Below are 72,089 nucleotides of genomic sequence, written 5' to 3'. Positions count from 1 at the left end.
CAATCGAAAATGAAGAAATGACAGATTTTCAATCCTTAAGTTTCTGCCCAGGTTCGCATTAGCGGACAAAAACTTCGCATTTGCGAATGAACAGTACCTCACATGAACAGTGTTTTCGCAATTGCCATAAATGGTTCACAATTGCGAATGAACAGTGTTTCACCAGAAACCAACAAACTCAAACTTCTCCGAAATGATCCAAAACCACCCTAAAACTCATCCGGAACCTCCCGGACACAAACCATATATGAATTTCAATCATAAAATATGCTACGTACCTGCTCGCACACTCAAAACACTGAAAGAAGGTCGTCTTGACCCGATATTGACCATGGTCAAACTCTCAAATTTCTTAACTTTACTAGTCTTTTAACCAATGATCCAAAAATACACCTAAGCCCCTCGGGACCTGTTAAATCATACCAATAAGTCCTAAAATATCATACGAACTTAGTCGAAACTTCAAATTACATCGAACAATGCTAGAACCACGAATCATACCCCAATTCAAGCTTAATGAAACTAAGAAATTCTAACTTATATATTTAATGCTGAAACCTATCAAATCACGTCCGATTGACCTCAAATTTTGCACACAAGTCATAAATAACATAACAGGCCTATACAAATTTTTAGAGCTGGATTCCGATCCCGATATCAAAAAGTCAACTCCCCGGTCAAACTTGCCAAAAATTCTATTTTCGCCATTTCAAGCCAAATTCCACTACAGACTTTCAAATAATTTTCCGGACACGCTCCTACGTCCAAAATTACTATACAGAGCTATTGGAACCATGCGAATTTTAATCCGAGATCGTTTACTCAAAAGTCAACTCTCCGGCAACTCTTTCCATTGATACTTCTAAATAAGGATTGTTCTTTTAATTTAATTCCTAATCTTTAGTAAATCAAAATCGACCACACCCGTGGGTCATAATACATATTGCGTAGCTTCTCGAGACCTTAATTCACTGAACGCGATGTTAATTCTTAAAACGACAAGTCGGGTCGTTACAGATGACCCCCATCTGTTTGTCCCTAAGGACACGAATCAACACGGTGATGCCAAGGAAGTCACTATTGGAGATGATGGTGTATTACAGATGCAGAGCAGGCTCTGTGTGCCAAATGTAGATGGTTTGCGTGAGTTGATTCTCCATGAGGCTCACAGCTCACGGTACTCTATCCATCCAGGTGCCGCAAAAATATATCAGGAATTGAGGCAACACTATTGGAAGAGGCGGATGAAGAAGGACATAGTGAAATATATAGCTCGTTGCCTAAATTGTCAGCAGGTGAAGTATGAGCATCAGTGGACGGGTGGATTGCTTCAGAAGTTAGAGATTCCAGAGTGGAAATGGGAGCAGATCACTATGGATTTCATTGTTGGGCTCCCCCGTACTCAGAGAAAGTTCGATGCAGTTTGGGTGATTGTGGATAGATTGACCAAGTCAGCTCATTTTATTTCTGTGGTTACTACTTACTCTTCGGAGCAGTTGGATCATGTTTACATCCGCAAGATTGTCAGGCTTTATGGCGTACCGGTATCTATCATCTCTGATCGGGGTACGCGGTTTACATCATGGTTCTAGAGAGTCGTACAACGAGAGTTGGGTACTCGTGTGGAGTTGAGTACAACATTTTACCCTCAGACGGACGGACAGTCCGAGCACACTATTTAGATATTGGAGGATATGCTTCGTGCATGTGTGATTGATTTAGAGGGTGCTTGAGATCAGGTCTTGCCACTTGCAGAGTTTGCCTATAACAACTGTTATCAGTCAAGTATTTAGATGGCGCTGTATGAGGCTTTGTATGGTAGACAGTGCCGGTCTTCAGTGGGTTGGTTCGAGCCGGGCGAGGCTAAGCTATTGGGTACAGACTTGGTTCAGGATACCTTGGAGAAAGTTAAATTGATTCAATATCGACTTCGTATAGCCCAGTCCAGGCAGAAAAGTTATACGGATCAGAAGGTTCGCGACATTGCATTTATGGTTGGGGAGCCGGTCTTGCTCCGGGTTTCTCCCATGAAGGTTGTTATGAGGTTTGGAAATAAGGGCAAGTTGAGCCCTAGGTATATCGAGTCTTTTGAGATTTTTGAGAGGGTTGGAGAGGTGGCTTATAGACTTACACTACCACCTAGTCTCTCTACAAATCATCCAGTATTCCATGTTTCCATGCTCTGAAAGTATCATGGTGATCCGTCTCATGTGTTAGACTTCAGCTCAGTCCAGTTGGACAAAGATCTATCCTATGTTGAGGAGTCGGTGGCCATTTTGGACAGGCATGTTCGAAAGTTGAAGTCAAAGAACATCGCTTTTGTGAAGGTTTAGTGGAGGGGCCATCCTATCGAGGAGGCGACTTGGGAGACCGAGCATGATACGTGCAGCCGTTATCCCTCATCTTTTCACCACTTCAGGTATGTCTCTATACTCGTTCGAGGATGAACGTTTGTTTTAAGAGGGGGAGGATATAACGACACAGCCAGTCGTGTTGAGAGTATTAGCCCTGAATCCCTATTTATTTATCCCTCTATTTCATTTTGTGGTTACGTAACTTGTCGAGAGGATTTATTTTTGATTTCGGAGTGAAATGGGACACATAGTCCCTAAAATGGAAGTTTAAGTCGTAGGAATCGACCGTAGTTTGAATTGTGTGAAGACGACTCTGGAATGGAGTTTTGATGATTTCTATAGCTCCGCATGGTGATTTTGATCTTAGGAGAGTGATCGGGTGTTGAATTGGGGTACCGTAGGTCATTTTAGATCCAATTGGCGAAAGTTGGAAAATGGGATGATTTTTGGGCAGTTTGACAGGGAGTGGACATTTTGATATAGGAGTCAGATTTTGATTCCGGAAGTTTGAGTAGGTCCATAATGTCGATAATGATTTACTTGCAAAATTTGAGGTCAATCGGACTTGATTTGTTATGTTTCGGTGTCGGATGTAGAAGTTTGAAGTTTTAAAGTTCATTAGGCTTAAATCGATATGCAATTCGTATTTTTTGCGTTGTTTGATGTGATCTAAAGGCTCGACTAAGTCTGTAGGATGTTTTAGGACTGGTTGGTATATTTGGTTGAGTTTCGGGGAGTCTCGGGTATATTCCGTATGGTTAACATATCAAATTTGGACTTGTGAGAATGGCTTAAGGCACTAGTTCTGGTATAATCGCACCTGCGCAAGATTGACCGCAGGTGCGAGCCCGCAGAAGGACCATTTTGGTGCAGATGCTGGGCTGGAGGAATTGGCTAGTGGTCACAGATACGACTTGAAGGCTGCAGAAGCGGAGTCGCTCCTACGGAAGAGTGATTGTAGAAGTGGACGAGTGTTTGGGAGGCTCGTCCGCATAAACGGACGAGTATGCGCAAATGCGCAGCCGCGGAAATGGTCCTAAACCGCAGAAGCGGAAATGGGCGAGGAAGTTGGGACCGCAGAAGCGAGTCCGCAGAAGCGGATGAGAAGACCGCAGGTGCGAGGGTAACTGCAGACGCGGATAAGTTGTCGCTTCTGCGACGCCGTAGATGCGGCTAAGTTTTTGCAAAATCAGAAGTGCTGGACAGAACATTTAAATACAAGGGTTTGTGATTTTGGCGATTCTTGAGAGCATTTTCGAGAGATTTTTTGAGGTAAGTCTCTTGTACATATTTTTTTATCAATAACCTTGTTTCCCCATTTATTTTCCCACCTAAATTGTGTGTGTTTAAGGTGGAATTTGGGAGTTTGAGGCTAGGGATTTGAAGAGTTAAATTTGGGGATTTGAAAGCAGACTTGGTGTCGGATTTTGATAATTTTGGTATGGGTGAACTCGATATCGAATGGGTGTTCGTATTTTATGACTTTTACCCGATTGTGAGATGTGGGCCCGGGTCAACTTTTTGGGCCGATTTTTTGATTCTTTGCTAAAGTCGTAGATTTATTATTTAAATTAGTTTCTTGTAATTGTATTCATGGTATGTAATTGCTTTTGGCTAGATTTGGGCCATTCGGAGTCAGAAAATCGAGGGAAAGACATCCTTATCGATTGATTGAGCGAGATTTGAGGTATGTGACTTGTCTAACCTTGTGTGGTGGAAATCCCCTTAAGATTTGGTACTGTTGTAACAGTTTGTGATTTGTGAGCGCCGTTTACGCGAGGTGAAGAGTGCGTACACGGGCTAAGTGTGAAAATTTTGGTTCTTGCTGAGTTGTCTTCTTTTAATTTCCTTAACTTAGTTGCTTTAGCATATGTAGTGATCATGATTATCCTAGCATCGCATGTCTACGTGCCTTAACTCTTACTTGCAATTTGTGCAACATGCTTAGTTAAATTACCTGCTTCCCTTGATTTAAATTAAATCTTTAACTGTAAGATTTCTTGCAGTAAATTCGTTGTTCCTTCGGTTCGGTTATCTGCTGTATATTTACTTAAGGACTACGAGGCGGTACCTCGGGAGATCCCCTTTCTTGCATATTTACTTTGGGACTACGAGGCGTTTACTCGGGAGATCTCCCATGTCTTGCATATTTACTTTGGAACTATGAGGAGGTACCTCGAGAGATTCCCCCTGTCGTGTATATTTATATTTGGGACTACGAGGGGGTACCTCGGGAGCTCCCTTGTTGTTTACCTCTATTTGTTGTGCTGTTATTTTCTGAAACTTCTCGTTGTTTAAATTCTTAGTCATTTTAAAATATAATTATATCTTCTGCCTTACTTTTCTTTTAAACCAGTAGGGCCCTGACCTAACCTCGTCACTACTCTCCCGAGGTTAGGCTTGGCACTTACTGGGTACCGTTGTAGTGTACTCATACTATACTTCTGCACACCATTTTGTATAGATCCAGATTCTTCCCACCAGACCAAATACCAGTGAGTTGGACCGCACGTGGAGACTTCAAGGTATATCTGCCAGCGTTAGTAGGCCTCGGAGTCCCCCTCTATCCTTACTATGTTATTTTTCTTATTATCTTTAGACTCTGATGTATAGAGACACTTCGTATTTTCTCTTAGAAGCTTGTGACTTATTTCTACCGGATTTTGGGAGTTGTAATTATTTAAATCGCAGTTTCTATTTATATATCATGTGTTGAGATTTGGGTTCATATTGTTATTCAGTTATTCCGCAAATTATTAGAGTTACCTAGTTTTAGAGATTAGGTACCATCACGACATCCTATGGAGGGAAAATGTGTTCGTAACAATCAAGATCAGTAAGTATGATGAGCGAGCTTCGATTGGTTAAACCAAAAAGGAAAGGTACTTACTGTTCCGTCCAAATAACCATTTAACCTCCATTCAAATGGTCCTACATTTTTCTTTTCAAGATATTGTTGTTTGCAATTTGAAAAACTTCAGAGTTATTAATTGTTTTCATCTGCCTTCATTCTTGTATGATATAAGGAAATTATTATCTCCACTTCTTCGGTGAATCACAGCACGAAAAACGATAGAAGCTAAGAAAGAAAAAGCCTATTTTCATTTTTTTTTCCCACTAAAATTGTGTATAACCAACTCAATACACACAATTGCACATTAGACTCTCACCAACAAAGAAGAATCCATTCACTAATTAGAAATGTGTTTTATTTGTCCATCACTTACTATAAAGAGAGTCAAGGTCTACTGATGCCAAGACAGCTACCTCGACAGTCTCCAACAGATAAAACTCTAAAATCTAGCAGCAGCCGTATGCAGGATTACCTGGATCTACACATGAAGTGCAGAGTGGAGTATGAGTACAACCGACCCAATGTACTCAAAAAGTAACAAGACTAACCTTTGGAATAAAAGTAGTGATGAGCTCAACAGGTATAGTCCAATCATAAAAATAACATTACAGAAATGTAGGCATGCTTTCAAGTTCAACAGTTAATCTTAATACAAGTAAAAATAGGCCAAATCTGAATGATATGAGGAATGTGACATCTCTATATCTATATGCCAATGTACATGCTATATGTGATACAACACAATGAAAGTCTCTCGTACTCACACTCTCAGTACTCAATCACTCAGTACTGTGTGGGGCAGATCCAGCTCTTAATATAAATAGCAACTGACAATTAGTCACTCGGTACTATATAGGGCCAATCTAGCCAGGAAAGATCCATCTCCAAATATAAACGTTTAGGGAAAATCCATGCTCAGAGAAAATCCATCCCTCATATGAATATCTAGGGCAACTCCATGCCCAGGGTAAGATCCATCCCCAAATATAATATCTAGGGCAACTCCATGCCAGGGAAGATCCATCCCCAAATATAATATCAATTGCGCTTACTGTGGGGGTGCAGACTCCGAGGGGCTCCTTCTGCCCAAGCACTATAATAAGCCAAATCCATACATAAATAAATAAAAAATATGTTGCAACGTGCAACCCGATCCCATAAATATCATTCAAAATCAAGCCCTCGGCCTCACTCAGCCATTAATCTCTCCAGTCTCTCGAGCTCATAATGTCATAAAAATCAGCCCGACATGATGATACGATGTATCAATGAATGGCAACAGAGACCGAGATATGATATGCAAATGATAGATGTGACTAAGTACATAATTGTAAATTAAATAGGTAATTCAATAGCAACACAACCTCTGTGGGTCCCAAAATATCGGCACATAGCCTAAGCATGATTTTTAATATGAGTCTCAGCTCAATTTTTCTAACACATGGAGGATATGTGGATAGATGACACGATTGTTTGACTACGCGACTCCACATAATCAATTAAGTCTCAATCTCAATGGTGTACGCCCACACGCCCGTCACCTAGCATGTGCGTCACCTCCAAACCAATCACATAACACGTAATTCGGGGATTTATACCCTCAGAACTAAGTTTAGAAGTGTTACTTACCTCAAACCGTGCAATTCTCTATTCCAATAAGCCCTTGCCTCGCGAATTGGCCTCCGAACGCTTCGAATCTGGTCACAAATAATTCGATACAATCAACTCGAGATATATGAATCAATTCCATATAAAAAGCTAAATTTCACAATAAAATCCGAAAAGTCATCTCAAAAGTCAACAATGGGGCCCACATCTCGGATTCTGACAAAAGTCACAAAATACGAACGCACATTCAACCACGAGTCTAACCATACCAAAATTACTAAATTTCGATCACGACTCGGCCCTCAAATCCTTAATCTAACCTTAGGGATTTTCAGAATTTTTTAACTTAAAACACCAATTAAATGCTAAAAACAACAATAGATTAGGGTAATTTAACTAAAATTGAGTTAGGAATTCTTACCCTAATATTTTTCTTGAAAATCTCCCGAAAATCGCTTCTACCGGAGCTCTAAATCGCCAAAAATGGAAAATGATCAGAACTTAAGTTCTCTACCTAGCAATTCCTTCTTCGCGAATGCGGAAAATGCTTTGCGTTTGCGAAGCACAAAATTTCATGGCCCATAAATCCTTCATCGCGAATGCACAATGAGCCTCGCGTTCGCGATGCACAAAAGTGCACAGCTGCCAAAATCCTCTTCGTGAACGCGATGCACACTGAGCCAGACCTTCGCGATCACGGCCCCTGTTTTGCGAACGCGAAGAATGATCTCACTTGCCTCCCCAGTAACCCTTCGCGAACACGAGACCTCTCTCGCGAACATGATGAAGGAAACTAGTAGCAACAGGTTCATCAGTTATTCGAAGTTCCGAAATGCGCTGAACATGGTCTGAATTACACCCGAGGCCCCCGAGACCTCAACCAAATATACCAACAACTCCTAAAACATCATATAAACTTAGTTGATGCCTCAAATTATATTAAACAATACTAAAAACACGAATCACACCCCAATTCAAGCCTAATGAAAACTAGTGAATTCGAACTTCTACATTCAATGCCAAAACCTATCAAATCAAGTCCGATTGATCTCAAATTTTGCACATAAGTCATAAATGATATAACAGACCTATTAAAATTTTCGGAACCGGATTCCGACCCCGATATTAATAAAGTCAACTCCCAGTCAAACTTCCAAACCTTTTATTTTCAACTTTCGTCATTTCAAGCCAAAATCAACTACGTACTTCCAAATAAATATTCGGACACACTACTAAGTCCAAAGTCACCTTATGGAGCTATTGGAACCATAAAAATTCTATTTCGGAGTCGTTTACATATAAGTCATCATCATCCGGTTAATTATTTCAACTTAAACTTGTAAATCTTGGAACTAAGTGTCCCAATTCATTCCGAAACATCCCCGATAAGTTACATAATCACAATTGAGCATAAAATAAGCAGTAAATGGGGGAATGGAGTTGTAATACTCAAAACGACTGGTCGGATCGTTACAGTAAAAGGGGTGGGGAATTGGAGGGGGTAAGGTAAAGGGTTTTTGATACATTTGGATAATTCGAAACCAAGACTAGAAATTTTTAACAAACAGAATAAGAATCATTAATAACTCTTTCGGTTCGACACAAGAAAAGATTTTCCTACACCCCTTTCTTGTGTATTTCAACCAACTACTAGAAAGACTAATAAAATCTTACTAATGATTTCTTACACATGCAAAACAACATTAATCTATGACCACTACTTATACAATAAAGTTAATTGGCCATTAATAAAAAGCGAAAGTCCATCTTCATTTACTAGCCAATTGCATGTCCCAAGAAAACATCTGCTAGACTCTTTTGAAGGATCAAACAATACAAAATTTCCATGCAAAGTTCCAGAACTCATTTGACATGAAGCAGTTGGATTAGGAGCACTTGTGTCAATAGAGAAACTACGTTCAAAGCCAGAAGGGACATTGTCTTTGCTAATGTTCTGTCCTTTTGGGCTATGCATTGGATAGATAATGAAGAGTTCAATCGACTAGAAAATTAGAAATAGATACCGGGTAAACTGTAGCTAAGGAAGAAGTTAGAATTTATAGCAGGACTAGAATTGAGAAATAAAATTTAAAGGAATTCATGATTATTTTCATGTCTTGAGGAATGTGTTAATTGTTAGTAGTTGGTTTTATAGTTGTTATGGTTCAATAGTTAAGTAAATTGTGCAAGAACAGATTAAAGTAATATAACTAATCTGAGAGGAAGGGAATTGATTGTATTTCAAAAACTTTGGCAACATAATGAATTAACATTCTATATTTCTATAAACAGGAAATCCTAGAGGAATTTGGTAATTTACTTGTTGTTATCTTTTGGTACCTATAAATGTTTTAAAGATATTTTTGAGACTCGCTTGAAACTCACTTCTCGGAGGGATGGTAATTTGAATCCAAATCCATTTGACCTACCCAACTCGTTTAAGGTTGGGCTGGTCATTGACCCGTCCATTTGTTGGACTCAACTCAGCTTGATCCAACCCATTTCAGCACATTAAAGTGGGACTGATTTTTAGTCCAAATTGATGCATGAATAACTTTGCTAATGATTTAACCGTTTAGTGTTAACGAATAACCAAGTTCAAATAATAATCTTCAATGAACAAGAATCAACGAAACGAATAAAATCGTACTCACAAAAATTCATTAATAAAATTACTTTTGTCCATACTTTATTTGTGATTGCAGTTTATTTCTTGCTATGTATGTAGTTTGCTATATATGGACAGTGAAACAGAGGACAGAGTCACAGAGACATATCTTGCTATGTATGTAGTTTAATGTATGTAGTTTTACCCAAAAAAAAAACGAGTACTCGTTCTAGTATTAATAGTGTACCAAATGTATTTCCTGATTACTTATATATTGGGAAGCGCAGATGATCATGCATTGGTTATATTACTATATATATATGTGTGGGTGTGTGTGTACAAGTTATTTCTTTAGGACAAAAGACCATATTTTGAACTATCTTAAATTTAATTGAATCATAAACTAAAAGTTCAACAGTGAAATGAGTAACTTTTAAACTATAGTACGGACAAAGTTTCTTGACAAAGTAAAACTTGTAGGAGTATAAAATGTGTAGTAAACAATTTAGCAAGATATGTCTCTGTGACTCTGTCCTCTGTTTCATTTTTTTATTTACCTTCGGTTAGAATCTCTTTCCCAGTTTTACTCCATATCAAAAGCTGAATTTATTTGCATCAATTGCCATATTGCACTTAAGTGATGGTACAGGAATGTCTGGATCCTCATTATGTGAGTGTATAGTAGGATACGTAAAAAAAAAAAAAAAAAAAAAAATGACTTTTACTTTTTTCGGTCCATAATAAGTAATTTTTTGATCTTTTCATTTTGATCCAAAATCAGTGTTCTTTTATATAATCAAAATTATTAATTTTTATTTTTCAAAAATTGCCCTTATTTACATATCCTAATGTGTCAAGGTAATAATTAATTAAGGTTAATTTAGTGAATAAATATTTTTTTTATGAGTTCATATTTTCTTAAAGGGTGTGTCAAAAGCTAAAAAGTCACTTATTTATGGACCGGAGGGAGTGAGGGTGTTTGGCTAAGCTTATAAGCTGGTCAAACTGGCTTATAAACACCTTTTGACTTATCTACGCGTTTGGTAATATCCAAGTGTTTATAAGCCAAGTGTTTATAAGTTAAAATCAGTCATAAGTCATAAGTTGGTTACCCCCAACTTATGGCTTTTTAGCTTATAAGCATTTTTAGTTTGACCAAGGTTTTTACTAGTTTATCCTTAATAATATTTTCTAATTCACAAAATATTTTTCCCAAAATAAATTTTCTAACTTTCTTTTCATTCCATATTCGTTGTTCATCTTTTTTTTTTTACAAAGAAACTTTTTAATTTATAATCTTTTGTAAAGTTTTTAAGGATATTTTAGTCATTTTAATAAAAGAACAACTTATCAGCACTTTTCTACCAAACAAATCAACTGCTTATTATCAGTTTCAGCACGTCTATCCAAACACGTAAAAACTTATTTAAAAATCAGTTTCAGCACTTAAAAATGATTTTCAGCACTTCAAACTTATCAACTATTTACAATCAGCTAATCCAAACAGGATCTAAAACTTATGATCTAAAATAATTTATAGGTCTTTGTATGACTATAAAATTATCTCATAAAGAGTAAAATAGGAAATTCAAAGTTAAATTGTTTCAAAATAAGGAAGTATGATTTTTTTTGTGACAAATCGACTAAAAAAAAAATATAACACATAAATTACACAGATGGAGTATTATATATGTAATTGAAGTAGGAACATTAATGACTTCGCTTGACAGAGGGTCTATGCGTTCTGGTGCCAGTCACCCGTCTATGAATTTTGGATCGTGACATTGTTGCTACTAAAAACATGAAGTTTATGTAGTTTTCGACAGTCTCATACATTGGAGTTAATTAGAAAAAAATTGGTCGGGTTTCCTACTATATTGCCTCAATAAAAAATTATAAGAGACAATTTGTATGATAACTACTACTTCAAAGTGCTCTAAAATACATAGGAAGTTCACATATGTAATTAATATTATTAAAGGATGATATATTGTCAAGAAAATTTGTATTATATATATACAAATTACAAGTACATATATATACTAAATCTAATAGATAAGCTTTAAGATGGTCCTATATGTTATCTTGGTCAATTTCAAAAATTCAGTGATACCATCTTTGTGATGACCCAAAATGTCATTTTTAAATTTAATAATTAATTCTGTATTCTAAGACCTCAAAAAGCACTATTTATCATTCCTCAATTTGCGTGCACAGTCCGTAAAATTTTTCGAAAAGTTTTTATGTGAAAAATGGATTAAAATGTGAATTAGAACTTTAAAACACAAATGAGTTGACTTTGGTCAACATTTTGAGCAAACGGATTCGAATTAGTATTTTGAAAGTTCCGGTAGGTCCGTATCGTAATTTGGGACTTGGGCGTATGCCCGAAATCAAGTTCCGAGGTCTCTAGCCCGAGATATGGAATTTTGATGAAAAATTAAAAGTTTAAGTTTAAATAGTGACCGGATATCGAATTATGTGCAAATGACCCCGGAATAAAATTTTGATGATTTCAACAGCTTCGTATGATAATTTTGGACTTAGGAGTGCGATCAAAATTTTATTTGGAAGTCTGTAGTAAAATTAGGCTTGAAATGGCTAAAACAAGAATTTAAGTTTGAAAGTTTGACCGGGGAATTGACTTTTTGATACCAGAGTCAGAATCTAGTTTTGAAAATTTACATAGCTCCGTTATGTCATTTGTGACTTGCGTGCAAAATTTGAGGTCAATCGAACTTGATTTGATAGGTTCCGGTACCAAATGCAGAAGTTGGAAATCTTAAGTTTCATTAAGCTTGAATTGGAGGATGATTCGTGATTTTAGCGTTATTTGGTGTGATTTGAGGTTTCGACTAAGTTCGTATGATATTTTAGGACTTGTTGATATAATTGGTTGAGGTCCCGATGGGCTCGGGTGAGTTTCGGACGGCTAACGGATCATTTTTGGCTTTTGGAACATTGCTGCTAGGTGCTGGAAATTTTCTTCTGATTTTCTTATACGCGATCGCGTGGATTGGGTTGCGATCGCGTAGGCTTAATTTGGCAGCTGAGAATTTGTTCTATGTGATCGCGTGGATTGGGTTGCGATCGCGTAGGTTGGATTTAGTTGTGGTAAGAGAACGCGTGACTAAGGCCGCGTTCGCGAAGAGGAAACGAAGCAGAAGCTGAGCACGCGCTTAATGCTTCGCGATCGCGTAGGCTTACGGAGACTGCTTCGCAATTGCGTGGGATTTTTCGCGATCGCGTAGAGTTATTTTCTGGGCAAAAAAATTTGTGCTACGCGATCGCGTATAAGAAATCACTAGGTAGAGAGTTTAAGTTCTGAAAATGGGACCCATTTTCCATTTTTAACGATTTGGAGCTCGGATTTAGGCGATTTTTGGGAGATTTTCAGAGAAAACAATGGGATAAGTGTTCTTAACTCAATATTGGTTAAATTATCCGAATCCATCGCTATTTTTATCATTTAATTGGTGAATTGAGTTGGAAAGTTTTGAAAACCCTCTTGGATAGATTTGAGGATTTGAGGGCTGAATTATTATCGGAATTTAGTGATTTTGGTATGGGTAGACTCGCGGTTGAGTGGGAGTTCATATTTCGTAACTTTCGTCGGATTCCGAGACGTGGGCCCCACGGACGAATTTTTAATTAATTTCGGAATTTTATTAAAAATATAGTATTTTCTTATAGAATTGATTCCTATAATTTTTAGTGATTGTATCGAATTATTTTGGCTAGATTCGAGCCAGACAGAGTTGGATAATCGTGGAAAAGGCCTTCTAATGGATTAAATTGGAGCAAGACGAGGTAAGTCTCTTGTCTAATCTTGTGAGGGGGAAATTACCTCATAAGTGATTAAAATTAAATAATTGTTGCTAATATTGTGGGGGCTACGTACGCACGAGGTGACGAGAGTCCGTGCGTAGCTACTATTAATGCTAAAGTCCGGGTAGTTTAGGACTCAAAGCATGAATTACTTGTGTAAATTATATTTTTTGTTTAATTAATATTATTTGATATATATGAATATATTGTGAATTGTTAGATAAAGATATTAGAGGATGAAAATCTCATATGCTTGATTTTATGTTTAAATTAATTAATTGTTAAAAGAAATATTAAAGGATGGAAATCTCTTATACTTGATTTTTCTGTTTAAATTAATTAATTGTTAAGAGAAATTGTTCTTCCTCCTGAATTTATCTTATAATAAATATACTCTCATTCTGAAGGTATATAAGAAAATGTCCTCCTTTCTTGTGGAGCAGGCCGAATGCCTCGGCATGATAGATGCATCTATGGATCGTACCGCCCGTCCCTCGGCGGTGTACACGAAACTCTGGATCAGGTCGTACGACCTCGGCAGAAATCGTGCTTAATAATAATAATAATAATAATTACACGATACTTGAACAGTTTATTGTTAGCTTGTAAAGCTATTTGATAAATTGAAAATTTATTGAAATTGAATTGCAGCTTGTAAAGCTATTTGATAAATTGAAAATTTTATCGAAATTGAAGGATTTAATTAATAGATTGGAAATTGTTGCATTTGAAGGATTTTTATTATTTTTGCTAATTGAATAAAATTGTTGTTAACTCTGTGAATAATGCTGATTTGAATAATTAAAATTAATTCCATTTATTATTGTTGATCCTTAGTGAGTGTCAAAGTCGGCCATCTCGTCTCTACCACTTCCAGATTAGGTTTGATACTTACTGAGTACACGTTATTTTCGTACTCATGCTACACTTGCTGCACTTTTTGTGCAGGATCTGAGACAGATACTAGTGGAGGACCTATCATCGCACATCCTTGTTATCCAGGGGCGTAGTGGTGAGCTGCCTTTCTGAGCCGTCCTGCAGCTACCAGTGCCTCTTCTTGTATTTTTAATTCTGTCTATTTTCATTTCAGACAGTATTTGGAGTTTTGTATAATCTACTAGATGCTCATATACTTGTGACGCCAGGTCTTGGCACACACATTGGTTGAATTAAGAGTTGCTTATTTTCTTGGTTATTTTAAATTACAGGTTGGCTTGCCTAGCTGTAGTGTTGGGCGCCATCATGACCTATAGGTGAAATTGGATCGTGACAACATGGTATCAGAGCATTAGGTTCACGTAGGTCTCACAAGTTATGAGCAGACCTAATAGAGTCTTGCGGATCGGTACGGAGACGTCTGTACTTATCTTCGAGAGGCTATAGGGTGTTAGGAAACTACCTTTCTTTATATTCCATCGTGCAAATAATGTAGTACTAAATATCCTTCTTTTATTCTCTCGCAGATGGTGAGAACGACCTCTAATGAGGTTACAGATTAGGGAAGAGCTACTCCCCCAGTTGCTAGAGGCCGAGGCAGGGGCCGAGGGAGGGCTCCAGCCCGTGGTAGAGGACGAGGACATCCCATGACTGTTCCAGTTATGCCGCCAGTGGGTCCAGCAGAGAATCCCATTATTGAAGTCGGATGTCGAATCCACGAGGACTTGTGATTAACTATTAACTAAATTAGTATCCTAATTATCTAAACAAGAATTAAACCTAGAAGTATTTGACTCTAAACTAATTAAAATAAAGGAAAAACAAATAGTGAACGTTGAACAAAAGAAGAACGGATTTTTATGTTATCAATGCGATGAAAACGATCTAGGGTTATGGGCTATCTAACAATCCTATTGTATTCTTCAATTGAATTGACTAACTAATTTATCTAGTTTATTGATTGACAGGGTTAATATTGCTCATAAGAATCTGCCGAGTTCTTACTCACCTATTCAAGCTAACCTAATGCCTATATGTCTATGGAGTTAGAATTAACAAGAATGCATTTATAATTCCCGCACATTAATCAAGCAAGGCAATAGGTATATGTCTATACTAATTGTGAATTCGTTCTCCGATGTCCGGGTTCGAGAACTTGCTCTACTCAATCCTATGTGCAATTTAGAATTTCCACTTTCGAGTTCAATTCTAGATTCGTCGATAGTATTCAATTGGTGATCAAGCAATTAAATAATTAAGCACAAGATTGAATAAATAAATCAAGAAAGCAAAATCAATATCCGAATAACAATAGTCATGAAAGAACCACAACCTTAGAACGTGAAGCTTAGCTCCACATAGATATGGTAGCCAAACAACAAATCATACAAAGAAACATAAAAATTACTAAGTTTGGTAGAAGAAAGATGAAACTCGACCTCCACAACGGCTATGTGCTCTCCCCTTGTCAAAAGTTCTCTAAAAAACATTTTCTATCCCCCAAAATAGGTTTAAACTTCTTTTTATACTAGTTGGGGGTGTGTAGGACCGAAAAACCTTGTCCCGAACGAAATAGAAAAACTCCTGCAACACAACGTCCAGGGCAGAGCTACCCGCTGACCCTGGCGCTGAAACCAGTAGCTTTTCACGCTCAAATCTTGGTTTCCAGGTACGTTTCCATTCTTTCGTTAAAATATAATATTATGCATAAAATAATATAATTAATGCTCAAAAGATTATTAAAAATATTAGAATATGAGACAATAATAGTTAAATATATACATCTTTTTAGTCAAACATCACTACTTCAATTGTATCTCCGGGGCACAATAGAATGCAGATATCTTGAATGCGCTGTGTAGGATAAAACTACACATAAAGTAACAGATAAGAAATCGGCCTCATTATTAATTAAATTATTTCGAATAAATATTCCTTGCACACAGACAGACCAGATGGTGTTATTTTCTGTTTGGTTCTATAATAATTTGTTATATACACTTATCAATAATATCATATCAATTTCCCCGGTCTGTACAAGAATTAATAAAGTATTTGAATTTTATCTATTGATTCGCCAGAGGTCTCTTTATTTGAAGAAAAGTTTTGAGGAATAACATAATGCTGTTATAAAATAAAAACTGTAAAGAAAAGACAAGTATAGAGAGAAACTGATATATTATTCAAACTTCAAACTTATGTACATAATGAACTGAAAACTCCTCTATTTATAGAAGAAAGGAAGCAACTGCAAAAATTTTCAGGAAGCAGCTACAAGGCTTTTCTTTAGCTGCTTGTAAGCTGTTTGCATGAGCTATTTGCAACCTGCCTGTTTAATAAGAAGCTGCTGCAAATCATTTCATTGAGCTGCTTGCAACCTGCCTGTATCAGCTACTTGTAGATAAATTTCAACAGAGTACTAAATGTATAATCTTTTTCAGGAAGATTATCTATAGCAGAGTAATAAATGAACATCCACAATATAATTATTTTCATAACACTCCCCCTTGGATGTTCATTAAAAGGTATTGTGCCTCGTTAAAACCTTACTATGAAAAATCCAGTGGAAAAAATCCTAGTGAAGGAAAAAGAGTATACATATTTAGTAATACGCATTTCTAGCTGCCTCATTAAAAACCATATAAGAAAAACCCTGTGAAAAAAAACCTTAGTAAGGAAAAAAGAGTACATCGCGTATTTTACTCCCCCTGATGAAAACCTTGTTTCAAATATTTGAGTCTCCGCATTCCAATCTTGTATACCATCTTCTCAAAAGTTGAAGTTGGCAAAGATTTAGTGAATAAATCTGTCGGATTGTCACTTGAACGGATTTGCTGCACATCAATGTCACCATTTTTCTGAAGATCGTGTGTGTAGAATAATTTTGGTGAAATGTGCTTCGTTCTATCTCCTTTTATAAATTCTCCCTTCAATTGGGCTATGCATGCAGCATTGTCTTCGTATAAAATTGTGGATCTTTTATTACACTTTAAACCACATTTTTCTTGAATAAAATGAGTCACTGATCTCAACCATACGCATTCCCTACTTGCTTCATGAATAGCTATTATCTCAGCATGATTTGAAGAAGTAGCAACAATTGACTGTTTTGTGGAGCGCCATGATATGACAGTACCTCCACATGTAAACACGTATCCGGTTTGAGATCGAGCTTTATGAGGATCAGACAAATAACCTGCATCTGCATAACCAACAAGATCTGCACTAACTTTGTTAGCATAAAACAAACCCATATCAAGTGTTCCCTTTAAATATCACAAAATATGCTTAATCCCATTCCAATGTCTCCGAGTAGGAGAAGAGCTATATCTTGCTAGTAAATTAACAGAAAATGCTATGTCAGGCCTTGTAGCATTAGCAAGATACATAAGTGCACCAATTGCACTAAGATAGGATGTTTCAGGACCAAGGAGTTCCTCATCCTCTTCTGGAGGTCAGAACGAGTCCTTATTCACTTCAAGTGATCGAACAACCATTGGTGTACTCAATGGGTGCGCTTTGTCCATGTAAAAGCGTTTTAAGACCCTTTCTGTATAGGCAGATTGATTTTGTTTTTTCAAGATCTTTCATCTCAAATTCTTTCTTAAGATATTCAATTTCCTTTTGGAGCTCTTCTGGAGTTCCAACAAGATTTATGTCATCAACATAAACAGCAAGTATAATAAATTCTGATGTCATTTTCTTTATAAAAATACATGGACAAATAACATCATTTATATAACCCTTTTTCAGTAAATATTCACTAAGGTGATTATACCACATGCGCCCAGATTACTTTAAACCGTACAAAGATCTTTGTAATCTGATTGAATACATTTCCCGAGATTTCGAATATGCTTCAGGCATTTTAAATCATTCAGGGATTTTCAAGTAAATCTCATTATCAAGTGACTCGTACAAATAAGCTATAACCACATCCATCATATGTATTTCAAGTCTTTCACGTAAGGCTAAACTGATGAGATATCGAAATGTTATGGCATCCATAACTGGTGAATATGTTTCTTCATAATCGACTCCAGGTCGTTGTGAGAATCCTTGTGCGACAAGGCGAGCCTTGTATCTTTCAACTTCATTTTGGTCATTCCTTTTTCGCACAAAAACCCATTTATGACCAACTGGTTTTACACCAGCAGGTGTTTGGACTACTGGTCCAAAGACCTCTCTTTTAGCAAGTGCGTTCAATTCTGATTGAATTGCCCCTTGCCATTTTGGCCAATCAGATCTTTGTTGACATTCTTCGACAGATCGGAGTTCACAATCCTCACTATCTTGCATAATGTTAAGTGCAACATTATATGCAAAAATATTATCCACCGCTATTTCAGATCGATTTAAATAATCCCATCACCAGTAGAACTTATTAAAAGTTCCTCACTCATTTGAGTCTCGGGTTCATTGATTTCTTTAGGAATCTCAGAACTAATCAGATCTTGGGTCTCTTCAGGAGATCCCTTCATAATATCATTTTGATCATTTGTCGATTTTCTTTTTCTAGGATTTCGATCCTTAAAACCCAAAGGCCTACCACGCTTCAGGCGTGCTTTAGGTTCACTAGTTCTTATGCTAGTAGATGGTCCTGCTGGGACATCAATTCATATAGGCACATTCTCTGCAGGGATATGTGACTTAGTTATCCTTTTCAAATCAGTAAACGTGTCTGGCATTTGATTTGCTATATTTTATAAATGGATGATCTTCTGGACCTCCTTATTACATATAGGGGTACGTGGATCAAAATGAGATAATGATAAAACTTTTCACACAATTTCTCTTTTGATTTCCTTTTTCTCTCTCCCTAATTGTGGGAAATTTATTTCATCAAATCGACAATCTGCAAATCGAGCAGTAAATAAATCTCCCGTCAATGGTTCAAGATAGCGAATAATAGAGGGTGATTCAAACCCAATATATATTCCTAACCTTCTTTGGGGGCCCATCTTACTGCGCTGTGGTAGTGCTACTGGCACAAATACAGCACATCCAAAAATTCGTAGATGGGCAATATTTGGTTCATGACCCAAAACTAATTGTGACAGAGAATATTTATTATAATGTGTTGGTCTGAGACGGATAAGTGATGCTGCGTGCAAGATAGCATGGCCCCAAACAGTAGTGGACAATTTTATTTTCATAAGTAGTGGTCTTGCTATCAATTGCAGCCGTTTAATAAATGACTCTGCAAGGCCATTTTGAGTATGAACATAAGCTACAAGATGTTCAACTTTTATTCCAACTAATAGACAGTAATTATCAAAAGCTTGAGATGAGAATTCTCCAGTATTATCAAGGCGAATAGCCTTTATAGGATAATCTGAGAATTGTGCCCTTAATCAAATTATTTGGGCTAATAACTTTGCAAACGCCAGGTTGCGAGATGATAATAGGCATACATGAGACCATCTTGAAGATGCATCTATTAGGACCATAAAATATCTAAACAACCCACTTGGTGGGTGAATAGGTCCACATATATCCCCATGTATACGTTCTAAAAAGGTAGGGGACTCAATGCCAACCTTCATTGGTGATGGTCTAGTGATTATTTTGCCTTGATAACAAGCATCACAGGAAAATTCATCATTTATAAGAATCTTCAGGTTCTTGAATGGATGCCCACTCGAATTTTCAGTAATTCGTCTCATCATTATTGATCCAGGATGGCCCAAACGGCCATGCCAAAGCATAAACGTATTTGAATCAGTAAACTTCTGGTTTACGATAGAGTGTGCTTCAACTGTACTAATCTTTGAATAGTATAAGCCAAAAGATAAAGTTGGTAACGCTTCTACAATGCATTTCTGGCTAGAAATATTCTTTGTAATATAAAGATATTCCACGTTCATTTCATCTATTGTCTCAACATGATACCTATTTCGGCGGATATCTATAAAACTCAACAAGTTTCTTCGGGACTTGGAGGAGAATAATGTATTGTCTATAATAAGTTTTGTTCCCTTAGACAGAAATACAATAGCTCTTCCGGAGCCTTCAATCAAACTTATATTACCAGAAATTGTAGAAACATTTGCTTTTTCCTTATGCAAATAAGAAAAGTATTTCTGATCTTTGAATATGGCATGAGTTGTTCCACTATCAATTACACAAATATCTTCATGATTGGTCTTTGATCCAAACATAATTTTAGGATTATCCATATTCTTCAAAATGACATAAACAAAATAAATATGATAGTAAATATTATTATCAAAGCATAACTTTTATTTATGTACAACAATTACATAACCATACTATCTACTACAAAAAAAATTAAAATATTTACATTTCTACAGATTCACTACCGATCACATGACTTGTTTCTCCTTCTGGGAGTGCAAAATAATCAGTTACATCCAAATGCATGAAGTCTAAATTATCTTCAGAAATAAAATTTGCTTCAACATTTTTCTCTGTCTTCTTCAGGGAGGCTTGATACAGCTCAACCAGGTGCTTTGGCATACGACATGTACGTGACCAGTGCTCTTTTCCTCCACATCTATAACATGCATTTTCTGGCTTTGCTTCTTGCACCGCTTCATGCTTTTGTTCCTTCCTTTTTCACTGCTGGTGGTGAGGAGGGTTCTTTGGTATATTATTATTACCATAATTAGAGTTTCCTCCCAGACCACGGCCATGACCACGACTGGGGCCACGTCATTTTTTACGCTTAGCTTGGTGGAAGTTCGTCTCATTCACTTCAGGGAATGGACAAGAACCAGTAGGTCGACTTTCATGGTTTTTCATTAATAGCCCATTATGTTGCTCGGCTACAAGAAGATGTGAGATAAGTTCAGAATACTTTTTAAATCCCATCTCTCGATATTGTTGCTGCAGGAGCATATTCGAGGCATAAAAAGTGGTGACAGTTTTCTCCAACATATCATGATCAGTAATATTATCACCACATAGTTTCAATTGGAAAATAATTCTGAACATAGCAGAATTATACTCACTGATAGATTTAAAATCTTGTAGCCTTAGATGAGTCCAATCATAACGTGCCTGTGGAAGAACGACCATCTTCAGGTGGTTATATCTATCTTTCAAATTATTCCACAGTATGACTGGATCTTTAACAGTAAGATATTCCATTTTTAGGCCCTCATCAAGGTGATGGCGTAGGAATATCATTGCTTTGGCACGGTCTTGGTTTGATGCTTGATTTTTATCTTTGATGATGTCTGCCAGACCCATCGCATCAAGATGAATTTCGGCATCAAGAACCCTAGACATGTAGCTTTTACCCGATATATCCAGGGCTACAAACTCAAGTTTAGAAAGATTTGACATTATTTAGAAAAAGAAAGTTCGTACCTCTTATACTTTCAAAGTATTTTCTCGAGATGGCAGAGTCTCGTGCTGATAACGTGTTATAAAATAAAAACTGTAAAGTAAAGACAAGTATAGAGAGAAACCGATATATTATTCAAACTTCAAACTTCTGTATATAATGAACTGAAAACTCCTCTATTTATAGAAGAAAGGAAGCAACTGCGAGGCTTTTCAGGAAGCAGCTGCAAGGCTTTTCTTTAGCTGCTTGTAAGATGTCTGCATGAGCTGCTTGCAACCTGCATGTTTAATAAGAAGCTGCTGCAAATTATTTCATTGAGCTGCTTGCAACCTGCCTGCATCACCTACTTGTAGATAAACTTCAATAGAGTACTAAATGGATAATTTTCTTCCGGAAAATTATCTATAGCAGAGTAATAAATGAACATGGACAATATAACTATTTTCATAACAAATGCTGCTATCTAATTAAATTTTCGTTTCTTACGTTAACGTGAAAATAGGTACTTAGAAGGCGCGTAACACCCACTTAAAAGAAAAGCGCTTCGAATATTGAATGATTGAACAAAAAAGGTTCGGGGAGAAATAATTTCAACCAATAATTAAAAAGATAAATTCCTTCCATTGCTTTTTTACACATGTAAACAACAATCTAAGGCCACTTAAAAATTAAAGTATTTTCGTCATTAGTAAAAAGATAAATTCCATCCCCATCTATTGACCATTTGCAAGATGCATTAGCGCATCTGCTTGGATCTTTTGAAGGATCAAACAGAAGAAAATTGCCATGCAAAGTTCCAGAACTCATTTGACAAGAAGCCGTTGGATTATCAGCACTTGTATCAATAGGGAAAGTAAAAACAAGACCAGTACCGACGTTGCTTTTGCTAATGTTATGTCCTTGGGCTGTGCATTGGATAGATAATGCAAAAAACATTTGACTAGAAACTTCTACTTGGTAAATTGTAGCTAAGGAAGAAGTTATAATTTGTAGAAGGACAAGAATTGGGAGATAGAATTTGAAGGAATTCATGATTATTTTTTTTGTCTTGAGAAATGTGGTAATTGTTACTTGGTTTTATAGTAGTCATTGTTTACTAGTTAAGTAAGTTGTTCAAGAAAAGATTAAGGACCCGGTTGACTATGAGTTTTGTCAAAATAAATTTGGGATTTATCTGACAAACACATATTTGGCCATAGATTTTGCCCACATTTTGGCAAGATCCCAAATCCCAAAATCACCTCAATTGCTTATTTTGGGCCAAAACATGACCGTTATATTTTTTAAAATTTTTAAATATTACCCTAAACTTTTATAGTTTGTAAAAGAGCCCACATTTAAATAATCACCTCAATTTCTGCTCTTGTTCCTGCTTCTTTCTTTGTATCTTCTCTCGAAAGAAACTGAGATTGATATCTACTCTGAGGAAGCTGTGACTACCCACTTGCAATTTTGTCTTGCAAAAATATTGTTTAGCTGACGAAAAATTTTTACCAGTAGTGCCTTTCTTGCTTAACCCCAGCTTTTGCAAGATATTCGTTCATATGACCGAAAAAAAATCAAGTCGAATGATTTAACGACTTAAAGAGAAATTGAGCTAACTGTTATTTTCATTTTGTTATGTTGTACTCTAATGCATGAAACGCTGATGCTAATTATTTTAGTTGTACGTTGTGGTGTAGGCATGATTGTAATATGAGTAATGACTTCCTATGTGTAATATGAATAATGACTTCCTATGTGTAATCTGAGTAATGAAGGTTATGTATATACAAGATAGCAAGTTTGTTTGTTTGGTACTATTGGGTATTTGTGATAGTTTTTGGAACTTGTGGGTATAAGTCATGTTTCATGTTTTTTCAAATAAAAAATGAAATATGTTTTGAAAAATCATGTTCAAACACATTTTCATCTTCAAATCAAACTTCACCCAAATCAGAATTTTTAAAACAAATTTGGAAATTTATGACCAAACGCTATATAAGGTAATGAGACTTGGAGGGAAGGGAACTGATTGTATTTCCAAAACTTGTGCAACATATCATGGACATTCTATATTTGCATTTGGAAAGGAAATCCTAAAGTAATTTGGTAATTTATTTTTTGTTCTTTTCGTGCCTATTTTAATATTTTATGACAGTTTTGGGACTCGTTCTAAGCTCATCTCTGAGCGGACACTTGGAAAACTCCTCTACTCTTGTCTTGTGAGGCTTATGCTCAAAGCGTCTTATTGTATCCTCAAACACATTCCATGCTCTTTGCTCGAGTCTCGCCCAACAACTTCTAGGCTAGTCCTATGCGAATTTTTCTTGTAGATACACTGACTATTCTAATTAGACGTGGACTAGAAAAAGTAGCAGTTACTTCTTCAATTTTAACTTATGTGAACCTAATACTATTTGGATAGTCAAACAATAATTTCTTTATCCACATTTTTTACAAATACTTCTTAAATATTTTGAATTGTTAAGTATTGTGACTAGGGGTGTACAAACCAAATCGATAACCCGCACCAACCCGAAAATTCGAGTCAACCCGGAAAAAAAATCCGACTAGTGATTTGGTTTGTCTTTGTTTGGTATTGAAAAATAAAACCCGACCATAATAGGGTTGGTTTGGTATTAACTAAAAAGTCAAACCGAAACCAAACCAACCCGACATTACATGTATACATATTTTATATATTAGATAGATAAAAATATTTATTAGAATGTAAGTTATAAATATTTCTTAATTTTTTTAAAAATTTCTGTATTTTGCATAATATTTTAAGTTGGTTTTATAGCCCGTGTAAATATTTGTTTTTGTTTGGCCCATAAAAGAATAATTGAGCCCAAACCAAAACCTAGTCCTAAAGCAAAACTAGATTAGTCCTAAAGCAGTTCTAAAATACTTAAACAATTGAAATCATTTTGTTTCTTCTCCAAAAGCAAGAAACCCTATCGTTCCATTCTAAAACCCCTAAATTAGCTCAAACCCTATCAATTCTCTTTTGCTCTCATCGGTAAGGCTCTTCCCTTTCTTATTTTACATGTTTTCTTTTAATTGCATACATACGCCTTGCTTTTTCCCAATTAACTAAGATTTTTCTTTTTCCGATTATCGAATTCATTTATTTATTTTGTTTCTCTTAGATGATTAACATGAGTAATTGACTGTTACTTAAAAAGATATTGAAATATTTTTACTTATATTTTGAATCATTTGGTTAAATAATATAGACTATGTAAAATTAAGAGTGATGTATTTCCTACATTATTTCTTACATTGATCTTCTATTTAAAACTGACTTATTCTTCTTGATCTTCTATTTGCCATTTCTCGAAAACTACTAGTTATATCCGCCCATAAGTAAGTTATTATAAAAATTAGTCAATTTATAAAATATTACCAATATTAGTCAACTAGTTATTATTGTAGCCAAAAAAATGCTGAATCTTTGCTTTCTTTTGAGTGGGTGTTGTTGGAATAAATTGGGTAAGTCTTAAGGAGTTTGAATCTCAGTTTTTGGATGACTAGGTGGAGCTTTGAAGTGGTTTCAATTGAAAATTCAAATTAGAAGATGAATATGAAAAATATGATATGTGTATCATACTGTGTATCACTTATGTATCATATGTATACCAAATGTGTATAATATGTATATCTATGTATACCTGTGTGTGATATGCATGCATCATACATATTTCATATATGTGTCGCAGAAGAATTTTTTTAACTCGATTTTAATTGCGAATTTTGATACCAAACCAGTCTAAGGCCTCATTTGTTGGTACTTAATGGAGGTCTCAATCTTAATCATTCAGATCGTAGACATTAAATGCTTTTATTTTTAAACTCTGAATCTTAATTTTTCAGATCTTAATCATTAAATGTGTTTGTTTTTTTTTTTTACTTCACAACTATTTAATGGGTCTGAATAGATCTGAATGATTAAGACCTATAACAGAGACTTAATTTCATTAAGATGCTATCATCTAATATTATTAAACGCCGCCACTGCCTATCATTATCAACTACCACTATGTCACCCACCACCACCATACTCAACCACCACCATCATTCTCAATAATAGCCGCCACAATTATCGACTACCACCGCCCACCATTACCACCATCATTCTCAACCACAACCAACACTCATCTATCTCAACTACCACAAATAACCACCTCATCACCATCAACAACCAGCCGGCACTGCCCATCATTATAAACTACTACCACCCACCACCACCTTCCTCAATCACAGCTATCACTACCACTCGCCATTATTAACTATCACTATTCATCACTACCATACTCAATCATAATCGTCACCACTACCAATCACCACTAGCTACTACCCTGAACCACCACCATCAACCAAAACTACCACCAACCACCGCATCTAGTCGGCATTCACAAGTATTACTGTTAGCCATCACCACCAGCAACTATTATATTTTTAAAAATTATATATTTGATTGATAGAATATTAGATTAAAAAGTATTTCATTTGAATTTTATGTTTATTAATTTTCAAATAAAGATAAATTTTATACATTCAGATGTAAAAATTAAATAGTCTTAATCATTTAGTATTCAGATCTTAATACACATCTTAATATTTAGATGTGCATTCAAATTCAGTTGTCTTAATCTTAATATACATTTTGATATTCAGATGTGTATTCAGATTCAGACGTCTTAATCTTAAAAAAATAAATGAGTCCTAAATCACCTTCAATCTTGCTTAAATGTTGTATATTGCCTCATCTATATATTTTCGACGAATTACAACAATACCCATTGAAAGAAATCTTTTTTTGCCTAATTTGTTTTTTAGTATTGTGTATCATTGATAATGAATTCTGACTCCAAACTAATCTAATTCACATTCAAATTTCCTCAAATTTTGTATATTGTCTCTCTATGTGTTCTCAAAGAATCGCAATAATAGCCATTGAAAAAAAAAAATTGCCAATATTTTTGAATGTTGTATTCATTGTTACTTTTTGTAGTTATTTCTGATAGCATGACTAAAATGGCTAGTTGTTGGTAAATAGTATTTTTCTTGGCACATTTCTGTAAGATTCACTTAGTGTCTTAACTTTCAAATCGACCCCGTGTAAATGGTTAATGATTGAAAATTTCTAACTTTTTTTCAGTTTTAAACGCCTCGAAACACACCTGCGTGAAGAGGGATAATGCCGCTTTCTAATTAAATTATTGTTTCTTACTTTAACATAAAAAATAAAAGGCGTGTAAGACCCATTTAAAAGAAAAGCGCTTCGAATACAGAATATTTGGATAACAAAGACACCTTAAAGGACATAAATAATTTCAATCAATAATTAGATAGACTAATAAATTATTTTCATTGTTTTTTTACACATGTAAACAACAATCTAAGGCCACTTAAAAATTAAAGTATTTTCGTCATTAGTAAAAAGATAAATTCCATCCCCATCTATTGACCATTTGCAAGATGCATTAGCGCATCTGCTTGGATCTTTTGAAGGATCAAACAGAAGAAAATTGCCATGCAAAGTTCCAGAACTCATTTGACAAGAAGCCGTTGGATTATCAGCACTTGTATCAATAGGGAAAGTAAAAACAAGACCAGTACCGACGTTGCTTTTGCTAATGTTATGTCCTTGGGCTGTGCATTGGATAGATAATGCAAAAAACATTTGACTAGAAACTTCTACTTGGTAAATTGTAGCTAAGGAAGATGTTAGAATTTGTAGAAGGACCAGAATTGGGAGATAGAATTTGAAGGAACTCATGATTATTTTTTATGTGTTGAGAAAGGTGGTAATTGTTACTTGGTTTTATAGTTGTCATGGTTTACTAGTTAAGTAAGTTGTTCAAGAAAAGATTAAGGTAATGAGACTTGGGGGAAGGGAACTAATTGTATTTCCAAAACCTTTGCAACACATCATGGAAATTCTATATTTGCATTTGGAAAGGAAATCCTAAAGTAATTTGGTAACTTATTTGTTATTCTTTTGATGCCTATCGTTGTTTTGCGACATTTTTGGGACTCGTTCTAAGCTCATGTTTTCGTGCTATTTGTATATCATGCCCCTTTACAATTTTAAAATTAAGAAAATGATCACATTTTTAGATCTCTTATGTGTAAAAGATAAATCTCTTAAGTGTAAAAGTAAATCTGTCATGTGTAAAAAAAAAAAAAAAAAAAAGAAGTAAAGTCATAAAACTAAAAGTAAGTTTGTAAATAGCCACAAAATCAATTGACCCGCTCATTTATGAGCGGGCTCTAGGAAATGCCTCAAGACACACCGAGGCGTAAAGGTGTCAAAGTTGGCCCAGAAGAATATGACCCGCCTAACTTGCACCCGCCCATTTGTTAACTCAGTCCATCTTGACCCAATCCATCTCAGTCCATCTAAAGTTGGACTAATTTTTAGCCCAAACTGATCCAAGAGTAACTTTGCCAATATATCTTTAAAATTATTTTTTTGTTTGATATGTTATATATGACCATAACAAAAAAAAAAGCCTTATTTAGTAATTAAACATTTCATAAAAAAATAACACATATTAATTAAAGCTTGGTAAGAGTTGGAGGGGGGTTGGGCTATGACCTAAATTTTAACCCATCTCAATCCAAGTAACTTTGGGTTTGGTCAATGACTCACTCATTTATTTATTGGGATCTTTACACAAATAGTTGGTCATATTAATTGTTTACTTTTTCTAGCTAATACAACCAAGGCAAATACTAAAATAAATAAATAAATAAAAAAAAGGCAATTATTGAAATAGAACTCAAGACCTCCTGTTATTAAGCAAGCACTCTAACCAACTAATCTACAAGGACTTGTTGCTTTTTTGTGTCAGTCCAAAACAATTGATCTCTTATTTTATTGATTTGCTATAAAATTCAAATACAGTTATAAATAATAATTTCAAAAAGTATAGCTATAAAGGATAAATATAGTGCACATATTTGATGTGTCGCGTAATTTTTCCTAAAAAGGAGCCCAAGCGGCCTGCTTGTTTCCGAATTAGGATGCTAACCACAAGAACAAAACCAAGCAGGTTTCTTCTCCTTCTTTTCTGAATTCCAAGTCAACCCCGTTTGTTAATGGTTAAATATTGAAGACTTTAAATTTTACCTCTTTCTTATTCTTCTTGATCTTCTATTTGCCATTTCTCGGAAACTACTAGTTATATCCGCCCATAAGTAAGTTATTATAAAAATTATAAAATATTTTCAATATTAGTCAACTAATTATTATTGTAGCCAAAGAAAATGCTAAATCTTTGATTTCTTTTGAGTGGGTATTGTTGGAATAAATTGGGTAGGTCTTAAGGAGTTTGAATCTCAGTTTTTTTAATGATTAGGTAGAGCTTTGAAGTGGTTTCAATTGAAAATTCAAATTAGAAGATGAATATGAAAAATATGATATGTGTATCATACTGTGTATCACTTATGTATCATATGTATACCAAATGTGTATAATATGTATATCTATGTATACCTGTGTGTGATATGCATGCATCATACATATTTCATATATGTGTCGCAGAAGAATTTTTTTAACTCGATTTTAATTGCGAATTTTGATACCAAACCAGTCTAAGGCCTCATTTGTTGGTACTTAATGGAGGTCTCAATCTTAATCATTCAGATCGTAGACATTAAATGCTTTTATTTTTAAACTCTGAATCTTAATTTTTCAGATCTTAATCATTAAATGTGTTTGTTTTTTTTTTTTACTTCACAACTATTTAATGGGTCTGAATAGATCTGAATGATTAAGACCTATAACAGAGACTTAATTTCATTAAGATGCTATCATCTAATATTATTAAACGCCGCCACTGCCTATCATTATCAACTACCACTATGTCACCCACCACCACCATACTCAACCACCACCATCATTCTCAATAATAGCCGCCACAATTATCGACTACCACCGCCCACCATTACCACCATCATTCTCAACCACAACCAACACTCATCTATCTCAACTACCACAAATAACCACCTCATCACCATCAACAACCAGCCGGCACTGCCCATCATTATAAACTACTACCACCCACCACCACCTTCCTCAATCACAGCTATCACTACCACTCGCCATTATTAACTATCACTATTCATCACTACCATACTCAATCATAATCGTCACCACTACCAATCACCACTAGCTACTACCCTGAACCACCACCATCAACCAAAACTACCACCAACCACCGCATCTAGTCGGCATTCACAAGTATTACTGTTAGCCATCACCACCAGCAACTATTATATTTTTAAAAATTATATATTTGATTGATAGAATATTAGATTAAAAAGTATTTCATTTGAATTTTATGTTTATTAATTTTCAAATAAAGATAAATTTTATACATTCAGATGTAAAAATTAAATAGTCTTAATCATTTAGTATTCAGATCTTAATACACATCTTAATATTTAGATGTGCATTCAAATTCAGTTGTCTTAATCTTAATATACATTTTGATATTCAGATGTGTATTCAGATTCAGACGTCTTAATCTTAAAAAAATAAATGAGTCCTAAATCACCTTCAATCTTGCTTAAATGTTGTATATTGCCTCATCTATATATTTTCGACGAATTACAACAATACCCATTGAAAGAAATCTTTTTTTGCCTAATTTGTTTTTTAGTATTGTGTATCATTGATAATGAATTCTGACTCCAAACTAATCTAATTCACATTCAAATTTCCTCAAATTTTGTATATTGTCTCTCTATGTGTTCTCAAAGAATCGCAATAATAGCCATTGAAAAAAAAAAATTGCCAATATTTTTGAATGTTGTATTCATTGTTACTTTTTGTAGTTATTTCTGATAGCATGACTAAAATGGCTAGTTGTTGGTAAATAGTATTTTTCTTGGCACATTTCTGTAAGATTCACTTAGTGTCTTAACTTTCAAATCGACCCCGTGTAAATGGTTAATGATTGAAAATTTCTAACTTTTTTTCAGTTTTAAACGCCTCGAGACACACCTGCGTGAAGAGGGATAATGCCGCTTTCTAATTAAATTATTGTTTCTTACTTTAACATAAAAAATAAAAGGCGTGTAAGACCCATTTAAAAGAAAAGCGCTTCGAATACAGAATATTTGGATAACAAAGACACCTTAAAGGACATAAATAATTTCAATCAATAATTAGATAGACTAATAAATTCTTTTCATTGTTTTTTTACACATGTAAACAACAATCTAAGGCCACTTAAAAATTAAAGTATTTTCGTCATTAGTAAAAAGATAAATTCCATCCCCATCTATTGACCATTTGCAAGATGCATTAGCGCATCTGCTTGGATCTTTTGAAGGATCAAACAGAAGAAAATTGCCATGCAAAGTTCCAGAACTCATTTGACAAGAAGCCGTTGGATTATCAGCACTTGTATCAATAGGGAAAGTAAAAACAAGACCAGTACCGACGTTGCTTTTGCTAATGTTATGTCCTTGGGCTATGCATTGGATAGATAATGCAAAAAACATTTGACTAGAAACTTCTACTTGGTAAATTGTAGCTAAGGAAGATGTTAGAATTTGTAGAAGGACCAGAATTGGGAGATAGAATTTGAAGGAACTCATGATTATTTTTTATGTGTTGAGAAATGTGGTAATTGTTACTTGGTTTTATAGTTGTCATGGTTTACTAGTTAAGTAAGTTGTTCAAGAAAAGATTAAGGTAATGAGACTTGGTGGGAAGGGAACTAATTGTATTTCCAAAACCTTTGCAACACATCATGGAAATTCTATATTTGCATTTGGAAAGGAAATCCTAAAGTAATTTGGTAACTTATTTGTTATTCTTTTGATGCCTATCGTTGTTTTGCGACATTTTTGGGACTCGTTCTAAGCTCATGTTTTCGTGCTATTTGTATATCATGCCCCTTTATAACTTTAAAATTAAGAAAATGATCACATTTTTAGATCTCTTATGTGTAAAAGATAAATCTCTTAAGTGTAAAAGTAAATCTGTCATGTGTAAAAAAAAAAAAAAAAAAAAGAAGTAAAGTCATAAAACTAAAAGTAAGTTTGTAAATAGCCACAAAATCAATTGACCAGCTCATTTATGAGCGGGCTAGGAAATACCTCAAGACACACCGAGGCGTAAAGTTGTCAAACTTGGCCCAGAAGAATATGATCCGCCTAACTTGCACCCGCCCATTTGTTAACTCGGTCCATCTTGACCCAATCCATCTCAGCCCATCTAAAGTTGGACTAATTTTTAGCCCAAACTGATCCAAGAGTAACTTTGCCAATATATCTTTAAAATTATTTTTTTGTTTGATATGTTATATATGACCATAACAAAAAGTAAAAGCCTTATTTAGTAATTAAACATTTCATAAAAAAATAACACATATTAATTAAAGCTTGGTAAGAGTTGGAGGGGGGTTGGGCTATGACCTAAATTTTAACCCATCTCAATCCAAGTAACTTTGGGGTTGGTCAATGACTCACTCATTTATTTATTGGGATCTTTACACAAATAGTTGGTCATATTAATTGTTTACTTTTTCTAACCATATACATAAATTATACATTAATTATACATAATTATACACATGTAATACATAAATTATCCATATATTATACATTCATTGGCTATTTTTAGTTTAAGTGATTGGGTGGGCGGCTATTTGGGTTAATTCTTCTTATTGATTCAGCTTATTTTGACCCGTTCAAAATCGGACCAACCCGCCCATTTGATATCTCTACATGGGTGACAGGGCGAGGCTCTTATCTTGTGAGGCTTATGCACAAAGGTTCTACTGTATCTGTAACGACCCGGTCGGTTGTTTTGAGAGTTATAGCCCCGTTTTTTCCCATTTCTACTTCTTTTTGTGTTATTCAACTATATTATGTTATATCGGGTTAGTTGGTTTGGGTCCGGAAGGAACTCAGGGTGAAATGAGATACTTAGTCTCATAATTGATTAATTTAAGTTAGAAAAGTGGACCGGATATGGACCTATGTGTAAACGACCTCGGATTTGAATTTTGATAATTCCAATAGCTCTGTATGGTGATTTTGAGCTTAGGAGTGTGTCCGGAATATTATTTGAAAGTCTGTAGAGGAATTAGGCTTGAAATGTCGAAAGTTTAATTTTTGAGAAGTTTGACCGGGGGTTGACTTTTTGATATCGGGGTCGGAATCCGATTCTGAAAATTGAAATACCTCTGTTATGTCATTTATGACTTGTGTGCAAAATTTAAGGTTAATCATAATTGATTTGATAGGTTCCGGAGTCATTTGTAGAAATTAGAAATTTCAAAGTTCATTAGGCTTGAATTGGGGTTTAATTCATGGTTTTAGCATTGTTTGAGGAGATTTGAGGGTTCGACTAAGTCTGTATGATATTTTAGGACTTGTTGGTATATTTGGTTGAGGTCCCGAGGGGCTCGGGTGAGTTTTGGATGGTTAACGGATCAAAATTTTGAATTTGAACAGCTGCTGAAATTTTCTGATATCTGATGATGTTTTCCTTCTACGCAATCACGTGAATGCGTCTGTGATCGCGTAGGCTTATTTGGTCAGTGAGGGTTTTTGTTCTACGCGATCGGGTGGGGATATCTGCTATCGCGTAGGGTTAATGTAAGGCAGTGGCATTTTGTGCTTCGCAATCGCGTGAAGCCATATGCGATCGCGTAGCTCTATAATTTTGTGACTCGCGAACGCGTGACGAAGGTCGCGTTCGCGTAGAGTAAGTGGAGCGGAGTAGAAGTCACACGTTTGACTTAAACGAATTATTTATGACCAGATTCGAGGCGTTTGGAGACCAATTCACGAGGAAAGGACATTGCAGAATAAGAATTTCACTGCTTGAGGTAAGTAACAATTATAAATCTAGTCCTGAGGGTATGAAACCCCGGATTTCGTATCATTCTACTATTTTGAAGTGACGCACATGCTAGGTGACGGGCGTGTGGGCGTGCACTGTTGGGGATTATGACTTGGTACGTACCGTAGCAACTGTAAAGTTGCATATTTTATGGAAATTATATGATACTTATATGATTTAGAAAGAGTTTCTGTAAATTGGGCTGAATGCCATGTTTGGGCCTTGCGCCAATGTTGTTTGGACCCTTAGGGACTTTTTCTTACTATCCTCTTATTGATTTCGATTGAAAATCTACACTCAGTCATGTTTATACTTGTTTACCGCATAACTCAGTTTTATGACTCTATTTTGATGCATATAAATATTTTGGGCCGAATGCCATATTTTACTGAAATGCCCGAGTGGCTTGAGAGGTTTATGACTGAGTGAGGCCGAGGGCCTGATTTGTGAGGATATTTATGGGATCAGGTTGCACGCCGCAATATGTTTGATATCGGCCGAGGGCCTGATTGTGAGGATGAGTATGGATCGGTGCTGCCCGCCTGCAGCATAATATATTATTATAGCACGTGAGTTGTCCGTGCAGATTATAACGCTTGGGCTGAATGAGCCCCTACGGAGTCTGTACACACACCCAGTGAGCGCAGGTACCTACTGAATGCGAGTGCTGAGTACTGAGTGACTGGGAGGCATGAGTGATTGTGAGGTATGCCCGAGTGGCAAGAGTGATTGTGAGGTATGCCCGAGTGGCACGAGTGACTATGAGGTTTACCCGAGGGGCTGGTAATGATTTCATCATTTTTTCTCACCTTTGCATTGAGCCTTTGTTTGAAAAACTATTGGAAAAATATCTTTAAATGATTTTTACTGGAACCGGGTTTAAACAAGATGATTTGATTCAAACACTGATTTTTAAAGCATGTTATACTTTACTGAGATTTCATGACATGAATGTTACATGCTTTATTACTCGTCACTACTGCTCAGTCTTTATTTATTGTTGTTACTTACTGAGTTGGCGTACTCACGTTACTTCTTACACCTTGTGTGCAGATTCAGGTGTAGCTGGGCACCGTAGCGGTTATTGAGTGTTCTGGTTGCAGATTTTCTTGGAGATAGCAAGGTAGCTATTTGGCGATCGCAACCCCTGCTCTTCTCCCACTTATCTTCCTCTAGTTATATTTAGCTATTTTCCAGGCTGAGTTAGCCTTGATATTGTTAGACAGATTGTAGTAGATGCTCATGACTAGTGACACCCCAATGTCGGGCTTTTCTTTTCCGCATTTCTGTTTTTCTTTGATTTAAACTTCTTAAATTAAGGTTTTATGTTAAATAGTATTGAAATTATCTTTGAAATAAAAATATCGGTTTGTTTGGAAATGTGTCGGCTGGCCTAGTTCCACGATAGGCGCCATCACGACAGATTAGGTTTTTAGGTCGTGACAGATTGGTATCAGAGCCTAGGTTACATAGGTCTCACGAGTCATGAGCAGGTTTAGTAGAGTCTTGCGGATCGGTACGGAGACGTCTGTACTTATTTTCAGGAGGCTGCAGAACCTTTAGGAAACTTCACATTCTTGAATTCTTGTCGTTCTATTGATTCTAGTAACTAAACATCTGTTATTTCATTCTCTCACAGATGGAGAGGACTCGTACTACCGGTCAGGAAGGCCAGCCACCAGTACCACCAGCCAGGGCCGTGAGAGGCCGAGGCCGCGGTAGAGGCCGTGGTAGGGGCAGAGGTGCAGCCCGTACAGCAGCTGGGGCTGTACCTGCAGATCCACCGATTGTCTCAGATAAGTACCAGGTTCCAGTTGTTGATGCACCAGCTCAGGCACCACATGTGCCTACTGTGATTCCAAGCCTTCAGGAGGCCCTAGCTCAGATTCTGATAGCGTGTACTAGCCTTGCTCAGGCGGTCTCTATTTTGATGGCCGCAACCACTTCTCAGGCCAGGGGAGGCACTCAGACTCCCATCGCTCGCACACCCGAGCAGGTTATTCAGGGACTTCAGACACCGGAGGCACCACCAGCCCAGCCGGTAGCTGTTGCTCAGGATTATGTGGTTCCTGTTATGCCTGAGGATGATCAGCATAGGTGGGAGATGTTTGGGAGACTTCAGCCACCACCTTTCAGTGGCACAGAGAGAGAGGATGCTCAGGACTTTTTAGACAGGTGCCAGAGGATACTCCGTACTGCTGGTATTTTGGAGACTTGTGGGGTCTCATTTACTACCTTTCAGTTTTATGGGGCTGCACTCAGATGGTGAGAGACTAACGAGAGCCGTAGGCCTGTTGGCGCAGCACCCCTTACTTGGCAGCAGTTCTCTGTGGTCTGTTTGGAGAAGTTCGTGCCTCGATCCCGCAGAGAGGAGTTGCGCAGACAGTTTGAGTGGCTTCGCCAGGGTGATATATTTGTGACACAGTATGAGATGCGGTTCTCTTAGTTGGCCCGTTATGCGATCTGGTTGGTTCCCACGGACAGGGAAAGGATCATGAGGTTTATTGATGGTCTCACTTATCAGCTACAGTTGCTCATGATCAGAGAGAGGGTTTCAGGTGCTACCTTTGATGAGGTTGTCGACTTTGCTTGGCAGATTGAGATGGTTCGCGGTCAAGAGAAGGTTGAGTGGGAGGCCAAGAGACCTCGTGGTCAGGGTAGATTCAGCGGTGCTCCTTTTGGGGGTCAGTTCTAGCACGGTAGAGGTCGTCATTACAGGCAGGCTCAGTCAGCTCGACCATTTCATCGGGGTGCATCGTCTGGCCATGGTTCTCACAGTTCTCATCAGGGCCACTCATCCCTTAGTGCCCTTCCAGTTCAGAGTTCGTCCCGTGCTCCACCTGTTCAGGGCTCTTCCATGCCAGGTTCTTCTACCAGTCATCCCGGTTCTAGGGGTTCCTTTCAGTTTCCGCCGCCAGCACCAGGGAGTTATTTTGAGTGTGGGGAGCTTGGGCATATGTGGAGGCAGTGTCCTCGTCGTCATGGAAGTTTATCTCAGCAGAGGAGTCAGTCTACGACTACAGCACCAGTTACCTCACCACTCGCCCAGTCAGCTCGGGGTGGAGGTCAGTCAGCTAGGGGTCGCCCTAGAGGGGGAGGTAGATCAAGGGGTGGTCAGGCCCATTCTATGCTCTCCCTATCATACCAGATGCTATTGCTTCAGATGATGTGATTACAGGTATTGTCTTAGTTTGTCACAAAGATGCCTCAGTATTATTTGACCCTGGTTTCACGTATTCATATGTTTCCTCGTATTTCGCCCATTTTCTAGATATGCCCCGTGAGTCTCTAGTTTCTTCTGTTCATGTATCTACTCCTGTGGGCGATACTATTATTGTGGACCGCGTATATTGGTCATGTGTGGTGACTATTGGGGGTCTGGAGACCCGAGTAGATCTATTGTTGCTCAGTATGGTTGACTTTGATGTGATATTGGGTATGGTTTGGTTATCTCCATGTCATGCTGTTCTAGATTGTCACGCTAAGACGGTGACGTTGGCTATGCCGGGAATTCTGAGGGTTGAGTGGAGCGGTTCTGTAGATTATGTACCAAGTAGGGTGATTTCATATTTGAAGGCTCAGCGCATGGTTGAGAAGGGTTGCTTATCTTATTTGGCTTTTGTGAGGGATGTTAGTGCAGAGACTCCTGTCATTTATTCTATTCCGGTGGTACGTGATTTTTCGGATGTGTTTCCTGCAGACCTGTCGGGCATGCCGCCTGATAGGAATATTGACTTTGGTATTGATTTGGTGCCGGTCACTCAGCCCATTTCTATTCCACTGTATCGTATGGCACCAGCGGAGTTGAGGGAATTGAAAGAACAGCTTCAGGAACTCCTTGATAAGGGGTTTATTCGGCCTAGTGTGTCACCTTGGGGTGCACCAGTTCTATTTGTGAAAAAGAAGGATGGTTCCATGAGAGTGTGTATTGATTACAGGCAGTTGAACAAGGTCATAGTCAAGAACAATTATCCTTTGCCTCGTATTGATGATTTATTCGACCAGCTTCAGGGGGCGAGGGTGTTCTTCAAGATTGATTTGAGGTCCAGTTATCACTGGTTGAAGATTCGAGATTCAGATATTCTTAAAACAGCTTTCAGAACCCGATATGACCATTATGAGTTCTTGGTGATGTCTTTTGGGCTAACCAATGCCCCAGCAACATTCATGCATTTGATGAACAATGTATTCCATCCCTATTTGGACTTATTCGTCATTGTATTCATTGATGACATCCTAGTGTACTCTCGTTGCTAGGAGGAGCACGCTCAGCATTTGAGGATTGTACTACAGAGATTGATCGAGGAGAAGCTTTATGCAAAGTTCTCCAAATGTGAGTTTTGGCTCAGTTCAGTAGCATTCTTGGGGCACGTGGTGTCCAGTGAGGGTATTCAGGTGAATCCGAAGAAGATAGAGGCGGTGCAGAGTTGGCCTAGACCATCCTCAGCCACGAAAATTAGGAGCTTTCTTAGTTTGGCGGGTTATTAGCATCGCTTTGTGGAGGGATTTTCATCTATTGCATCGCCCTTGACCAAATTGACCCAAAAGGGTGCTCCATTCAGGTGGTCGGATGAGTGTGGGGAGAGCTTTCAGAAGCTCAAGACTGCTTTGACCACAGCTCCAGTGTTAGTTCTGCTATCAGCTTCAGGTTCTTACACCGTGTATTGTGATGCCTCGAGGATAGGCATTGGTTGATGCAAGAGGGTAGGGTGATTTCATATGCCTCGCGCCAGTTAAAGACCCATGAGAAGAACTATCCTGTCCATGATCTTGAGTTAGTAGCCATTATTCACGCCTTGAAGATTTGGCGTCATTATTTGTATAGGGTTCATTGTGAGATCTATACTGATCACTAGAGTCTGCAGTATCTGTTAAAGCAGAAGGATCTTAATTTGCATCAACGGAGATGGTTGAAGCTTCTTAAGGACTATAATATCACTATTTTGTACCATCCGGGAAGGCCAATGTGGTGGCCGATGCTTTGAGTCGCCGGGCAGAGAGTTTGGGGACTTTAGCATATCTTCCAGCAGTAGAGACACCTTTGGCATTGGATGTTCAGGCCTTAGCGGCCCAGCTTGTCAGATTCGATATTTCGGAGCCTAGTCGGGTATTGGCTTGTGTGGTCTCCAGGTCTTCTCTTTATGGCCGTATCAGGGAGCGTCAGTATGATGACCCCCACTTGCTCGTTCTTCAGGACAGGGTTTGGAGAGGTGATGCTATGGACGTGACTATTGGTGATGACGGCGTCCTGAGAATGCAGGGCCGGATATGTGTACCTAATGTAGATGGGCTTCAAGAGTTGATTCTTGAGGAGGCCCACAGCTCACGGTATTCCATCTATCCGGGTGCCGCAAAGATGTACCAGAATTTGAGGCAGCACTATTGGTGGAGGCAGATAAAGGAGGATATAGTTGGGTTTGTGGCTCGGTGTTTCAACTGTCAGCAGGTTAAGTATGAGCATCAGAGACCGGGTTTCTTGCTTCAGAGATTAGAGATCCTAGAGTGGAAGTGGGAGCGGATCACAGACTTCGAGGAAGTCCGATGCTATTTGGGTTATTATGGATCAGCTGACCAAGTCCGCGCACTTCATTCCAGTTGGTACTACTTACTCTTCAGAGTGGTTGGCTGATATTTACATCCAAGAGATCGTTCGCCTGCATGGTGTCCCAGTTTCCATCATTTCAGATAAGGGCACTCAGTTCACATCGCAGTTTTGGAGGGTCGTGCAGCGAGAGTTGGGTACTCAGGTTGAGTTGAGCACAGCTTTTCACCCTCATACGGATGGGCAGTCCGAGCGCACTATTCAGATATTGGAGGACATGTTGCGTGCTTGTGTCATTGACTTTGGGGGTTCATGGGACCAGTTTCTGCCACTCGCGGAGTTTGCATATAATAACAGTTATCAGTCGAGTATTCAGATGGATCTATACGAAGCTTTATATTGGAGGAGGTGTAGATCTCCGGTTGGATGGTTTGAGCCGGGTGAGGCTAGGCTCTTAGGTACATACTTGGTCCAGGACGCATTAGATAAGGTGAAATTGATTCAGGAGCGGCTTCGCACAGCGCAATCTAGGTAGAAGAGCTACGCGGATTGGAAGGTCCGTGATGTGTCTTTTATGGTTGGGGAGAAGGTTTTGCTGAAGGTATCACCCATGAAGGGTGTTATGAGGTTTGGGAAGAGGGGAAAGTTGAGACCCCGGTTCATTGGGCCTTTTGAGGTGCTTCAGAGGATAGGAGAGGTGGCTTATAAGCTTGCCTTGCCACCCAGGTTGTCGAGTGTGCATCCAGTATTTCATGTTTCCATGCTCAGGAAGTATATTGGAGATCCGTCCCATGTTTTGGATTTCAGCACGGTTCAGTTGGAGGGTGATATGACTTATGATGTGGAGCCAGTGGCTAATTTGAATCGACAGGTTCAAAGGTTGAGGTCAAAGGATATAGCTTCAGTGAAGGTGCAATGGAGAGGTCAGCATGTGGAGGAGGCCACCTGGGAGACCGAGCGGGAGATGCGGAGCAGATATCCACGCCTATTCGAGACTCCAGGTATGTTTCTAGACCCGTTCGAGGATGAACGGATGTTTAAGAGGGGGAGGATGTAACGACCCGGCCGGTCGTTTCGAGAGTTATAACCCCATTTTCCCTATTTCTACTTCTTTTTGTGTTATTCAGCTATATTATGTTATATCGGGTTAGTTGGTTCGGGTCCGGAAGGAACTCAGAGTGGACCGGATATGGACCTATATGTAAACGACCTCGGGTTTGAATTTTGATGATTTCAATAGCTCCGTATGGTGATTTTGGGCTTAGGAGCGTGTCCGGAATATTATTTGGAAGTCCGTAGGGGAATTAGGCTTGAAGTGCCGAAAGTTTAATTTTTGAAAACTTTGACCGGAGGGTTGACTTTTTGATATCGGGGTCGGAATCCGATTCTAAAAATTAGAATATCTCTGTTATGTTATTTATGACTTGTGTGCAAAATTTGAGGTCAATCGGACGTGATTTGATAGGTTCTGGAGTTGTTTGTAGAAATTAAAAATTTCAAAGTTCATTAGGCTTGAATTGGGGTGTAATTCATGGTTTTAGTATTGTTTGAGGTGATTTGAGGGTTCGACTAAGTCCAAATGATGTTTTAGGACTTTTTGGTATATTTGGTTGAGGTCCCGAAGGGCTCGGGTGAGTTTAGGATGGTTAACGGATCAAAAATTTGAACTTGAACAACTGCTGGAATTTTCTGATATCTGATGATGTTTTCCTTCTACACGATCGCGTGAATGCGTCTACGATCGCGTAGGCTTATTTGGTCAGTGAGGGTTTTTGTTCTACGCGATCACGTGGGGATATCTGCGATCGTGTAGGGTTAATGTGAGGCAGTGGCATTTTGTGCTTCGCGATCGCGTGAAGCGGGATGCGATCACGTAGCTCTGGAATTTTGTGACTCGCGAACGCGTGACGAAGTTCGCATTCGTGTAGAGTAAGTGGAGTGAAGTAGAAATCACGCGTTTTGTACTTCGCGATCGTGTGGACTAGTCCGCGATCGCGTAGGTCTGTGATGTTGTGCATCGCGATCGCGTGGAAAAGTTCGCAATCGCGTAGATTAAACTCTGGGCGATGGAAAGTGTTCTTCGCGATCGCGTGGGAATGTTCGCGATCGCGTAGAGCAAATGTCTAGGCAGAGTGTTTAAGTTCTGAAAATGGGACTTTGTCCCATTTTCAGTTTTTGGCGATTTGGAGCTCGGAATCGAGGTGATTTTGGGTGATTTTCAGAGGAAACAACGGGGTATGGTTAGACTCGTGGTTGAATGGGCTTCCGGATTTTGTAACTTTTGTCGAGTTCCGAGGCGTGGGCCCCACGGGCGATATTTGAGCTAATTTTTGGATTTTTATGAAAAATTATTATTTTCTTATGGGATTAATTCCAATTAATCTTATTGACTTAAACGAATTATTTATGACCAGATTCGAGGCGTTTGGAGACCAATTCAAGAGGAAAGGACATTGCGGAATAAGAATTTCACTGCTTAAGGTAAGTAACGATTGTAAATCTAGTCCTGAGGGTATGAAACCCCGGATTTTGTATCATTCTACTATTTTGAAGTGACGCACATGCTAGGTGATGAGCGTGTGGGCTTGCACTATTGGGGATTGTGACTTGGTACGTACCGTAGCAACTGTAAAGTTGCATATTTTATGGAAATTATATGATACTTATATGTTTTAGAAAGAATTTCTGTAAATCGGGTTGAATGCCATGTTTGGGCCTTGCGCCAATGTTGTTTGGACCCTTAGGGACTTTTTCTTACTATCCTCTCATTGTTTTCGATTGAAAATCTATACTCAGTCATGTTTATACTTGTTTACCGCATAACTCAGTTTTATGACTATATTTTGATGCATATAAATGTTTTGGGCCGAATTCCATGTTTTACTGAAATGCCCGAGTGCCTTGAGAGGTTTATGACTGAGTGAGGCCGAGGGCCTGATTTGTGAGGATATTTATGGGATCGGGCTGCACGCCGCAGCATGTTTGATATCGGCCGAGGGCCTGATTGCGAGGATGAGTATGGATCGGGGCTCCCCACCTGCAGCATACTTTATTATTATAGCACGTGAGTTGTCCGTGCAGATTATATCGCTTGGGATGAAGGAGCCCCTTCGGAGTCTGTACACACCCCCAATGAGTGCAGGTACCTACTGAGTGCAAGTGCAGAGTGCTGAGTGGCTGGGAGGCATGAGTGATTGTGAGGTATACCCGAGTGGCAAGAGTGATTATGAGGTATGCCCGAGTGGCACGAGTGACTGTGAGGTTTGCCCGAGGGCCTGTTTATGATTTCATCATTTTTTCTCACCTTTGCATTGAGCCTTTGTTTGAAAAACTATTGAAAAAATATATTTAAATAATTTTTACTAGAATCGGGTTTCAACGAGATGATTTGATTCAAACACTGATTTTTAAAGCATGTTGTACTTTACTGAGATTTCATGACATGAATGTTACATGCTTTATTGCTCGTCACTACTGCTCAGTCTTTATTTATTGTTGTTACTTACTGAGTTGGCGTACTCACGTTACTCCCTGCACCTTGTGTGCAGATTCAGGTGTAGCTGGACACGGTAGCGGTTATTGAGTGTTCTGGTTGCAGATTTTCTTGGAGATAGCAAGGTAGTTGTTTGGCTATCGCAGCCCCTGCTCTTCTCCCTCTTATCTTCCTCTAGTTGTATTTAGCTATTTTTCGGGCTGAGTTAGCCTTGATATTGTTAGACAGATTGTAGCAGATGCTCATGACTAGTGACACCCCGATGTCGGGCTTTTATTTTCCGCATTTCTATTTTTCTTTGATTTGAACTCCTTAAATGAAGATTTTATGTTAAATAGTATTGAAATTATCTTTGAAATAAAAATATCGGTTTGTTTGAAAATGAGTCGGCTACCCTAGTTCCACAATAGGCGCCATCACGGCAAATTAGGTTTTTGGGTCGTGACAGTATCCCCAAACACGCCTCACGCTTAGTACTCGAGCCTCGCCCAATAGCTTCTTGGCTAGTCCTATGCGAATTTTTCTTTTAGATACACTGACTACTCTAATTAGACGTGGACTAGAAAAAGTAGCAGACTAGCAGTTACTTCCTCAATTTCAATTTATGTGAACCTAATACTATTTGGATAGTCAAATAATAATTTCTTTGACCACGTTTTTTACAAATACTTCTTAAATATTTTGAATTGTTACGTATTGTGACTTATAATAATTTTTATGTATTTTTTAAATATGTAATTTTTATTTCTACAAATTTGAAGATTTATGTTCGAATTCTCAACGAAAATTAGTCAGTTTAACCCTCGTACTCTAAAAATATTCATATACACTAAAACGAGGGAAATAAAAGGAGGAGGAGGAATTTCCCCCCAGGAGCTATAAAAAGTATTGGCAAAGAAGTAATAACGAAAGAGAAAACTAAACTAGCTAATACAACCAAGGCAAATACTAAAATAAAAAAAAAAAAAAAAAAAAAAAAAGGCAATTATTGAAATAGAACTCAAGACCTCATGTTATTAAGCAAGCACTCTAACCAACTAATCTACAAGGACTTGTTGCTTTTTTGTGTCAGTCCAAAATAATTGATCTCTTATTTTATTGATTTGCTATAAAATTCAAATACAGCTATAAATAATAATTTCAGAAAGTATAGCTATAAAGGATAAATATAGTGCACATATTTGATGTGTCGCGTAATTTTTCCTAAAAAGAAGCCCAAGCGGCCTGCTTGTTTCCGAATTAGGATGCTAACCACAAGAACAAAACCAAGCAGGTTTCTTCTCCTTCTTTTCTGAATTCCAAGTCAACCCCGTTTGTTAATGGTTAAATATTGAAGACTTTAAATTTTACCTCTTTCTTATTCTTCTTGATCTTCTATTTGCCATTTCTCGGAAACTACTAGTTATATCCGCCCATAAGTAAGTTATTATAAAAATTATAAAATATTTTCAATATTAGTCAACTAGTTATTATTGTAGCCAAAGAAAATGCTAAATCTTTGATTTCTTTTGAGTGGGTGTTGTTGGAATAAATTGGGTAGGTCTTAAGGAGTTTGAATCTCAATTTTTTTAATGATTAGGTGGAGCTTTGAAGTGGTTTCAATTGAAAATTCAAATTAGAAGATGAATATGAAAAATATGATATGTGTATCATACTGTGTATCACTTATGTATCATATGTATACTAAATATGTATAACATGTATATCTATGTATACCTGTGTGTGATATGCATGCATCATACATATTTCATATATGTGTCGCAGAAGAATTTTTTTAACTCGATTTTAATTGCGAATTTTGATACCAAACCAGTCTAAGGCCTCATTTGTTAGTACTTAATGGAGGTCTCAATCTTAATCATTCAGATCGTAGACATTAAATGCTTTTGTTTTTAAACTCTGAATCTTAATTTTTCAGATCTTAATCATTAAATGTGTTTGTTTTTTTTTTTTACTTCACAACTATTTAATGGGTCTGAATAGGTCTGAATGATTAAGACCTATAACAGAGACTTAATTTCATTAAGATGCTATCATCTAATATTATTAAACGCCGCCACTGCCTATCATTATCAACTACCACTATGTCACCCACCACCACCATACTCAACCACCACCATCATTCTCAATAATAGCCGCCACAATTATCGACTACCACCGCCCACCATTACCACCATCATTCTCAACCACAACCAACACTCATCTATCTCAACTACCACAAATAACCACCTCATCACCATCAACAACCAGCCGGCACTGCCCATCATTATAAACTACTACCACCCACCACCACCTTCCTCAATCACAGCTATCACTACCACTCGCCATTATTAACTATCACTATTCATCACTACCATACTCAATCATAATCGTCACCACTACCAATCACCACTAGCTACTACCCTGAACCACCACCATCAACCAAAACTACCACCAACCACCGCATCTAGTCGGCATTCACAAGTATTACTGTTAGCCATCACCACCAGCAACTATTATATTTTTAAAAATTATATATTTGATTGATAGAATATTAGATTAAAAAGTATTTCATTTGAATTTTATGTTTATTAATTTTCAAATAAAGATAAATTTTATACATTCAGATGTAAAAATTAAATAGTCTTAATCATTTAGTATTCAGATCTTAATACACATCTTAATATTTAGATGTGCATTCAAATTCAGTTGTCTTAATCTTAATATACATTTTGATATTCAGATGTGTATTCAAATTCAGACGTCTTAATCTTAAAAAAATAAATGAGTCCTAAATCACCTTCAATCTTGCTTAAATGTTGTATATTGCCTCATCTATATATTTTCGACGAATTACAACAATACCCATTGAAAGAAATCTTTTTTTGCCTAATTTGTTTTTTAGTATTGTGTATCATTGATAATGAATTCTGACTCCAAACTAATCTAATTCACATTCAAATTTCCTCAAATTTTGTATATTGTCTCTCTATGTGTTCTCAAAGAATCGCAATAATAGCCATTGAAAAAAAAAAATTGCCAATATTTTTGAATGTTGTATTCATTGTTACTTTTTGTAGTTATTTCTGATAGCATGACTAAAATGGCTAGTTGTTGGTAAATAGTATTTTTCTTGGCACATTTCTGTAAGATTCACTTAGTGTCTTAACTTTCAAATCGACCCCGTGTAAATGGTTAATGATTGAAAATTTCTAACTTTTTTTCAGTTTTAAACGCCTCGAAACACACCTGCGTGAAGAGGGATAATGCCGCTTTCTAATTAAATTATTGTTTCTTACTTTAACATAAAAAATAAAAGGCGTGTAAGACCCATTTAAAAGAAAAGCGCTTCGAATACAGAATATTTGGATAACAAAGACACCTTAAAGGACATAAATAATTTCAATCAATAATTAGATAGACTAATAAATTCTTTTCATTGTTTTTTTACACATGTAAACAACAATCTAAGGCCACTTAAAAATTAAAGTATTTTCGTCATTAGTAAAAAGATAAATTCCATCCCCATCTATTGACCATTTGCAAGATGCATTAGCGCATCTGCTTGGATCTTTTGAAGGATCAAACAGAAGAAAATTGCCATGCAAAGTTCCAGAACTCATTTGACAAGAAGCCGTTGGATTATCAGCACTTGTATCAATAGGGAAAGTAAAAACAAGACCAGTACCGACGTTGCTTTTGCTAATGTTATGTCCTTGGGCTGTGCATTGGATAGATAATGCAAAAAACATTTGACTAGAAACTTCTACTTGGTAAATTGTAGCTAAGGAAGATGTTAGAATTTGTAGAAGGACCAGAATTGGGAGATAGAATTTGAAGGAACTCATGATTATTTTTTATGTGTTGAGAAATGTGGTAATTGTTACTTGGTTTTATAGTTGTCATGGTTTACTAGTTAAGTAAGTTGTTCAAGAAAAGATTAAGGTAATGAGACTTGGGGGGAAGGGAACTAATTGTATTTCCAAAACCTTTGCAACACATCATGGAAATTCTATATTTGCATTTGGAAAGGAAATCCTAAAGTAATTTGGTAACTTATTGCTTATTCTTTTGATGCCTATCATTGTTTTGTGACATTTTTGGGACTCGTTCTAAGCTCATGTTTTCGTGCTATTTGTACATCATGCCCCTTTATAATTTTAAAATTAAGAAAATGATCACATTTTTAGATCTCTTATGTGTAAAAGACAAATTTCTTAAGTGTAAAAGTAAATCTGTCATGTGTAAAAAAAGAAAAAGAAGTAAAGTCATAAAACTAAAAGTTTGTAAATAGCCACAAAATCAATTGACCCGCTCATTTATGAGCGGGCTCTAGGAAATGCCTCAAGACACACCGAGGCGTAAAGGTGTCAAAGTTGGCCCAGAAGAATATGACCCGCCTAACTTGCACCCGCCCATTTGTTAACTCAGTCCATCTTGACTCAATCCATCTCAGTCCATCTAAAGTTGGACTAATTTTTAGCCCAAACTGATCCAAGAGTAACTTTGCCAATATATCTTTAAAATTATTTTTTTATTTGATATGTTATATATGACCATAACAAAAAGAAAAAGTCTTATTTAGTAATTAAATATTTCATAAATAAATAACACATATTAATTAAAGCTTGGTAAGAGTTGGAGGGGGGTTGGGCTATGACCTAAATTTTAATTCATCTTGACCCAACTCATCTCAATCCAAGTAACTTTGGGGCTGGTCAATGACTCACTCATTTATTGATTGGGATCTTTACACAAATAGTTGGTCATAATAATTGTTTACTTTTTCTAGCCATATACATAAATTATACATTGATTATACACAATTATATATATGTAATACATAAATTATCCATATATTATACATTCATTGGATATTTTTAGTTTAAGTGATGGGGTGGGCGGCTATTTGGGTTAATTCTTCTTATTAATTCAGCCTATTTTGACTCGTTTAAAATCGATCCAACCCGCCCATTTGATATCTCTACATGGGCGATAGGGCGAGGCTCTTATCTTGTGAGGCTTATGCTCAAAGGTTCTATTGTATCCCCAAACACGCCTCACGCTTAGTACTCGAGCCTCGCCCAATAGCTTCTAGGCTAGTCGTATTGGAATTTCCCGTTTGGACATAGTATTGACCCTTTATAGAACTCTTTAATTACTACGTTGCTCATAAAAAATCTATTCATCATAATCAAATTGAAGTTCTAGACCAATACAATTGTGATAACCCGATAGGTCATCTTGAGGTTTAGCATCTATTTTTGTGTTCTGAAACCTCAAATAGTTCTGTTTAGCCTTCTTCGATTTGCGTTCACAGTCCTAATCTTTTTCCAGGAAATTTTTATGTGAAAAAATTAAGAAAATATGAATTTTTATCCTTAAAAATTACTTGAGTTGACTACGGTTAATATTTTATATAAACGGACTCGAATCGGTATTTTGACGGTCCCGATGGGTCTGTATCGTAATTTGAGACTTGGGCATATACCCGAAATTGAATTCTGAAGTCATTAACTTGTTTTGACTCATTTTGCCGAAAAACGTGGTTCAATTTGGAATTGATTTGACATGATTCGAACGCTTAAACGTGATTCTAGTATTCTTGAGTTTTACTTTGAAAGTTCATTTGATTTAAGGGTTGATTCAGAGATTTAGATGTTATTTTGGTGACTTGATTGCGCGAGCAAGTTCGTATGATGTTATTACACTTGTGTGCGTATTTGGTTTGGAGCCCGAGGGGATCGGGTGAGTTTCGGACATGTTTCGGATGAGTTTGGCTAAGGTTAGGACTGCTGGTGCAATGCCATTTATGGTGAACTACTGTAGATCTCGCAGTTGTGAGCCTCACTTTTGCGAACAATGATTCGCATTTGCGAGCATGGTCTAGCTTGGGTGGACTCACATTTGCGAGAAATATGTTGGCATTTACGAACTTGTCAGTGCACAAGCATGGGCTGGCTTGGGTGGACTCACATTTGCGAAGCAATTGTACGCAATTGCGAAGGGTGGGTGTTCGTAATTGCGAACCAAAATGTCGCATTTGCGACCCCTTTCTCATAAATGCGGTGTTCGCAATTGCGAACAAGACATCGTAATTGCGACATCCGCAGTTGAGTAATAGACGGGGAAAACAAAAATTAGCTCATTTTTCACAAACTCTCAACCCTAAACACTCTAGAGGCGATTTTTCAAGAGATTTTTCTTCCTTATAAATTCATTGGTAAGTGACTTTAATCCATTTCTTTTCAATAACCCATTACATTTCATGAGATTTCAACATCAAATTTGGGATTTCCATGGTAGAAATTAGGGATTTTGGTAGAATTAGAAATTTTTGTAAAATTGAGATTTAGACCTCGAATTGAGGTCGGATTTCAAAACAAATCACATAATCGGGCTCGGGGGTGAACGGGTAATCGGGTTTTGTCCGAATCTCAATTTTGACCAAGCCAGCCCAGGTTGACTTTTGTTGACTATTTAAAAAATGATCGAAATTGAACCTCTTTCATTCGTGGGTTATTTATAAAGCTTATTTTGAATCATTTGGTCAATAAATTGCTAGATTTGGTTAGTTTGAAGGCTTGTTCGAAAGGAAAGGTCGTGGTTGAGCTTTGAGTTGATTGCGAAGTAAGGTAAGTGTTGGGTCTAACCGTGATTTGAGAGAATTAGGGACCCTTGAACTACATGTTGTATAAATTATGTGTGAAACGGCGTATATGCGAGGTGACGAGTGTATATGCGCCGTTACATTGCTTGCTTTGCTATTCATGTTGCTTCATAGTGTATCTTGCTTCATGCCTTAATTTGCTACATGCGTATTTAATTTCCATGTCATATTTGCTACTTGCCATTTAGTATTCCTTGTATTAAATTATCATTTCCTTCCATAATTCCGTGCTTATTTACTACTTGTCTCTATTTGTTTTTCTCACATATCTAAATTGTTTTATGCCTTGTTTGTCTTATAGTTTCGTATCATCTATTGCCTTCAATGATGTAGTTTCATTTAAATGAATTGTTAATTGCTAGTTACCGCTGAGTTGGTAAAGCTGAAACATCCGAATTGTTCGAGATTCTTTGATTATCATGTTATTCTCCATTGCTCGTACATTTGTCCTCTTGATGTAGAACTTCTTGTAAATCTTGGTTATTGAATTGCTATTATTGATTGAACTTGTTTAGCGAGTGGGTTGCATGCCGCAATGGAAATTAAAAGGCAATGAATTGAAATGGCGGAATAAGGACGGATTATGAGATTGACAGATGATGATATGGTGGGATTGGGTTGCGCGCCGCAACGGATTTTTTAAAGTTGATATTGTGGGATCGGATTGCACGCCGCAACATATTGATTAAAATTATATTTGTTTGTGACTGTTGGATTGGCCTCGGTAATTGAGATGAGTTATATGACTTGTTATTCTGGATTGTCCGTTAGCTGGATTTGAGTTCGTTGTTATGAATTAACTACTTTACTTCCATTACTGTCTTTTCTGTTATTATTATTATTCCGTATAGGTTAATGTAAGCGATACGCCTTACCTCGTCACCACTTTGTCGAGGTTAGGCTCGGCACTTACAGAGTACATGGGCTCGGTTGTACTCATATTATACTCTGCACTTCTTGTGCAGATACCGGAGTTGGTCCCAGCGGCGTTCAATAGATTAGCTCAGATCCAACTATTCAGTGGAGACTTGAGGTATAGCTGAACGGCGTCCGCAGCCCTGAAGTCCCCTTCTACTTCATTTTCAGTTGTTTACTTTGATTCAGACAGTTATGCTTATTTCAAACTTTTATCTGTAGTATTCTAGATGCTCATGTACACGTGGCACCAGATTCAGAATTTATATTTGAATTCCATCACTTATTAGTTTATTACCTTATTTCAGACTATTCAGTTTCATTATTGTCATTTAATTTAAAAATTATTAAAAAGGGTTAATAACTATATCTAACGTTGACTTGCCTAGCAAGTGAAATGTTAGGCGTCATCACGGTCCCGAGTGTAAGAATTTCGGGTCGTGACAACAACTAAAATTTTAAGACCTAGTACCACGTATTCTATGATTGAGAATATTGTGAGGAGAAACTCCAATTAAACGTTTGTCCTGGAAATAGCTAGATAGTTGAAGTTCATGTCTTCAAATGCCATTGGTGTTTGGGTCTTAGATTTCTCAAAATTTAATTCTTTTATTTATTCGTTGAGAAGTGCACAATGATGGAGTTGTAATATATATAATTTATTTGTTTAGGAGAAAGTATATTTGAATTTACCTCAAGTATAATTGCCTTACAAACTAGAAATTCAATATTGAAATGAATAATTTTGAAACTATTGTTGTCACGCCCTCGATTCAAAAGGAGCACGTGACCAGCACCTATTGCCTTCACTGTGCATAGACAGACTATCTCAAAGGACATCGCTACCGGGATTGTTGGGGCCCCATGAAGACGGCTCTATTTCGCTGGGAAGATACAGTACTCATTAGCGAGCGGGTGACCAACAATTCCGGATTCCCCTGCCTTTCTGCCATAGTTTACATTTATCCATTCAAATTGTCCACCTTGCCATCAAGTTAGGTCACTCGATCCTTGAGTGTTTCCTTAACAATAGCATAGCACTCCACTACTATCATCATGTACATGGTACAACAAGAAGCGAATTACCGGTCGGGGTGAATATTGCAGACCAGCGGTCTGGTGGTCGACAATCGTTCGAAGCAGATAAAAGAAGATACACACTAACTACTCTGATTCCACCTTATGTGAACCTATTATTATTTAGTGAGTCAAATAATAATCTCTTTGACCACGTTTTTTGCAAATTCTTTTTACATTTTACGAATTGTCGAGTATTATGACTTGTAGTTATTTTTATGTAGTTTTTAAATGTGTAAATTTTATTTCAAAATAAGTAAAAATTATATGTTCGAATTTTCACCAAAAATTAGTCAATTTAACCATTGTACTCCGAAAAGATTCACATAATTAAACTGGAACTGAGAGAATAAAAGAAAGATAAAAGGTATTGTCAAGAGAGTAATTGAGGATCTGATTAATCGGAAAGAGGAAAAACTAAACTAGCTAATGTGAAGGGGTTGGGGATTGCCCCTGGGTTGTAAAAAGAAGGCAAAACCTGCTTGTTTTAGAATTAGGGTGCTAACCATAAGAGCCAAAACCAAGCAAGTTTCTTCTTCTTCTTTTCTAAACTCCAAGTCAATCCTGTGTATTAATGGTTGAATATTGAAGACTTTAATTTTTACTTCTTTCTTATTCTTCTTGATCTTTTATTGCTTTTTTAACTTTCAAATTGACCCCAATGTAAATGGTTAAACATTAAAGATTTCAAACTTTTATCGTTTTTCTTTTTGAACGTTTTCATCGGTCACTTTGTGTAAGACCAATGTTCTAAAAGGCGTTTTTTGGGCGAGCTTCGAAGCAAGCCCTAGGGCGAGGCGTACCAAAAATATATCGAGACGCACTGGAGGGGTGTGAGTATCATGAGGCGTTAGCCTTGATATTCCGGGCGTTCGTCTAGGCGTAAGTCCTAACATTCTGGGCGTTCATTTGAGGCGTAAGCACCGAGAACTTCTCTAAATTTGAGCCAAATTTGCTTAATAAATTTTATTTACAAAAAAACTTAAATATCCAAAGTCAACTCATCGTAAATTTTCAAACTAAAAATCTCAAAAGCCAAAGATTTTTGCTTATCATTTATCCCAATTACATAATCTTTACTCTTTGTCATTTACTACCGAGAAACAAATACACTTTAGACCTTTATCCGAAGTGCAAACTACAAAGCAAAGAGTTTTGTCATATGGTCTTACTCAGTTTTCACGCTTGCATTGCCTTCTTTATGCTTCATTTTCTTCAAGTTACTTTTTTTATTCTTTAATTTATTAATTTCAAGTGAGGTTTTGAATTTTGAATTTTGAATTTTTTTTAGTGTCACTCTAGTTTAGATATTGTTTTAATGACACGGTGCAATGCATCTATACATCTTTTATTTTTTCAAGTAAAAATTCTTATAATTTTAATATATTTTTTCTTATTTATATAATGATTATATTAATTTTTAAATATAAAAAATTAAATACCAATGGAGCCCTTGTTTAGGGCATTGCCCTTGCCCCGTGTTAAATTAAACATCTCGCCTTACGCTTATGCCTTTTAAAACATTGTATAAGACTTGTATCTTTTTAAAGGCTTTAAAATTTAGAGAGAGAAAAACAAAACTAGCTTTCCATTTTTTTACCCCCGCCCTAGCTCTTATTTTGAATTGAAGAATTAACCTAAATAGCCGTCCACCTAATCTCTTAAACTAAAAATAGTTGGCGGATATATAATATATGTATAATCTATGTATAATATATGTATAATTATATATAATTAATGTATAATTTATGTATACCGACTAAAAAATTAAACATTGAATTTGGCCGACTATTTGTGTAACAATCCTTTTTGAATGGGAGAAATTCAAAAATAGCCAGATTTACATGTGGTAATTGGAAAATAGCCACAGTTTCAAAAGTAATCAAAATTTAGCCACTTTTCATATAAAGATAAATCTGAACGAAAATACTGTTCAAAATCCGAAAAATATTCCAGTATAATATACCGGTCCAGCATAATATGCTGGAAGTTCATACACATGTGCTCCAATCTCCAGTATATTATGCTGGAACTTTCCGCGTGTTGGAGTTCCAGCATAATATGCTGGAAGTTCATACACAAGTGTACCAATCTCCAGTATATTATGCTGGACCGATCCGTGCTGCAGCAAAATAGTGACTATTTTTCAATGACTTTGCAAACGCTGGCTATTTTTGAATTACCAGTCCGAAAACTGGCTAGCCCATGCTATTTTTACTTTTTGAAATGGTAACGAATTTAGTAAAAGTTGGAAGGACAATTTCGTAACTTGACACCAAATGGTGGGCTTTTCTTTTTCTTTTTTTTCTTTAAGCGATATTTGCACAAGTAGGATACTTTCGCGCCATTGAAGAGCTTTTGTCCATGTTTAAGTAATTTGTGCAAAAATAGCCTCGCGACATATCTTGTCTTGCTAGACGGGGGCGGATTTAGGGGTGAAAGGGGATTCATCTGAACCTCCTTCGTCGAAAAATTATACTGTATGTATAAGGTTAAATCCGGTTTGTATCTTTATATATTATATTTTGAATTCCTTAACATAGTCCATTGGCCACAATCTCTTTTAATTATTAAACTTTTTTCTTTTTTGATCCCCTTAGCGGAAATCATGTCTCCGTCACTATTGCCAGATTGACAAAATTTACCTTATTCACAAGTTATACCGGGTAAGATAAACTTAGGTATAAATTGTTTAGGAATAGCAACACTTTTCTTGTTCACAAGTTATAACAAACATACGTAACTTGTACAAATTGTTCACAGGATTGGCAAAACTTGCATGTTTTATTCAATTATTCGCAGTTTAACGGAACGGCAAAACTTGTACTATCTTCATTTTACGCCTCTTGTTAAATTGTTTTGAAGCTTGCAAATATTCACAGATAACGTTGATCTGTTAATTCTTTGGAGGTCTCTTTATTTGGAGCAAATTATGAGGAAGATCTGGTTAGCGAGTTTGAATATCGGATGATTAAACAAAAGAATAAATACTTAAAACGGATAGAAATAATTTCAATCAAAAATTAAAAAGACTAACAAAATCTTGCAAATATTCTATTACACATGCAAAATAACAATTTATGGCCACTTATACACTAAACTAAATTGGCCATTAATAACAAGATAAAGTCCATCTGGCCTTGCTTGCCAAAGACATCTTCCATTAAAACATCTGTTAGGTTCTTTTGATGAATCAAAAACCACAAAATTCCCATGCAAATTTCCAGAACTTAGTTGACATGTAGCAGTTGGATTAGCAAGATTTGTGTCAATAGACATATTAAGAACAAAACCAGCAGGGGCATTATCTCTACTAACATTTTGTCCTTGTGCTATGCAATGGATTGTTAATGGAGCATTCAATATATTAGCAACAGAAACTGGATAAAGTGTAGCTAAAGAAGATGTTAAAACTTGTAAAAGGACAAGAATTGGGAGATATAATTTGAAGGAATTCATTGTTATTTTCATGTTATGAAAAGGGTGTCAATTTTTACTTGGTTTTATAGTTGTCATGGTTTACAAGTTAAAGTAAGTTAATTAAATTGAGGGGAAGGGAACAGATTGTATTTCCAAAATTTTCACAACACATAAAAGAAATTCTATATTTGCATGTTAAAAGAAGATCCTAAAAGAATTTAGTGAGATCTGTTTTTGGTTCTTTTGATGCCTATATAAAATTGAATAATCTGATTAGATTTAAGAATCTTTGGAAACTTAACTAATGTGGATTTCAGTCCAGCTTTAGCTGACAATAGACCATTGGTTTCAATCCATGAAAAAGATCATGTTGAAATAATTTCTTTTAATTTTGGAAAAAGAGAGAGTGGGGAGATTTAAATATTTCAAGATTTGACGGCCAGTTGCTATTACTAGATGCTGCTATATTACTTCGGTTTTCTTAATATTTTGTATTGTTAGTACTTGTTGTCAATGTTTCTTTCATCTTTTCTTTTCTTTAGCTGAAGGTCTATCGAAAACAACTCCTCTACCCTTCCAGCACAGGAATAAGGCTGCATACATCCGACCCTCCTTAGACCCCACTTGTGAAAATCCACTGGGTTGTTGTTCTTTAAGATTTGACGGCTAACCTGAAATACTATTAACTGCGAGACTTAATATTATATTAAATATTCTATAATTTACTTTACTAATGGGGAAAAAATGAATTTTAGGAAGACTAGTTGTTATCAGCCTTTAGTATAGATAAGAAAAAGAAAAACGTTAGCCATTACATTGATGTTAGAAGTTACAACTTCTACGTTGCATGCATGAGCTGCAAAGTTTGATTCTGCAGCTATTACTATATACCATCCCTAAAAACCTTAATTACCAAACAAATTTACAATCCCACATTTTCTCATTCCGGTATTCCGCTGAACAAGTGAGGATTCATAAAGCCGACCCCAACTTGTTTGAGACTGAAGCGTTGTTATTGTTGTCGTCGTTTACTCTTATAGTAATAGCTAGCAGGGTAATAGATACAATCTTTCTCACCTGTGGTCCTATGATTGGGGATTTTCCAATATGGCTAAGATCATACCTTACCATCTAGAAATCTACATAGAATAATTATCTTTCTTGTGCATCAGTATAAAATTTCTCTACAACTTCTGTCATAGCAACTGCACCCTCACCTCTTCCCCCTAATTTCAGCAGCATGTCGTTGAACGTGGTTTTCAAATGTCTTCTCCCCTCCGATTGACTCCAGAGAACGCTAAGGACATTCGGTGAATAGACAGGTGCAGGCTTAGCGACCAACTGGCAACCATCTACTTGAACTCCGTTCAGCCTTGGCACACGACCATAATCAACGTAATGAGAAACTAGGATGAGGAAACAGATGTGCTAAGTAAGGGGAACCAATTTAGGATAAGCAAGCAATTACCTGTTTAAAATCTTTAACATTCTTGGCCATTCAGTAAAATCGAACCGCACATCCACGATGTTGCTAGCTCTTTGGAGGATTTCCCTAACATTTCCAAGAGATCGGCAAACGGAAACCAGTTTACTCAGTGGAAAATGGATATTTGATATCCTTATAGTGGTTGTTCTTGGTGTATCAATTCTTAAGATCGGTAGTCTTTCTCCAAGAACGATCAAAGAAGCCTTCTCAACAGCAATTTCTTTGTCCTCAACTGTCTGCAGAATAAAGTTCCGAATGTGAATAACTAATTGCTAATCTAACAAATCCACTTATGTTATTAAAAACATTAACTAGTCAACGTACTAGAATTTAGATGAACTCAAAAGAGGGAAACCAGAAGGAAATTCATTTCATTAGAAATAAATTACCTCAAATTCCACATAAGCAATAGAGCTTGACGAACCAAAGAAGATTCCTGTGATATTGCTTCTGCAGAAGGCGAGCGCTTTTTCAATGTCATGAAAGGACACATTGTGTTTCAAATTTTTTATCATAGCTGTCCTTGAGGGATGCTTTACTAACGTGGTAGGAACGTCTGGACAGCCAATTAAATCAGGTATACACATCCTCTCTCCCCCTTTCGGAGCAGAAGTGGCCTCCAAAACTAGTACTACTTTCGCAATGCTCACATCAGACGTTTCAAGAGCCTTTTGCCTTCCTTCTTCGGACTGCAGTAGCCAAAAAATGGTAGATGAAAGCTAGAACGTGAAAGTGGCGATTCACATCATGAGCGTACACTTCCACAGGTAACATCTTATTCACAGCGGCACAAAGTTGGTGCTGAACGTATCATTTTGTGCAAGTCATGTGAAGAATGGAAGCAAAAGAGGAGTGCAGAGAGGAACATACTTTCATGAGAAAGTCAAACCCCGACAGATACGTGAGTTTTAACCACTCAAGCTGAACATACAGGGTGTATTGATAAATAATTAACCTGTTTATCTACCAGTTACATATATTATTAAAAATTTTAGTGTAAATATTGGTATACTATTAGATCTATTTCACTTTTACATATATTCATTAAGCGACAGGGAAGTAGCGCTTACACTGTTTTCATGCTGAAGTGCAGCTCATTTCATATAGGTCTGAAAAATACATGAATATATTTTTTATTTTTTAATTATTTTTTCTATTTTGTTTCTGTTTTTCTTTTTCTTTTTGTGCTTGTGCTTTTTTTTCTTCTTTTTGTTTCTTGTTGTGGTATAATTGACACAACTTAAGAAAGTCGAGAACACAGCCGTGCAGCAAAATGGTCAATGAATTAGAGTACTGAAAACGTACCTCAAAATAAACGTGTGCAACTTTAAACTTAGTTGATTTGACACTTGGAAACACAACCTTCTTAATTGCCCCAAATTTCTTGAAAGCGTTAGAGACATCACTTTCTGTAGCTTTTAAGTTCACAAACTTTACCGTCACTTTGTTTTCATCAGATAAATTTTCAGAAAAAGAGGCATTCTCACCCTTAGTTTCTATTGACTTGCAGAAATCAACTCCACTGTTGAGATATTCGAGGACTGTGTTAGATCGCCTACTCTTTTCCTTCTTTCCAACCACACCCTGAGATGAAGTCTTACTTTTTTTCCTGTCAAATGTCTGCTTATCAGTTTCTGCTTCAATACTGCTATTTGCACTTCTTTCCCTAGAACTGTCAAAACTTCTGTCGACAACATTTTCCTCAGTCCTATCAACAGATGGCTCCCGGGGCGGCAGATCGCTGATACATTCTATTAAGCTCTTTATGACACCACTCTTTCCGAATGTATTCTGAGAAGTTTCACTAAGATGCTCAAACTCTCTAGATACAGATTGTTCACTCTTTGGGTAGATTACCTGATCTCCTGCTCCATGATCAGCCTCCACGTCGTGATCCCCTAAACTCATCATCTGAAAAGAATTACTGGATACTGATGAAATTTCCTCCATTTTGGACTTTACTAAGATAGGACTAGAGATGTCTTCGGCTGGGCGGTGTTCATTAGCAGAGGAAACTGATTTTTTTACAAGAACATCCCGCCATTTGTTGGTTACTTCGCTCAGCAAGAAACTATTAGAATATGCAACCTGCTCGAGATTGGATGTTCCTTTCTTCTCAAATATTGAAACAATGTCTGATATTACTTCCTCTCTTTGCATTTGGTCATTCTTACCCTCCAACTCTGATTCATTATTCCTCTTTTCCTGAGAAACATCTACTAAGTTGGCCACCTTCTCTGAGCCACAAGATGAATCAGAGGTATCACTCCTTTCAAGTTTCAAATTTGACGAAAATTTATACGACTCCATAATGCCTTCCTCAGATTTTGACAGGATCTCTCCACTAGAATTGATTTGTACACTTGATGATGGTTCCTCAGCTAGCAATGGTTCTCTCTCTTTCTCAACTAACTCTGAATGGTGGCAAATGTTAATAAGTTGAACACCGTCATTGCAATTGGCTTTTCCGCAGATAGATGAGGCACCAAAAGACATGCCCTTTACTCTGTGGTCAGTGATTTCTTCACATTCTTTTGAGGAAACATTTAATAATTCTTCAGGCGCAGCAGAATTTGAAGTGTTTTTCATATTAACAACCTCCAAAGGTTCACTCGTGTCTGCATAAGAAGACTGAGATGTTTCACTGTCGACATTTTCTTCCTTATCAGCTACAGATGTCTTTTCTGAATGAATTGTAATCTTAAGGTTATTCTTACTTCCGCTATCATGACTATCAGCAGATACAACATTATCAGAATCCTTAAGATCAGAAGTGGAAGCTAATGCATGAGTACTACTGCTCTTCTGCTCCATATGATTTCCAAGAAAATTCTTTTTAGTTCTGTGAAGAATGCCTACCAAATTATTCCATGCACCTACTTCCTTCTGGACATGTGTTTCTCTAGGAAAGACTCCTTCATCTTCAGTAATATGCCTATAACGACAATTGTCTCAGATGCGTTTCAGGACCCATGAGATATTAGAGGATAAACTTGTTTCAGAAATAAATCTTTTCTAATTGTTACGAAACTAAAAAACCAGATACAAACTGGCTCAAACAGAAGAAATAAGAGAAACGGAGAGGAAAAAGAAGAAATAAGAAAAGAAGCACCCTATAATTGAGACATTGACATTACTACAGACAATGGGTAAGCCAAAGAAGTGAAGAAGCAATTAATCTGCATGAAATTAGTCCATTACTAAGCATGATATGCATTTCACATCTTGGAACACTGCTATCAACCCCAATTCACCTACTAACTTTTTTTTTATCAGTATTTATAACTTAGTTTTCCATAAGAAAATGGCACTGTCGATACTTTTGATACCTAACACTCATGTTCACAGTTATACTGCAACACATCATCGTAACGAACTCCACCGTGCATTTACGACAACACATCACTTTGTAGCATGTATACCTGAAAGAAGATCGTCCTGAGCTACAAATATCTAAACAGATTAGTAGCATGTAGACCTGAAGGAAGATCGTCCTGAGCTACAAATATCTAAACAGATTGACACCAGACTTTTTTTCCAACACCATACCTTTTATAGGTGTACTAACACTAGTAACCCTCATCACAATAAGTTAGCAGTGCTTATATGAAACTTTTTTCTTATATTAGCTAAATCCACATAGACGCGAAGAGATTACAGATCCTTGAGACAACTATCCTCCATGTGATTTTAGGTCTACCTTGTTCTTAATCTAAACACCTTCAGACGTCGCAATGTTATAATGACGTACCAATGCATCTAGAGGTATACGTCGGACATGGTCAAACCATCTCTCTCATTTATCATCTTTGTTCTCCTTGTACCATCTACCTCAAATGTGATTATTTCTAATCTTGTATGACCACATGTCCCTTATCATCCTATTTGTATGACACTCATTTTGTGAATATTGGGCTATAAAAGCCCAACATTCCCTCTAATATAACATTATTAATCTCACAACCATTCCATAAAACTTGCCACTTACTCTAGTAGGTGCGCTTTTTTTTAATAATCGTGGTATCTGGGCCAGCTAGCGCGCACCTCGACTAATTCCACGAGATACCTACTATCTCCCACCAACAATAGGTACCAGATGACTCTATCCACCAAGACTTGGACAAATGAGAAAAAATCACCTAGTATTTTTTGTCTCTGCTGGGATTCGAACCTGAGACTTCACGTTCTCAACTCACTTCATTGACCGCTAGGACACACCCTTGGATGCTCTGATAGGTGCCTTTTTATCACGTAGCACTCCAATAACACACATCCATTTTAACTATCATATTATTTACTTATGTAAATATTTATCTCCCATATAATTCCCCTTCAACAATGAGCCTAAATATTTGAATTGTCTATATTTAGGCATCACAATCCCATCTAATCTTTTTTGATAACTACTGTCCAGTCTAATCTCATTTCAACTTCATTCTTCTGCGAAAACTAAACATGCATTGCATATATCTTGTGTTACTTCTTTTATTTTTTATAAGGTAAATAATTTTATTAACAATTGGGGACTAACCCCGTATACAAGCCATATACCAAAAAAAAAAAAAAAAGAGAACCTACACAAAATAAAGTTCTCAACAAAAGAGATCCAATCCTCTAAACAAATAGGGACCTCATGACTACACCAAAAAGAAACTAGGAACAAGAAACTACTTTGCAATTTCACAAAATCTTGTTACACCCCTTCAAAAGCCCTCCTATTTCTCTCTTTCCATATCACCCACATGATTGCTAAGGGAGCGACACTCCATGCCCTCGGACTTCTCTTTCCACTCAGGTGAACCCAACTATGCAACGCCTCCTTCACTATACCCGACATCGCCCATTACACCCCAAACAAATTAAGGATCACTCTCCACAACCGATTAGCCACTTTACAATGCAATAGGAGATGATTTACATCTTCGCCCGAGCTTTTGCACATGAAGCACCAACTAACATAGGTGATCCTTCTCTTTCTCAGATTTTCCGCTGTCAAAATCGCTCCCCTCGCCGCCAACCACACAAAGAAACACACCTTTCTTGGTGCTCTGGGAATCCAAATAGAGTAATGAGGGAAAACTTGTTCCTCTCTCACTAATAACCTCTTATAATAAGATTTAACCGTGAATAATCCATTTTTACTCTCCTGCCATCTCCATACATCCGATACATTATTCGGTGTATCCAACCCATACAATAACTCAACTAGATTGTGAAATTCTTCCATCTCCCAATCCTGTAGGTTCCTCCTAAATCTCAAATCCCAATGAAGCACCCCTCTGTGGGACCTACAAATTTGTTGGACCGCCATCTCTCTCTGGCAAGATACTCTATATAAGTTAGGGAAAGCTTCCCTCAACTCGTTCTCCCCGCACCACTTATGCACCCAAAAATTAATCTGGCTTCCGTCCCCAACCCTAAAGGAAACATGGCCACTAAAATCTTCCCACCCCTTCATAATACTCCTCCATAAGCCTCCACTCAAACGGTACTCTTGTGTTACTTCTCAATATCTTAAACCATTAGTAGGTCGCTTTATCCATAGCTCAACTTTTAGTTGACTCCCTCGCTAGTTTCACCAATTTAACACAATATTATCTACAAAAAGGATGCACCCTGAAACTTCAACCTGAATATCCCTAGTGTAACCCATGGTTAAGGATAACTGAACTATATCTCCTTCCACTGTACAGGCACTTGTGATGGCTCCTTCGCAGATATCATTTATTACAGTTATATACAAGTATCAACTCCTCTCATCTCTAACACCTACCAAAAGATTTTCTTAGAACTCTATAATGTTTTTTAGGTCCATGAATATTATATGAAGAACTTCCTCTCCGTTATCTATTGCAATTCTCCAAATTGATCCTGTAAACCTTGTGGTGTCTTTAAGTCTAGTCTACACTCTATCACTCTTTTCCAAGATTCCATTGTATGACCCATAAGCTTAATACTATTATATTTCGCATAATTGTGATATCTCCTTTATTATTATATATACCAAAACTAGGGTACTTTTTCTGCACTCATTTAGCAGCTTTCCACTACTTTGCATCTCTAGCTTTTGGTACAAATCATCTAGAGTTTTTACATCCGAATTTGCTAATAAGCTTCTCAAATTCTCTATTAGCTTTCTTATAGTCTTCAAACGGCTTCAGCCTCTTGTGTTTGGTAACTTTCTATACTAAGCTCTTTTTGCTTTAATAGTTCTTTCTACCTCCTTATACTACCACCACAACTCTTATGTCAATGTCCTAGACCTTTAAACGGCCCAGATCATCACTTGTTATTTTCTTACAATAACTTATCACTTCCTTCCATTGTTATATTTGCCCGCCTGCTCGCCTTCCTCTTGCAACTGGTTGTCCCTAGTCTTATGCTCCCTCTTTCAACTGCTTGTCCCAAGTCTTATGCTCCCGTTTTCAACTGTCCTGAAGTGCTAATTGGTCTATATCTTTTCATGTCCACCTATGAACTCTTCGTTGCATGTAATTCTTCTTTCTTTACGCTCCATCCTTCTCTTTACTTCCAGGACTACCCGTCCATGTTGGGTGGTTATGCAACCTTGTTGTACATACATATATACCTATCGCGTCTCTAGTAAGAAGAAGTCTATTGGGTTGTGCATACCTCTATTCTTAAATGTTATCAAGTGTGATACCATCTATTTTTCTATCAGACACAAAAGTGTGAAACCATTTTTTAAAGTAGGTATTAACTAAAACTAAATCATAAGCTAAGGCAAAATTATTTATCAAATAATAATAATGCAAATTCTAATATAGCCTCCTATTCTTTATTCCTAGTATCATAACATATCCTTATGTACTTGGTTGAAATTGTCACTATATTACCGACATGAGGCATCATTACAAGCATCTAAAATCCTTAATTCAGTGAATTTGTCTCATTTGAACGTGAAGGGAAGCTTTTGTTGGAAAATCTCAGCATCATAGAGAAAAATATTTTAAAGTGTAATGCAATGTGATCAGCAGCACTATTTTTCATTTCTTAATTTCTTCAGTGTGTCTTCAATTGTTTTTTAGTAATCCGCCAAAGCTTGTTTTTTGTTTTCTTTATATCATCGTTTTCCAGTCTTGGTTTATGATTTCTGACTCTATTCTTTGCGAAGGCCACCACTAAAGATCTACTCTTCAAATTTGGCTAGGTCCAAATCTTTGCCATGGTTTAATTATCTATGTGGGAACTTCTATTGGTCATTTTTCTGTATTATATCACTTCAGATATAACTCACAATGGCTTCAAATCAATCAAGGTTTATACTTTAATATTCATTCTAATTTTTATGACCTATGAAATTTTAATGTAAATAGTCAGATTTGCATAGGGTTTTTTTCCTCATGGAACAATGCATAATCTTCCACAATTTTATTTTATCGTTTTTTCAAAATATGGTTACCCTTTTCTTCAACATTTTCCATAATATTATTCAATAAACAAACTGCAAGCATGTGTACGGTGAACTTTAATGTGCAACACTTTCTTTCTTTTACTCTAATCTATGATTTTCTTTGTATGTTGACCTCTATCAGTTTTGAGCGCAGGGTAGTGATTTCGTACTATCATACATCAATATTTTTTGTGTAACAGGTTCCATAAATCAACTTCACGTCATACTACCAAAACTACGAAGCCCATAATCTTACAAATTCATACATAATAAGCAACTAAATTTTTTAGGACCTCACCAATATGATCATCAAATTTCAACCAAGTACTTAAGCTCAAAATGAAGTTAAAGACTTATAGTCTTTCTATTTAAGAAATCTTACTTCTTTTCAAATATCTCCACAGCCATGGCATTCTGCTGCTCCGCCACTTCTGATGTCTTTAATGACTGCGAAATTTCGCCTTTATTATTCACTGAAGAACACCATCTTCTACATTCTGTAAATAGCAACTAGGCCCATTAATACATACAAGTGAAAAATAGTAGCCCCCCCCCCCCCCCCCCACACACACACACACACCTCGATTCAAAGAATCAAGGAACAACATTTTTTAGGCCAAAACGATAAAAGAAAAAAGACATTTTCCCACAAACTGTAAATAGCAAAGAAGTTCATTAACAAATACAAGTGGAATTATCAATACCCCTCAACCCATACCACCAAAACCTAAAATAAAAATTCAGGAAACAACATTTTGAGGCTAAATGAGAGAGAGAAAAACATATATTTCCTAATGGGTATCTAATAAACTACCTATTCATCTGCCTAATTCTATAAATAGCAATAAAGTCCAATTCCCAATAAATACAAGTAACAAATTCACTTCTTTCAACCCCCAACCCAACACTATATATATACAAGAACCAGTAACAACATTATGAGGGGAAAATGAGAAAAGATTTTTTTTTCAAAATGGGTTTCTAGTAAACTACCTATTCATCTCCCTAATTCTATAATAGAAAATAAGCCCCATTTTTTAATAAATACAAGTGAAAGAATCACTTCTTTCAACCCCCCCCCCCCCCAACCAACAGAACACAACACAAAAATCAACATTATGAAGCAAAAAATGAGAGAAAAAAGACATCTAATTCAAAATGGATATTTAATAAATTACCTAAAATGTTGATTCTTGATCGTAATCTAGGTAAAAGAAGACGAGAGAGGGTCATTTCGCTCTCCCCCTTTAGCCAGGGAGAAGAAGGAAGAAACAGCAGAGGGTTTTAGTGAGGTTTTAACACACGGACAATCTTCTAAATAAATTTACTGAAGTACCTAAAATACCCTTGGTTAGACATATTCATTCTTCTTTACTTGGGAAGTAATGTTTGATATTATTATTATTGTTATTACATACTAGTAATCGTACCCGCGCGATACGCGGTCAATTTAACTAAAATAAATTGTGATCGGGCTAATTTGAACATATTAAATTATATTATTTTAATAAATTTTAATTGTCATTTTATTTGTCAATATGATATACCCAATAATAAAATCTATATTAAATTAAAGGGACTTATATAGTCATTGAATAATTTTTTTGTTTCTATTATCCAATGTTAAGTATTTTTACATTGTTAATAGAAATTTTTATTAGCAAATTACTTTGTTTAATATTTTTGTCTGCTCGCTTTCTTTTTGTTATATAGGAGAAGAAATATATTTTATTAACCTTGAAATATTTTTTATTTTAAATTTTATTATGTTGTTGTCAATAATATTATTTGAATTTTAATGAATAAAATCTCTATTAAATTAAAGGGACTTATATAGTCATTGAATAAATTTTTTGTTTTGTATTTTTATTTATTAAATTATTCAATATTTAATATAATTGCATTGTTAATAGAAATTTTTATTAGCATATTACTTTGTTTAATATTTTTGTCTACTATACTTTCTTTTTAATATAATAGAATATATATATATATATATATATATATATATATATATATATATATATATATATATATATATTTTATTTTTTTATTACTCTTAAAATATTTTTTTATTTTAAATTTTATTCTAACTTTCTCAATAATATTGTCTGAATTTTAATGAATAAAATCTCTATTAAATTAAAGAGACTTGTATAGTAATTAAATAACTTTTTTATTCTATATTTTACTTTATTTTACTTATCCAGTATTTAGTATTTTTACATTGTTAATAGAAATTTTTATTAGCATATTACTTTTTTTAATATACTATCTTTTTTGTAATATAATAGAAGATATATTTTTTGTAATTTTAGTTTTATTATTTTTAAATAATTTAAAAAATCCAACTTGAGACTACTCTCCAATTTGAAGGCACAATTTTATTTTTTTAATTTTCGTTTTTTATTATAAAATATTTTATTTTATTATGTTATTATTTTATAGGTATTCCAATTCAAAAATAATAAACAATAACTAATTATTAACTACTTATGCCATGTGCCTTTTTTTCTAGGCTGCCACTTAGCTTAAGGAGAGGGCTTTTTCCTCTCCTTTTAATAATATACAGACTAGTATAGCACCCGCGCGATGCGCGGAGAATATAAATCATGTTGTGTGATCTAATTTGTTTGACCATATTATATCATATTGCTTGAATTAAATTTTAATTTTCTTTTTCTTATTCAATGAAACATGACTAATAAGAAAATCGGATGAAATTAGAAAAAGATTCATATAGTCATCGAATAATTTTTCAGTTCCTCACTTTTCTTTATTACATAATCTACAATATTTAGTAATATTTTATTTGTTATTATGATATTTTATTAGCTTGTTACTTGTCTTAATATTTCTGTTACTTATCTCATTTTATTTGTTATTATGACGTTCTACTAATTTTTTTAAATAATTGGTATTTTTGTATTATATGCCTAGAAATTAAGTTTTACTTCTCATTTGACGTCTTATTATAATTTTAATTTTTAAGATTTAATTATTAAAATTAATTATCTTTTAACACTATGCTTTATTGCTTGATATTCTTTCATTACCTAATATTTTTGAATTTTGACTTTGTCTATTAAGATTTAAGTTATGTGATATTTTAGATATGTATGATTTTTGTCATTACAACTCAAAAACGCTTTCTGATTTGAAATTTTAATACATATTATCATTTCATATTTTATACCATTTTTTCTTCTTCTGTTTCTTTATCGTTATTGATTTATTTATTGCTCACTATGATTGCACTATCATATAAATTTTTTATTAGTTTATTTTTAGATTTAATGTCCTTGCTTATTACCTCCTTTAATATAACATAGATGCAATGACCCAACCGGTCATTTTGACTTTTAAAATCCCGTTCCCTAAAATAAAACTTCCTGTATGTGCTTTTAATGATTTATGACTTGCGAAAATAGTTGGTTCAGGATTTGAAAGTGTTTGGGTTGAAATCGGAACATTTGGTTCCTTAAGTTGGCTTTAAAAGGCCAAGTTTGACTTCGGCCAATATTTTGAGAAAACGACCTCGGAATAGAATTTTGACAATTCTAACAGCTTCGTATGGTGATTTTGGACTTAGGAGCGTGTTCGAAATTTTATTTGAAAGTCCGTAGTTAAATTAGGCTTGAAATGGCTAAAATAGGAATTTAAGTTTTGAAGTTTGACCGGGGAGTTGACTTTATGATATCGGAGTCGGAATCCAGTTCTGAAAGTTTTTATAGCTCATTTATGTCATTTATGACTTGTGTGCAAAATTTGAGATCAATCGGACTTGATTTGATAGGTTTCGACATCGAATGTAGAAGTTGAAAATTTTAAGTTTCATTAAGCTTGAATTGGAGCATGATTCGTGATTTTAGCGTCGTTTTATGTGGTTTGAAGTTTCAAATAAGTTCGTATGATGTTTTAGGACTTGTTGGTATATTTGGTTGAGGTCCCGAGGGCCTCGGGTGAGTTTCGGATGGATAACGAATCAAAAGTTGGACTTAAAACAGCTGCTGCAATTTTTCTTTTCTGCTGGAAATTCTGGCTTGTGATCGAGCCCAAGATCAAGGCCCAGGATCGAGACCCAAGATCGAGTCCATGATCGAGGGTCATGATCGAAGGCAGGGCTCGAGGGTCATGATCGAAGGCAAAGGCTCGAGGGCCATGATCAAAGCCACGATCGAGGCCGAGGATCGAGGGCCATGACCGAAGCCACGATGGAGGCCAAGGATCGATGCCACAGTCAAAGCCACGATCGAGGCCATGATCTAACCACAATCGAGGCCGAGGATCGAGGTCATGATCGAGGGCTGCCTAGGCAGAATTATAAAAGAGGGCATTCGTCCCATTCGCTATTTTTGACAAATTGGAGCTTGAGCAGAGACGATTTTTGATAGATTTTCAAGGAAAGACATCGGGGTAAGTGATTCTAACTCAGATTTGGTCAATATACACGAATATATCATTGTTTTCACCATTTAATAAGTGTTTTAAGATTGAAATTTGGGAAATTTTTGAAATCTCATAGAAACAAAATTTAGAGATTTCAGTATCGATTCGGAGTCGGATTTGAGTGAAACTGGTATGTTTGGACTCATAATTGAATGGGTTATCGGATTTCATAACTTTTGACGGATTCTGAGACGTGGGCCCCACGGACGAACTTTTAATTAATTTCGAAATTTTTATTGAAAATGTAGTATTTTTTTATGAAATTGATTCTATAATTTTTGTTGACTGTATCGAATTATTTTTTGTTAGATTCGAGCCAATCAAAGTTGGATAATTGAGGAAAAGGCCTACTAGTGAATTAAATTGGAGCAAGACGAGGTAAGTCTCTTGTCTAATCTTGTGAGGGAAAAATTACCCCATAGGTAATTAAAGTAATAACTGTTGCTAATTGTGGGGGCTACGTACGCATGAGGTGATGAGAGTCCGTGCGTAGCTACTATTAATGCTAAAGTCCGGGTAGTTTAGGACTCAAAGCATAAATTACTTGTGTAAATTATATTTTTTATTTAATTAATATTATTTGATATATATATATATATATATATATATATATATATATATATTGTGAATTGTTAGATAACGAGGATGTCCCAGAGTTGTTCCAGTTATGCCGCCAGTGGGTCCAGCAGAGAATCCCATTATTGAGGAACAGGGTGAGGTGCCTGTGTTAGAGCCAGCTCCGGTGGATTTCACATCTGCACCGGGATTCCAGGGTGTTGTGGGTCGTATGCTGCGGTTCATGGACAATATGACTCAGGCCGGTTTATTTTCGGCAGACCCAACCACATCCCAGGCGGGCGGGGGAGCACAGACCCCTACTGCACAGGCTCATAGACAGGTAGCTATTGTATATCAGACCCAGGGTGCACTACCCGTGGGTGGAGCCCAGCCAATGGCAGCAACTACACCTGAGCCCAGGCCAGCTGCAGCCGCTGGTCCTCAGAAACTATTGGACAGATGGACTAGACTACATCCTCCTATCTTTGGGGGTAAGCGACATGAGGATCCCCAGGATTTCATTGATCGGTACAAGGATAGACTGTACAACATGAGGATATTGGAGTCTCATGGGGTAGACTTTGCTACTTTTCAGCTAGAGGGCAGAGCCCGTAGATGGTGGCAGTCTTATGTTCTTGGTAGACCAGCAAATTCTCCTCCCATGACTTGGACTGGTTCACCCGTATCTTCCTGGACAGGTATATTCCACCCTCCCAGAGGGAAGAGTTGAGGTTTCAGTTTGAGCAGCTCTAGCAGGGTCAGATGTCAGTGACCGATTATGAGGCGAGGTTTTCTGAGTTATCTCGCCATGCACTTATGATACTCCCTACCGAGGCAGAGAGAATGCGAAGGTTTGTTGCGGGTTTACATACTGGCATTCATGCCACTATGGCTAGAGAGGTTGAGATGGGTACTTCTTATGAGCTAGTCGTGGAGATAGCCCGCAGGATTGAGGGTGTACGTCAGTGGAGCCGAAAGAAGGTTATGAGAGATAAGCGGTTCAAGTATTCTGGAGAGTTCGGAGGTGCTCCGTCTGAGGGCAGAGGTCAGTTGGTGAGAGGGCAGTCGAGCATGCCCCCATATCCAACACCACCACCTCCTCGAGGTGCTCCAATGCGACCCTATCTCAGTGCTATACCAGAGAGTTCTTTTCACCCACCAGTTATTCAGGGTCCTCCCAGTAGGTATTCAGTTCCCGAGGGCCAGACTCTTAGTTAGCAGCCCATCGTACCGAAGAGTTGTTAGGAGTGCGGGGACCCCAGTCACATACAAAGATTCTTCCCAGGCTTTGGGGTAAACTAGTGCAACAAGGTCATCAGCCTATGATTACCGGACCAGTTGATCCATCAGTTGTCCGACCACCAATAGGTGGAGGACAGGTGGGTAGGGGTCATCCTAGAGGTGGAGGTCAGCCAAGCGGAGGCCAGCCTGTTGGCGCTCCAGCTCGGTTCTATGCTTTTCCGGCCAGACCAGATGCAGAAGCCTCAGATGCCGTGATTACATGTATTATTTCTGTTTGCGGCAAAGATGCCTCAGTATTATTTGATCCAGGATCTATGTATTCATATGTGTCATCTATATTTGCTCCATTCCAGGGTGTTTCTCGTGAGTCCTTGAGTACTTTTGTTTATGTGTCCACTCCTGTGGGTGATTCTGTTGTTGTGAACCGGATCTACCGGTCCTGTATTATTATATTTTGTGGTATGAAACTAGAGCAGATCTCCTATTGCTTGAGATGACCGATTTTGAAATTATTCTGGGCATGGACTGATTATCTCCATATCATGTTATTCTAGATTGTCATGCCAAGACTGTTACCTTGGCTATTCCAGCATTGCCTAAGCTGGAATGGAAGGGTTCGTCTGTTAGTTCATTTAATCGAGTTATTTCTTTTATAAAGGCTCAACACATGGTTGAGAAGGGTTGTTTGGCTTATCTAGCCTATGTTCGGGATACTACTGCTGAGACTCCGGCTATTGATTCAGTGCCTGTAGTTCGAGAGTTCCCTGATGTATTTCCTTCAGATCTTCCAGGTATGCCACATGATCATGATATTGATTTCTGTATTGACTTGGCTCTAGATACCAAGCCTATATCTATCCCACAGTATCGCATAGCTCCGAAAGAATTGAAAGAACAACTTGAGGAATTACTAGCCAAAGGGTTTATCAGACCGAGTGTATCGCCTTGGGGTGCACCGATATTATTTGTGAAGAAGAATGATGGAACAATGCAGATATGTATTGATTATCACCAATTGAACAAAGTCACTATTAAGAACAAGTACTCGTTGTCGCATATTGATAATCTATTTGACAAATTGCAGCGTGCTAGGGTGTTCTCTAAGATCGACTTGAGATCGGGGTACCATCAGTTGAAGATTCGGTATTCGGATATTCCGAAGACTGCTTTTCGGACTAGATATGGTCATTATGAGTTTCTGGTGATGTCCTTCGGTTTAACTAATGCCCCAACAGCGTTTATGGATTTGATAAACAGGGTATTCAGGCCATATATTGATTCATTTATCATTGTCTTCATTGATGACATCTTTATCTACTCGCGCAGTAAGGAGGAGTACGAGCAGCATAAGAGTGGTGCTTCAGACGTTGCGGGAACAAAAGCTATATGCTAAGTTCTCTAAATGTGAGTTTTGGCGAGAGTCTGTAGCATTTTTTGGGCATATTGTGTCGGGCGAGAGCATTAAGGTTGATCCCAAAAAGATTGAGGCAGTTCAGAATTGGCATCTTCCCACTTCGGCGACTGAAATCAGGAGTTTTCTGGGTTTAGCAGGTTATTATCGTCGGTTCGTGGAGGGTTTTTCATCTATTGCAGCACCTTTGACCAAATTAACCCAGAAGGGTGCTCCGTTCCGATGGTCCGATGATTGTGAGGTGAGCTTTAAGAAGCTCAAGACAATATTGACTACAATACCAGTATTAGTGTTGCCTTTTGGTTCGGGGATATATATATTATATTGTGACGCTTCACGCGTTGGTTTGGGTTGTGTATTAATGGAGGAAGGGCGAGTTATTGCATATACTTCACGTCAGCTGAAGCCCCACGAGAAGAATTATTTGGTACATGATTTGGAGTTAGCTGCGATTGTTCACGCTCTTAAAATTTGGAGGCATCATCTTTATGGGGTGTCTTGTGAAGTTTACACTGATCATCGCAGTTTGCAGCATTTGTTCAAGCAGAATGACCTAAATTTGAAGCAAAACAGATGGCTGGAGTTACTGAAAGATTATGATATTACTATCCTATATCATCCGAGCAAAGCAAATGTGGTTGCAGACGCCTTGAGTAGAAAGGCGGAGAGTATGTGTAGTTTGGCGTTCATTTCAGCAGAGGAGAGGCCATTAGCTTTGGATATTCAGTCCTTGGCCAACATACTTGTACGACTGGATATTTCAGAGCCCAGCTGAGTTCTTGCATGTGTTGTAGCTCAGTCTTCACTATTTGAACAGATCAAGGCTCGCCAGTATGATGATCCACGCTTAATGGTTCTTCGAGAAACGGTACTATGGGGTGGTGCCAAGGAAGTTACTATTAGAGCGGATGGTGTTCTGCGACTCCAGGATCGTCTGTGTGTTCCTAATGTGGATGGACTGAGGAAAAAGATCCTAGAGGAGGCACACAGTTCTCGGTATTCTATTCATCCAGGAACTACGAAAATATATCGTGACCTGAGGCAACATTATTGGTGGCGACGAATGAAAAAGGACA

General features: G+C 36.8%; 2 protein-coding genes across 3 annotated transcripts; both read right to left on the bottom strand.

Moving 5' to 3' along the window:
* Positions 1-54,111: 54,111 nt before the first annotated feature.
* LOC142168827 (uncharacterized) lies at positions 54,112-54,492 on the bottom strand. The gene has a single exon (XM_075229987.1). The coding sequence runs from the start codon at positions 54,490-54,492 to the stop codon at positions 54,112-54,114; it is 381 nt and encodes a 126-aa protein (XP_075086088.1).
* A 748-nt stretch (positions 54,493-55,240) lies between these two features.
* LOC107769893 (uncharacterized) lies at positions 55,241-64,654 on the bottom strand. Of its 2 annotated transcripts, XM_075229364.1 has the most exons (7): positions 64,532-64,654; positions 63,736-63,850; positions 57,245-58,874; positions 56,483-56,628; positions 56,329-56,389; positions 55,922-56,175; positions 55,241-55,825 (listed from the first exon to the last, which is right to left on the bottom strand). In XM_075229364.1, exons 1-7 carry the CDS (start codon positions 64,584-64,586, stop codon positions 55,606-55,608), a joined length of 2,481 nt encoding a protein of 826 aa, XP_075085465.1. In that variant the 5' UTR covers positions 64,587-64,654; the 3' UTR covers positions 55,241-55,605. The 2 variants fall into 2 exon arrangements, with proteins under 2 accessions (XP_075085465.1, XP_016444637.2); XM_016589151.2 differs by having other exon boundaries at positions 56,329-56,628.
* Between the last annotated feature and the right edge of the window lie 7,435 nt (positions 64,655-72,089).

Source organism: Nicotiana tabacum, chromosome 14 (genome assembly GCF_000715075.1).
Source record: "Nicotiana tabacum cultivar K326 chromosome 14, ASM71507v2, whole genome shotgun sequence".
Classification (NCBI taxonomy): Eukaryota; Viridiplantae; Streptophyta; class Magnoliopsida; order Solanales; family Solanaceae; genus Nicotiana; species Nicotiana tabacum.
Note: the sequence above shows the minus strand (reverse complement) of the source record. Positions and strands in the feature narration are given on the sequence as shown.

Coding starts and splice junctions, on each gene's coding strand:
- LOC142168827 (XM_075229987.1), bottom strand. CDS start 54,492: ATGAATTCCTTCAAATTATATCTCCCAATTCTTGTCCTTTTACAAGTT.
- LOC107769893 (XM_016589151.2), bottom strand. CDS start 64,586: ATGACCCTCTCTCGTCTTCTTTTACCTAGATTACGATCAAGAATCAAC. Junction 56,176..56,328: donor TTGCTTATGTGGAATTTGAG/GTAATTTATTTC, acceptor TTTATTCTGCAG/ACAGTTGAGGACAAAGAAAT. Junction 55,826..55,921: donor ATGTTAAAGATTTTAAACAG/GTAATTGCTTGC, acceptor TCGTGTGCCAAG/GCTGAACGGAGTTCAAGTAG.